Below are 72089 nucleotides of genomic sequence, written 5' to 3' on the forward strand. Positions count from 1 at the left end.
CTTTATGGTCTAGTGAGCCGGTTTTTACTGTTGATTTTTATGATATTAAATCAAACATTGCCTGTAGCAAACTCAAATCAGTGCAGTCCTTGCATACCTTACAATTAACTTATACAGCATGTGTTTACAAGTTGAAAACTGAGCTAGTTCGCAAACATTGGACACTTTTCTAGATAACTAACTCCCTAATGGGGGCCCCTTTTATTTTGGTATAGGGGCCTATTTTCTGTCCCAGTCTGATGCTGCATGTTAGGCAGGGCCACTGGAATTATGCGATTGTGCGGTGGCGGCGATTTCTGCATAATTATGCATTTGACACATTTGCTACATAATCCATTAGCTGCTGCATAATCTACAGATTTTAACAACAAAATTGCTTTCTATCTCAAACTGTTCAAAAGTTACTAATAATGCAGCGACACGTCTTGCCTCATGTGAGAAGGCCCTTTGAAAAGCTGGAATAGTCAACTTTCCGTTTCCCACTGCTATTATTGGGTGTTAAATTGGTACTAATGCGTCGCAATCAGTGCCCAAACAGTTAACAAGTTTAAAAATGGGAAAAGAATGAAGTAATACTATTTCAAAATGTGCCGGATTATGCCGCATAATTTGCCTTTTCTTGCCACATATTTCACTCGCCCTGCCACGTAATTTAGCTCTCTGCTGCTGCATTATTCCAGTGGTCCTGATGCTAGGGATGTCCATGGCAGTGATTTTATTCCTGTTTATATTTCCTATGCTTTACTTAATCTTACATTCCCCATGAGTGGTAGCTATTTCCAGCATGTGTGTTTCTATATTTCATTTCACAACATATTGCTCTTGGATGGTGCACCCTTTGTAATGAGTCGTCTCCAGGTGTTTATAGCAGGCTACAGTTGAGCACTTTGCAGTTGAAGATGCAGGCAGTACAACTTTCACATTGTGCCTGTCTGTGGGTCAAAAAGGTGTTCAGATTACATGATCATTCAAAATATGGCCTCTCTGCAGAGCACAAAGAGCAAAGGTACTGTATTCCAGTTGTGATTCTATGCAAATGTGTGTGAAGGAGCTACTTATTGGGCAAAACAACAAGGTGAAAGTAAAATAATGTATTGTTGTTACTCATTTAGCTTAAACAGCTAACAACCATTGACAAAACCCAGTCGCGGCCGGCATGACTCGGCCGCGACTGGGTTTTGTCAATGGTTGTTAGAAGTTAACTGTGGGGTTGGGGGGTAGGTCCTGCGGGGAGGGGGGGTAATTTTAATAAAAAAAAGAAGAAGAATAACTTTCCGTAGGCGGCCCAATCCGATCCACGTCGTCTCTGCTCAGGGGCCTCACATGTTCCTTTTCTGCCCGGGGTCCCACATATCCTAGGACCGGCCCTGAGCCAATAGATATTGCCTGAAAGAGAGGTATTGGCTCGCTCAATGTTTTTAGTCATGCTGTAGAACAGCACAACTGCTGTGCAGCATGGATGAAAGTAAAACAAAAATGTACTAGGATGCAGTCAGCTTTCTTTTTTATTGCAGACAGAGCATTAGGCAACATTGCATTGTGGAGCAACACGGACAACGAAGGAGGGTGTGGGGAAAAAAACACTATGGTGCAGCTAACTCTGGCCACGTCATTGCACTTTTTTGTTGTTGATTGTGGGGTAGGAGTCAACACGGATGGAGGGACATGGGAGGCAGCTTAGAAGGAGGAAGGTCGAGCACACCATGAATAATGGGGGCAGATGTGAGGGGCTGGGAGAAAGCCAGTGGCGGTTCCTCCACAATGGTGGAGGAACGTCGCCCCACTGCCTGGCGCAGAGCCAGTAAACAAAAAATAAAACGATGCTCTAGCATTGTTTTCTTTTTCTTTTGCCGACTCTGAGCCAGCTGATGCATGGAGGGGTGGGCATGGGGGTGGGAAGGAGGAGTGCTACACTCACTCGATTCCCTAAGTGCTCATGCATGTTTGGCCGACCATCTCAGGCCAACCTAAGCACACATGCGCTAGTAGGTTTCTCCAGCATGGCTGCATTCACTAGCAGGGCTGGAGAAACCCCACAGACTCCATGACCTGAGCAGAGTGTCTTTCCTGGTCACTCAGGTCAATCTCCGCGCTGCTCTGCAGCATGAGGATTGGATGGGAGTCGGTCCCAGGGGCTGCTGGGACCCAGGAAGATACACCTAACAAGAGGTTCGGGGGAAGGATCACCTACAATTATGCAACCCAGCGCACTAATTTTGGGTATTCAAACAGTCAAAAAATAAGTAACCATAAATCATTCAAGAAAAGAAAAAAAGGTAACGAAGCCCTTCAACTGAACCCCCATCCAATGTTCCCTCTAATTATTTTCCTCTGTGTGCGGCAGAGTAAGGTCTGTGTGTGCTGCAGCCAAGGCTATGTGCGCCAAGAAAGAACTTGACCCTCATTCAGTGAAAGTGTTTCAAAACACAAGCAATACAGAATTACAGGCAATACAGGAACTATCAAAAAACAGAACCTTAACTATTAAACCAGCTGATAAGGGAGGGGCGATAGTCCTACAAGACACTTCTGATTACAGAGCAGAATGCCTGCGACTTCTAGCAGACACTAGAAATTACATCATTATCAAAGAGGACCCAACAGAGCGCTTGAGAATATCAATCGCTTATCTCATCGAAGAGTCATTATCTAATGACTGGATGAGCAAGAAAGAAACTGAATTCCTAGTCAACAATAAGCCAGTCACTCCTTACTTTTATACAATTCCCAAGATACACAAACGCCTGGACAAACCACCCGGGAGACCTATAGTCTCCGGTATAGGTTCTATTCTCGAACCCCTCTCCAAATATGCGGACGCTTTTTTGAGACCTTTTAGTGCAAAAAACGGACACCTATCTGCAAGACACAAAGGATGTCCTGTGTCTATTAAAAGAACAAAGTTTTGACCCCACATCCAGTATCCTCATCAGTGTGGAAGTGGAAAGTCTTTATACAAGCCTCCCGCATAAAGAAACTCTGGATATTCTGGAAGAGGTCCTTTTTGATTCCCAATGGAACTATAAAACACCAAGACATGTGGTGTTGGAATGCTGCCGCCTGGCCCTCACTGAGAATTTTTTCCGTTTTGAAGAGACATTGTACCGCCAATAACACGGGACCAGTATGGGCAGCGCCTTTGCGCCGAGCATAGCAGAATTGTATGTACATCACCTGGAGCAAACTAAGATTTTGAATAATAACAATCCCTACAGACACCATATCACAATATGGAAACGTTACATTGATGACGTGTTGTTAATATGGCAAGGGAATGAGAATGAGGCCCTCATTTTTTTCGACTGGCTAAACCAACAGGACAGGTTCCTAAAATTCACCAACACCATGAGCAGATCCCATCTGGTATTCTTGGATTTGAATATTCTGGCAGATGAGGGAACCTTAAAGACAACCACACATTTTAAGCCAACAGCAATAAACTGTTTATTGACATATGACAGTTTTCATCCAAGACACCTGAAACAAAATCTCCCATTTGGACAGTTCCTAAGGCTGAGAAGGAACTGTACTCATCGCAGAGGGATGAATCTGAGAGACCACTTGGTCCACACTCGACCACAGTCTACAAACACCACTATCAGACACCAACCTCTACCAACGGGCCACTACCCCTGTAACAACTGTAGCGTATGTCACTTAACATCCACCACCAAGACAGTTACCTTTAACAACAACACTACATGGCAGCTGAAACAGATGTCCAATTGCAATACTAGTGGAGTTGTATACCTGATTACGTGCATCTGCAACTTACACTATATCGGAATGACGACACGCAAGATCAGTACCCGAATAGTTGAGCACAGGAGCAACATCCGGTGCAAACGGGCAACCACACGCATGACACATCATTTCATTGAGAAAAACCACACACCCAATGATCTGAGATGGGTTGTTCTTGAAGTTGTAAAAACAAAAGATAATCAGGAAAGAATACTCCATGAGCGTGAACAACGATGGGTGTTCAAACTACGTACGGACACACAAGGACTCAATGATGACATTCCGTGGGGTGCCTTTACAAACTAACCTGTTTATTTTTTCCAATCTTTTTGTAGGAATAGTTTTAAAAGGTGGACTCCCGTGGGTTCAGATATCAATATCAGTGCATTTGAACCAGAGTGAATCTTCATCTGGAAATTACCACTGTTATAACCATTTGATGACTGTAGCATTATTCTGACTAGGTGTTTATATAGTCATTACAAAGCTATCCCAACAAACTTGTGACATACTATGTATCCTGTTTTTTACCAAAAAATTAACTTTCCCTTAGGAGTACTACACTTTTTAAAAAAAAAAAAACATCCTCCAGGGAGCACTATACTAACACTGATCAGCCTCCAGTGATTTGGTGTCCTTACATCTTAAATACTAATATTTGGTGATGATTCACCAACAGCGTTGAATTCAACATTTTTGGATTAACTATTTTTATGAAATTCCGCCGTGGTTTGAGTTGTGCATTACCAAGACCATTTGCACCTTACTTAGGACCATATTCAACCGACTCGCTTCCAGAGGTTACCTCACACCTCTCGCTTAAATAGTTCTGTCAGTAACTATGATTACATCCCAAAATGTCCTATGACTCTTCTGGTAATTTTACATTGCACTGAACGAGTGTAAAAGCATTAAAATGTAAAAAGGCATCATAATTAGTAAACATTTTTGCTTGCATTATTCCCTCGAACAAAAACGATTGAGGTTTTGTCAATATACTTTATTATACCACCGAATGGCATACTCCCAAGATGGCCGCCGCGACCGCTGGTCTAGCGGTTTTGGGAGTCACCCGGAAGCCTCGTTTTACTTAACCTGACCGGAGCAGCATTCAAGCAATATGCGGTCCCAGGGGAGGCTGACAATAGGTAATCCTGAGCGCTTTCACCAACTAGGAAGTAAGTAATTTGACTCTACGAAACTTGCCAAGACAGATGAATATTCATTCCGCTTTTGTGCACATACCGACATATCGGTCGACGCAATGCGTTTTTCACCGATCTCTCCCCAATCATATTAGGTCTCGCCTTTTCCATTCCGAAGGAATGGGAAATGGAGAGAATTCAAGTGCTCAAAATCCTCGTGAAACCAAGGGCTTTTTGGTGCGGTTTTCTTTGAGTTCACGTGAATCACGTGACCAAACAAGCACGCGCATCAGCCTCCCTCCCTCCCTCCTAATTGCATTTTTTCACGGCCGCACAGCACATCAAAGGGCTTCTCCCAGCGTGTGCTCTGCGGCTTCTCCTCCCCTAATTATTCATGGCTGGCCGGTGGCCGGCCGTACTTTCAGTTTCCCGGCCGCTCTTGTTGCTTGCGCTGTCTTTCCTCCTCACGCAACTCCCTCTTCTCCCCCTCCCCCACCACAGATCGCTTCTAGCGGCCACCGCGCTTGATCGCAATCACTTTTACTTTCGCAGCCAATGCTTGTTCCTTTCGTCCCCTCACCACCACGCTCTCTCGTTGTTTTTTTTTTTTTTGTTTTTTTTTTAAAACCTTTATTGAACAATGAAAGCTCACAAATACTGGCCTACAACCCCACGGGCTGGCCAGAACAGAGTGGTCAAATAACCAGCATACAAAAAGAAGATCTGCACAGGATAAAACATCAGGAGCACTGGTGAAGCAATAAAAACCATCGAGCGTTCAGCAAGAGCAGGATAATAACTGTTAATTTTCTAGCACGGGGAGGGGACCAAAGGAATAACGGGCCGTATATGAGAGTACAAGGGAGGGACCGTGGCAAGCCACCATTTTATAGACACAACGTAAGAAAATGAAACCATATAATCAAATCTAGCAAAGGACAGAAACAGAATCAGACCATCAAATAGCGACAGTGGCAACAGTCAATCGCGCTCACTCACCTCCGCCCCTACCCGAACAAAGAAAACGTGGTCAAAAAGCCCCATCACAAAGACTATGCGATACGCACCCCAACGGAAAAAGGGAACCTCCATAAAGGAGGAAGGGAAAGAGGGAGAAAAAGACAACAAAAGGAACACCCGCCAGACCATGCACCCCCAGGGGGAAAAACAGGACAATAAAACCGGCATGCGATGTAACAGAAACACGATACCAGAATAGGCAGCAAACCACAATCAGCCACACACCGGAAGAAGGACAGAAAACCCCCGGGGGAGATACGAGGTGACAGAGTCCCGAAAAAGTGAATACACAAGAGCCATAGAACAAAAAAGGGGAAAATAAGGGGGGAAAAAGACCCCCCGACACAAACAGACCCCCCCACCCACCCTTAAGCCCACCCTGCACCCCTGCAGAAGGCTACGGCCTACCCCCCCCCGCAGCGTGCCTGTCGCCCTAAGTAGAACCCGAAATATAGTGGAGCAAGAAAAGTTGGAATTAAAAGACAAAAAAAAGGGGGGGGGAAGGAAGGGAAGGAAAGAAGGGAATAAAGACATACAAACATACACACGGGGGAGGGCCAAAGACAGGAGTAAACGCACCCATCCACCCGCCCGGGTTAAAGGTCCAAGTCCTCGGGAAGCCAAAGAGTATCAGGCCAAAGTCCAGGAGCACTAACCAGTTACACAGAACCATATCAGGACACAGAGATCATCCAAGCCGTTCATGAGCTACCGCATATAAGAGTCAGTATTCATCAGCCCTGACCCTTTTTATCCAAAGCAGTAAGGGTCCGATCCAACGAGGACCCTGCCAGAAAGAACAGAAGGCAGGCAGCAGGAGAGTCCAACGGCAGTCCAAAAAAGTCACAGGAAGAAAAGCACGGAAGATCCAGGAAAATCACAGAATGTAGCAAACGATGCAGGCACAGTTCCAAGGATATAGCCATAAAAACCGACCCATCCGGGCCGGCACAGGAGACGTCATCGGGCAGTGGTGATTGAGAGGGACCAGGAGAATCATGAAAGTCCGGCAAAACAAAATCCAGCTCCCGGGCCAAGGGCAGAGGAGGCAGCACAGGAGGAGAAGGCGCCATCAGGTTACGCACCTCCGGGGCGGCAGCCGGGGCCGAGTCCGCCAGGAGAGTACCAGCCACACCCCGCGATATCAATGCCTCATCCGGTCGTGGGGGCCCGGGAGGCCCGCAGTGAGGAACCGTCTCCAGAGCCAGGAGTGGCGCGGCCACCGAGAGCCGCCAGGATAGCAGGATGTTTAAGATCCCCTTAAGTGCAGGAAAACCTTCACAGTATCCGACACCCGGGCCTTGCGGCGGGCCCCCAGTGCTCGTCCGGGCCCGGCCCAAACAAATGGGGTTGGTCGCCATCTTGAGAGCCCGAACAGGCCGCGCGGCCAACAACCTCCGCCGGGGCGGCAGTCAAGCAGATGAGGTCCCGCCGACAGGCAGAAGAACACCCCGGACAGGAAGGGGGGCCACCAGAAGAAGGGGATTCGCCGGCCCCCCAATGTCGCCCGTCCCGATCTCCGAGTCCGGGCGGCAAAGAACAAAATGGCCGGACCGGAGAACAAAGGGGGAGGAAGCTGAACACACGAGGAACCCCAATAATGAAGGGCAGCGTCACCATCCAAGGCTGCCGCCACACAGGAGTCTCTCAGCCAGGAACCTCCGGCTCACACGAACAGCGGCCCTCCAATCACCTCCAGTGCGCCCCGAAGGGCAAGCCCGCAGGCTGCATCCGGCCCAGGAGCCGGGACGAAGAACCAGGCCAGTCCGCTCTCGAGTCCCGGGAATGGTCGGGGGCACTGCACCGGACCCACAGCAGCCAGGACAACCGGAACAAGTGGTAAGTGCCTGCAGTGCGTCGTAGCAGTACCACACAGCAAGGAGGGCTTCCCGGGGCAGGATAAATGCAGGATAAATGTGAAAAACACAGGCGGGCGAACGGAGCCGAGCTAAAGCGCGGCCATCTCGGTCGCGAGCTAGGCTCCTCCTCACTCTCTCGTTGTTTATGCCTTACAGTCGCTCTCGCGCACTCCCTCATGCCCTATCTTTTGCGTGTTTTAATTTCGCCTAACTTCTCTGTTTGTTCCAGGTTCATAGTTTAGGTTTCGCCTTCACTTTTATCGTCACGTGCGCACCACTCGCGTCCTAAGATCTCCGTCTTGACTGACTGCCTGCTTCCCTCTTAGCAGTTCAACACTAGACCGCGCCCCCTTCAGTTTATTTTTTGCAGGCGGCGTCATCCCTTCACGCTTCTCAGCGGGGCTACCCCGTCAGCCAACTTTTGCACAACCAGCATTTTCTGGTTTATGTTTGGCTGATAGTTTTTGACTGAAAACACTGTTGCCACATTACTTGTAGCAAACTCATACAAGACAAAAAAGTAGTAGTCTTCGTAGGAATCAACGTCTTATTCTTAGTATTCAGCAGTTGGCAACTCATTCATTAGATTTAGTCACACTAAAAAACAAGCATTGGCATAGCCAATAGGTCTCGCTTTTGGGACCTTATAAGTATTTAGTTATGCAGCAGAATATCCTTGGTGCAACAACACCAACTGTTGCATGACTAAACGCTTAAAAGGTCCCAAATGCGAGACCTATTGGCTATGCCAATGCTTGTTTACCTTCTTACGGACCAATAGCAGTGCGTCCATGAGGTGAAATCGATCCACAGAGAGACCATGAAGTGCCAGTGAGCACAGCATAAAGTAAATATTGAGTCTTATTATTTTCTATGTATTTATTTAGTGTTACGTGTGTCTAGCGTTTCGGTCACATTAAGTTTTGTCTTGTTTTTTGTGTGTGAATTCACAATCACTCTATGTGGCAATTGATTCAGACTTGGCATGGAATCCTGCACGCACCATTATGGTGCAACCATCCACCACAGCACCGGATGTTTTTGGCAGCATGAAAAGAGACTATGTGACCCTGCCCTGACGGGGGGTGCGATCGCCACTAATGATGTGTTTTATCTTTACAGCGTCTGAAATCAGTACAAAACGTATGTATTCTAAAACGAACGCATGCTATAATCTTAAAGCATTTATTTTTATTATTTCCTTAACTAGGGACATAGGAGTGGCAAATGCAGGGCTGGTCCCGGCATGGTCCTGAAGAAATGCTAGGGGTAGCATGAAACATGTTGACCTTTCACTGAATCAATCCTCAATATAGGTTGAATAACAGTGATTCTAACCCCATTTTTAATATACCTGCTTAGGAGCATAATAAATTTGTTGAGGCCCACAAAGCATGGTATTTTTAACTCACCCACACCCACTCCACCACTTGCTTTGCACAACACATAGTCTTTCACTTCAAAGTGCTCCTGGGTAGTCCGTGAGTCGCAGCACGCCCCTTTTCGTAGAGAATTGGGAGGACCCCAATGATGAAGCATGTCACCGTGGGGCAACCCCGGTGAGTGAGGGGACACTAGAAAGAAATTTTTCTTTCTTGAAAGGTAGCACTGATCAATCAGGTCATTTACCTTGACACGAGCTAGGTCTCGGAAACCAACCTTTGGATTCCATTTTTGTGCACTAAATGTTTGGAGGGCGACCTAGTCTCCTATTCCTCTTTCTCCCCCGGTCTTATATATGTGCGCCAAGAACCTGACTGTGTGTGTAGACCAGGGCTTTGAGTGGGATGAAAATACTAGGTGATCTTTCAAAGGGGCATAACTGATGCAATTAAGGGCGTGGCTTAAAAGCAATTACGCTACAAATTTGTGCATTGCATAGTGTGCCACCCTACTGATATTTTGAGGCTTCTGTCATTGCATCCAGATATATAATAAAAGTACCATTACACCTACAAGAAGCCAAGACTATTGGCTTTGTCAATGGTTGTTTTTTGCAACAAGTTGTATATCATATTGAAAATGCTTCTGCTCTTGTGGTTGGGGTTGGGGCTAATTCTCGAGCTGTCGATTTAGGGCATGGGTTTTTAGTCTCGGGTCAGCCTAACATCCTGTGATTCTTGGCAAATCAATTAATCTCCCCATGCATACAAAAAAATATATAATAATAAATCATGTAAAGTGCTCCAATACTTTTGGGTTGAGTTCGCACTATCTAAAAACTTGCTGTATTTCTTTTCTAAATGTGGGGTAGAAACCATAACAGATGGAGAAAGAATGAGGAAAAGAGAGGGAAAGAGAAAGAGAGGGCAGAAAGGAAGAATGAAAAATAGGAAATATGAAAAGAAGGAAGAAACTGCGACAAGAAGGAGAGGTCAATAAAAGGATGGATACAAAGGTGAAAGGTCTGAGAGATGGAAGAGTAACGTTATATTTGCATGGGTGGGTGCATGTAAGAATGGTTTGAAGGTTGAATGTTTGGATAGATGGATGAGAACCTGGGTGGAAGGGTGAAAGGCTGGATGATTGATAAAAGGTGGGTGAAATGATGGATGGATGGATGGAATGGTAAAGGAAGGATGGATGGATTAGATGAAAACACAGACGGATGGGAGCATGAATAGACAGGTGAAATGAACGCTGAATGAAAGGCTTAAAGGGTGGAAAGATTAATAGATATGAGGGATGAAAGACCTCTTCTAGGGAGGACAGACCTTACTAGCTTCCCTCTCCTGATGGCATGTGGGGGAGGGGGGGGGGGGGTATTTCAGTTTGCTTTTTACCTACCCCTGTGTCCACAATACGTCTTAAAAGGCACAAGCTGGGCTCTTGCGACTTAGCAGCTCCTCTCACGGTTGTCACTACGTGAGGATGTATCCCAATTCCCAGCTGCTGTCTGCAGCCAAGCAGGGCGATGGACACCAAGAGACAGCGAAGGCCAATGGCTCCATATTCCCAGCTGCAACACTGTGACTGAGAGATGTGGGAAGTATAAAAAATGAACATTAGGAATGTTGCTGCTAAGGTCGAAGTTCAAGTTTTAATATCATTGCTAGATATTTCTTTTACAGGTTGATTAGGTTACAGCAGTTTCTAGATCTTAAGGAGTTTCTTGTTGCACACACGTGTAATTTCTGATATTTATAGGTTTCCCTGCTCATCATTGCTTGATTTTGATCGCAAAAAAGTGTCGTTGAAATGTCACTCATTAATGCACTAAAATTAGGAAAATGTCACACACAGCAATCTGACACCTTGGCAGCTATGTAATACATAAAAGAGATCTCTGCAGCTGGTCACCTATTCTGGCAGCCATGGGTATAGGAAGTATTGGGATTCAATCCCCTCCACCCCAGATTGTGGAGGGGGGGCACGGGGGACAAGTATTGGGGGGTGAAGACACGTCTCCTGTGCACTTCCACTGTTCGCAGGGCCCCTGGAGCACTATAGCGCTACCTGTGACGGCTCTGCCTTCGAGGCACTGACCTGCCCTCAAGGCATGTGCTGGGGGCCATAGAAGGAGCTCTTCTTTCACACACCCCACTAGGTGATGCATCTTCTTACGTCCCCAGCTCAAAACCCTAGCTGAGAAAAACTCATGTTCGAATGCAAACCAACAAAACGTAAGTGTTAGTGCGAGAGCCTTCAATCCGCTCCCTGGTCTGAACCCGGTGGAGTCTCCCAATAAGACGATTCTGTGCTTTCCTGAGCATTTTTCACATGAAAGGTTGTTTAAGTTTTATCCTGTTTTGTTTCCAGGCATAGGAGGGCAGATTATGTCATATAGTGCCAGTTCTTCAGCATGCGCTCTGGTTGTAGAGCGTGCTGTCTGTTCAGGCACTCATTATGCTAGTGTGGAGCGCTATGTTTATTTTCAAATGTGTGCTCATGTTGTGTTTACAGGGCATTGTGCTGTGATTTAAAATGGATGTTACGTTGCATGTGAATTATGTGGGCATTTGTGAAAGTATTCCTATTAATCACAGCGCCCGTCATGCGCTGTAATTAACAGGAATACTTTCACAAATGCCCACAATCAATCCCGCAGCCTCTCTCTATTGATAAAAGATATGCAGCAAGTCCAAAAGCACAATGTGTGCTTTACACGTTGTGCTTTCAGACTTGCTTCATTTCTTTTGTAAATAGAGCGTGGCTGGGTGCTGATTGTGGGACATTGTTATAATATTCCTGTTAATTGCAGCGCATGACGGGCGCTGTGATTAACAGGAATCCTTTCACAAAGCCCTCAGGCCCCCGGTAAATTGCTGTTTTTCGCCGCTCGCGTTCTAAAAGCGGGCGGCGGCAACAACGTGTGCGCGCTTCACAGGGGACACTGCTGCTCGGTGACTTGAATGTGCGTGGGCGCGCAGGCGCGCAGGTTAGTGGGAACACTGCCCCGATCCTGCGCGAATTCTTGCGCATTTTGTAACTGGAGCGACCGATTGATTGGGCGTACAAATTGGTGAACTTGTGATATGACGGACAAAAACCATTTTTAAATCCAGGATACAGTGTGTCCCCTAGCCGTCCTTAAAATATTTTTTTTAGAAACTCCTGGGGATGACGATCATTGAATGATTGGTCCATATGTTTTACGAAGATACCTAACGCTCAAGTAAAATTGTGAGTCCTGAAGATGACCGCATATTAATACAGCGGTCGAAATGCCGTCGACGCTTTTTTGTGGCCAAATTCAATAAGGACACATTATTTATGTTTATGTTGTTCCTACACTGTAACATGTAACGTTTTATGTTTGCCACTTGTTTGGTTTTGATTTGTTTTTTTGTACACCAGCATTGTTTCTTGAGCGTAATTGTTTTTAGAAAATTCCTTTTGTACTATGTATAATAAATAATAATTTTTTGACATGAAAATATTGATTCTCAATTGAAGGGCTTCTTTACCTTTTTTTCTTTTCTTTAATGATTTATGGTTGCTTATTTTTCCACTGTTTGAATACCCAAAATGAATGCGCTGGATTGCATAATTGTAGGTGATCCTTCCCCTAAACCTCTTGTTAGGTGCATTAACTGATTGTCCCTGGTTCAGGGCTGTTGGACAGCCCTTGTAGTTGTTAATGGGGACCCAGGAAGAGGCCAGCAGGAGCAATGCAACGGGGGAGGTGTCCAGCGGCGTCAGGCACATTTTAAAAATAATTATTATTCACCCGTCCCCCTCGTTCCTACCGGGCATACTCTCCCCCCATCCTGTGATCCCCCCACCCACCGCACCACCCTTTGTTAGTGGCCCCCGCCACTGGAGCAAGCACATAGAAAAACAGACGTGGGAGGGCTGGGACAGGTAACAGCAGAAGGAGAGTGAAATGGGTGGAGGCAAGGAACGACGATTAGACAAGTGAGGGCTGAAGGCAAGCAAAAAGAGGTAGGGCGGGTGGGGAAGCAACAATGCAGACAATAAAGGAGAGAGCGAGAGTGGAGGCAAGCAACATGGACGTGAAAAAGCAGGTGGAGACAAGGAACAAGGACCAGGGAGGGAGATAGGGTGGTCGGCTGGGGATAAGCAGCACTGATGTGGGAGGAAGAGAGGAACATGAATACCTAAAAAGGCGAGAACTGCTTAGGACATTGCCCCTTCATACTGCACATGTCCTCTACTACATTGTTCAAATTGGGTGTGTTTATTGAGCCACTCATATTTAATTGGTTTAATTATCAAAGGAAAGATGAAAGGCTGAGTCAGTCCTGGCCGGGTCTGCAACTCCCACTATGAAGATGTGTTTTTTTTGGTAGTATCTATCTGTGCCATCACCCCACTGGCCCATATTTTCAGGCTTACCCCATCCACTGCCAAGCGTAAAGGCACACACGAGGAAGGAAAGAGTTGAAGTCATAGGGCACTTTCCTTCTGTACCTGGAGACTGCATTAGTCTTGAGGTGTTTGTTATATTTTCCTCTTGTTAGCCTAATCAGACGTCTGCCATGGTGTTACCCCTTGTAAATACTGAGTATGGTTAAGGAAAAAGAAATTCCTGTTTGACCAAGTCGAGTATACATGTATTTGATAGCCCGACATCGCCATCGCCATCGCCATCCCGGACGGATACAAGATCACCCGGAGGGACCGCGTCAACCAGACAGGAGGAGGCATCGCCATCGTCCACAAGAACACCATCCGCATCACGACCAACTCCGACGACACCCTCCCAGCCGCCGAACACCTTCACTTCCAGATACACACCGACCCCAAGACCACACTCAGAGGCACCCTCATCTACAGACCCCCAGGACCCCGCACACAATTCAGCGAAGACATCGCAGACTTCATCAGCCCGCACGCCCTCCCCTCCGCTGACTACATCCTCCTAGGGGACCTCAACTTCCATCTGGAGAACAACAACACCACCACCCTGCTGGACAACCTCGCCAACCTCAGACTCAAGCAACTGGTGAACACCCCCACCCACTACGCCGGACACACGCTTAACCCAGTCTTCTCCTCCAGCAAGCACATCTCCTTCAGCCACTCCACCGGACTCCACTGGACAGACCACAGCTGCGTCCACTTCAGCTTCAAAAAGACCACGACTCACCACCACCCGCAACAGGTTCCCCGCAGGAGCTGGAACAAGATCACCACCGACCAGCTCACCACATCATTGAACCAGAACCCTCCCGCCAGATCAACGGACCCCAACCAAGCAGCCAACAACCTCACACAGTGGATCACCAACTGCGCCGACGACCTCGCACCCCTGAAAAACCATCCCAGCAGGCCCGGCAGCAAGAGAGCCTCCTGGTTCAACGACGACCTCAAGAACTCCAAGAAGAACTGCCGTACCCTCGAGAAAGCCTGGCGAAGAAACCCGACTACAGACAACATGACCGCCCTCAAGCACGCCACCCGCAAACACCACCAGATGATCCACACCACCAAGAAGACAGCATTCAAGGTTCGACTAGACAACAACGCACACAACAGCAAGGAACTCTTCAGCATCGTCAAAGAGCTCTTCAACCCCAGCGCCGGAAACAACGACATCACTCCCTCACAAGACCTCTGCGACTCACTCGCCTCGTTCTTCCACAGCAAGATCGCAGACATACACAACAGCTTCGGCGCACAGACCACGCACCCAACCACAGAACCAACACCCCCGACCACCACCCTCTGCGCCTGGACCCCGGTCAGCACCGAAGACACCATCCACACGATGAACTCCATCCACTCCGGATCACCAACCGACCCATGCCCCCACCACGTCTTCAACAAGGCCGACTCCGTCATCGCACCCCAACTCCGGGACATCATCAACTGCTCCTTCAACACCGCCACTTTCCCAGAGATCTGTAAGCATGCCGAACTCGGCGCCCTCCTGAAGAAACCATCAGCTGACCCCACCGACCTCAAGAACTACCGCCCAATCTTGCTCCTCCCGTTTCCTGCCAAAGTCATCAAGAAGACCGTCAACAGACAGCTTGCCGCCTTCCTCGAGACGAACGGTTCCCTCGACCACTCGCAGTCCGGCTTCCGAGCCAACCACAGCACCGAGACCGCCCTCATCACAGCCACTGACGACATCCGAGCCCTGCTCGACAACAGGGAAACAGCGGCCCTCATCCTCCTGGACCTCTCCGCAGCGTTCGACACTGTCTGCCACCGCACCCTAGTGCAACGCCTCAGCAACATCGGAATCCAAGAGAAGGCACTGGAGTGGATCATCTCGTTCCTCGCCGGAAGAACCCAGAGAGTCCGCCTCCCCCCGTTCAGATCCGAGGCCACCGAAGTCATCTGCGGCGTACCACAAGGATCATCAATCAGCCCCACCCTCTTCAACGTCTACATGAGCCCCCTCGCAGCCATCGCACGCCAACACAACCTCAACATCATCTCCTACGCCGACGACACCCAGCTGATCCTCTCCCTCACCAACGACCCAGCCAGTGCCAGAACCAACCTACACGAAGGGATGAAAGACGTAGCCGAGTGGATGATGAACAGCCCCTGAAACTGAACTCAGACAAGACGGAAGTCCTCATCCTTGGATCATCACCTACTGTCTGGGACGACTCCTGGTGGCCCCCCGCCCTGGGCAGCACCCAAACCAACGGACCACGCACGCAACCTGGGCTTCATCCTGGACTCCTCCCCCTCGATGACCAGACAAGTCGACGCCGTCTCATCATCATGTTTCCACATCCTACGCATGCTCCGAAAGATCTTCCGATGGATCCCCACCGAAACCAGGAAGACGGTCACCCAGGCACTCGTCACCAGCCGACTGGACTACAGAAACACCCTCTACACCGGAACCACAACCAAACTGCAGAAAAGACTCCAACGCATCCAGAACGCCGCCGCACGACTCATCCTGGACATCCCCCGACACAGCCACATCTCCGGACACCTGAGAGACCTGCACTGGCTCCCCGTCAGCAAGAGAATCACGTTCCGACTCCTCACCCACGCACACATGGCCCTCCACGACCTGGGCCCCAGGTACCTCAACAACCGCCTGACCTTCTACACTCCCACCCGCGAGCTACGATCGACCAGCCACGCCCTCGCCGCCATTCCACGCATTCGAAGAGCCACCATGGGAGGAAGATCCTTCTCCTACCTGGCAGCCAAGACTTGGATCTCCCTCCCCATCCACCTCCGTCTGATCCAAGACCACCTCTCCTTCAGGAAGCAACTCAAGACCTGGCTGTTCGAGCAGTAGCGGACCCCTCTCCCCCAAGCGCCTTGAGACCCTCCGGGTGAGTAGCGCGCTATACAAATTTCTTGATTAATTGATAGTTAAAGATATAAAACCTTTAGATGTGCAATGAAATCCCATGTATTATCCAGCACAAAGATAATCATTTTTTGTACTTATGGTAGATGAAAAGTGGAGCCAGTTATCATCGTTTCTGTATAATATTGCCTTTGCAATAATAAGCATTGTATCTGTATCATCAGTGAGTGATTGGTACATGTGGATAGAGTCCCATATAGACCACAAAGAACACACCTCCTTCTGTCCACTGCTCCCTCTGCTGTCAATCACCTCATCTCACACAATTTCTTCATTGCTGATTGCTCTCTAACAGTTCTCACTCCACGTATTTTTTGCAGTTTTATATAGCGTGAACTTGACTCGAAGGTATTGGAGTGCTTCACATGTGCACCATTTATATTTCACGAGGTTACATTTATGTTTTTGGGGGGCAAAGGGAGATTATGTGATTTTTCCATAATCATAGGTTGTTGAGCTGACTCCTCGACTGGAACCTGGTTCCCCAGTTCCAAAGTCGGCAGCTCTGGCAGTAACGCCACATCCTCTCATGGTATATGTATTTATGCCAACATACCCACACTATCTTCCTGTCGGTCTCTTTCACCTTCCTTTCTTTGACCCTATCTCGACTCTCTCCATCTAGCTCTAAAGTCATCCATACATTCATCACTATGTTCACCAGCCTAATACCAGCCATCCGCCTACTCACTCACCCATCCTTCGACCATACCCCAATCATTCTATCGTCCATCCATGTATCCACCCAGCCCTCAAACATCCAGCAACTCATTTAGCTCTTTTCATATGTGGGAATGTAGACACCCCAAAATGTACCTCATTCAGTTCTCCCCAAGTTTACTGTATCAGAGACAGTATTAAACCCCAATTTCATGAGGCAAGGTGTCCCAGAGTTAAGACACATCCCAAAACAGCAAAATCAAGAAAAACACAGTTCATTAGGAAATAATGAATGAGCCCACTCAATAACACAATTAGGAAATAATCAGCCAGTATCCCTAGTAGAAAATTAAAGTTTTCTGGCTCAACCCCAAAACTGAGGTTTTTTTCATGCAAAACCTACATAGAAAATTAGAATGATTACAAAATCATCATGGTGTGAGCAAAGGTATAATTTTGTGAAATAAACATCATTACCTTAACACATAGGCACTTTTCCATGCTCTTGAATTATTAAGCCCCTCTGTGCTTATCTGGAGATGTTCTAACAAATATGAAACTTTTCTCTGAATAAATCGACCCAGTGAGGAAATGAAAAACAAAGCTACATGTAACAATATTGCATTCACGCCAGTGAAGGTTCACCGTAAGCAGGATAACAACATCAATGGAAACAAGCATTGAAAATGCAATAGGTCTCGCAATAGAAGAGTTTAACTTTTTTCGTTTTGCAAATGGATGAGTGGCGTTGCGTGGATGAGTGGCGTTGCGTGGATGAGTGGCGTTGCGTGGATGAGTGGCGTGTGAGAGTGGTGTTGCGTGTGAGAGTGGCGTTGCGTGTGAGAGTGGCGTTGCGTGTGAGAGTGGCGTTGCGTGTGTGAGTGACGTTGCGTGGGTGAGTGGGGTTGGAATGCAATAGGTTTCGCATTAGAAAAGTTGTAGTTATTGGTCTTGTAAATGACAATTTATTTATTTTTTCGTTGTTAAAATTGCTAAATTGATGGCTTTGTCATTTACAATGCCAATAGTTATAACTTTTGCGAATGTGACACCTATAGCATTTGGAATGCAACATGTTTTGTATTTATGTGACTTATATGGCAGCTCTGGTCGTTAAAAATTGCTAAATTGATGGCTTTGGATTTGGTTGAGGGTGAGTGAGGGTGAGGGTGAGTGAGGGTGAGGGTGGGTGAGGGTGGGTGAGGGTGAGTGAGGGTGAGTGAGGGTGAGGGGTTGAGGGTGAGTGAGGGTGAGGGGTTGAGGGTGAGGGGTTGAGGGTGAGTGAGGGTGAGTGAGGGTGAGTGAGGGTGAGGGTGAGTGTGGGTGAGGGTTTGAGGGTGAGTGAGGGTGAGTGAGGGTGAGTGAGGGTGAGTGTTATTAATTGTACATATGGGAACTATTTGGGGGAAAGTGCAGACGCCAACCTGCAGCAACCCAGCTCGGGTCACAAAGAAATATGCCAGGCTAAGAGAACATATTACAGTAAGCAAGCGGATACTTGCGCCCAATATGGAATGGCAGCTGTCAGTGAACGTGTAGTGTTGTTAGTGCCCATTATTAGTGTGTTATCACTGCGGTAGACACAGCTGTGCGGTTACAGTAGCACGCCACTCCTAGTTAGTGCTGTGATGGTACTGTTCACTGTTTATGTATTAATGGCAGCTGTTAGAGTGTTGGCAGTGTCCACTGTTGACCCCTGAGATAGAACGTAGAGCAGATAGGTAGGAGGCAGCAGGGCCAAGTGAGGTAGGTAAAAGTAGCTGCTGGCAGCATTACTTCCCTGGCTGTCCTGCTCTATGAATCGATCTACACTGGATCCCAGACTTGAAGCGCAAACTGGAGAGCTGCGGGGGGGCAGGCACCTCCTGGATTAGCAGTTGGAGCAGGACATTATATTTGGAAACGGGTGTGGAGCGACAGAAAGTGGGGGGGATGGGAGAGAAAACAGCCAGAGGAAAAAATTTGAAAAAGGCCTATGGAAACGCAGTGAAATGAAAGGGGGAAGCCACCTAGGAAGAGCCTGGGTAAGCGGAGTAGGAAAGCCCGTATTTTGCTTTGCGGTTTATTTTCGTATTATGTTTCGCTCTGGATTGTATATCTGTTGACAGCTTAATGTCCTTTTGGGCGTGTAATCAGTGTAATCAGTTATTTCCTGCAGCGCAGCATTTTGTTCTTTATGTAAGGGAGTGAGTTTTTTTTTCACAAAATGGGTGTAGTGGCACAATTACGAACAATCTTACTCTTAAATAACAAGCCGTGAGGGGCGGTAGGTGTTTGGGGAAGATATACGGGAGAGTAACTTAACTGCAAGCAGCGCCGTGTGCCAGTGAGTCGCTGTAAAGCCTTGAATACATAAACACCAAGACTAACCTTCCAAACACTTTTAGTTTGCTAAAACTGAATTTATTTTCACATAAAAAAGGAATTTTTGTTCTAAATAGGAACATAAAGCAGGTAATAATTTGCTAAAGCTATATTTTGCATATTTACAATACCATCACACATTTACATGGACGCACGGGAACACACACTTAGGGTGCCTGTTGATTTTAGAAACTATAGCAACTTTTGTTTTGCAGGAATGTGGGATATGCACCTGGGGGAGGGGAAAGGAGCCGAGAAAAGCTAACACTGCTCACTGCATTTTTATTAATGCAGCGCATTATTTCCGGATCGTGGCGCTGAAGCAGATTAACGACGGAATTACTAGGATTTGCCCAAATGCATCCATGTGACACTGCCTTCTAGTCTCAGCAACGCACAAGCATTGTGGGACATGTAGTTTCAGGTTTTACATTAATCAGGACCTACAAGTCAGGCCGGTCTAGAATATAAATTACAGTTTGAAACAAAATATAGTTAAGGCGGGCTGAGGCGGTTATATACGACGCGGGTCATCTGTCTGTGACTGGATGAACTACGATGCTTAAATCCGCCCAGCTTTCTCTCGTTATTCAGTTACCCCCAATAGTGAAGTCGGCTCAATAACTACTAAGTGGAGCCCTGCAACGTGCTATTGTTATTTAGTACTTTTAACTGTGCAATGGCACCATCACCATGCTTTAAGAACAGGAGATTGCCTAGCGAGATGTATATGGCCTTATTTGTAATGGTAAAACCTGAAACTACTAGTCCCAGACTGCAAAGCGTCCTCTCCTAAAACATTAGAATCATTTTAAAGGTGGAAAACAAAACTGCATGGTCCAGTATGCACATTAGTTCCCCGGACTCATCACAGCTTTCCCCACCATGCATACAAGAAGCTAGGGCAAGATCTTTAATCCCAAAATCTTTTTTATTAAAACAAGCTCAAGTTGAATACATACTTTTCATTGTTAATCATGCATGCAATACAGTTGTCAATTTGTGTAACATTTGTTGGATGTCAAGTACATTCATCGACCCCCAAGAGCGACCCTAGGGTCGGCTACAAGAGTTTATGGCCAGAGCGGCAACTTTAGATGTATATGAAACAGGCAAGATCGATTATACATCCATACATTTAATACACACTTTTAGGCACCTCAACTCCCTCTGTATTTGCGCCACTGAGACCAGACCTTCTCCCACTTCTACTTGACGATTTCTGACTATTTAGGACAGTAAAGATTATGGGTGTGGTGCTGTTAAACAATCAAACAGAAAAAGGACTGGATCAGCTAAATCAATAATTGCTCAAGTTTACCATATTGAGGGCCAATATGTTCTGACTCATCCAAGTGAATGTTGATGAGGAATCATAATACGCCCACAATGCAAAAGTAAATGACAAGCTGCGAACAAAGCATCCGAAAGCAGCCTAAAGGGGAGAAAGGAGGGGTGAGTGTAAGCCGAGGTCACACGGCGGGCAGGGGAGGGGGCGGAGCGGGGAGAGCGAGAGCGGCATGTGGGTGTAAAGAAGCCGGGCCGGGCAGGGGAGGGGGCGGAGCGGGGAGAGCGAGAGCGGCATGTGGGTGTGAAGAAGCCGGGCCGGGCAGGGGAGGGGGCGGAGCGGAGCGGGGAGAGTGAGAGCGGCATGTGGGTGTGAAGAAGCCGGACCTTTGAAGTGAAGCTAAGCTTCACTTCAAAGGTGTCGGAGGAATGCGGGCGGCTGTGCACGCGCTTTTAAGCTCAATGCACATGCGCATTGAGCTTAAAAGTCACGGGCACTGCAAGGAATCGCCACGATTCCTTGCTTCGTAGTTAAACGTTGTTTGAGCCGCAATAGGCTCGCAAGCTCGATGCGCATGCGCATCGACAGGCGAGACCTAATAAACTATTATGACCTCAGCCTGACTGTGCGCAGCGGATCCTGTGGGAGAGGATGTGGGGGGACTTGAGTGAGTGTCAGAGATGACTACCAATTAGATGTAAACTGGTGTTTACACAGAAATGTAGCCTAACTAAAACATATTATTAAACACACTTTTACAGAGCGTAAGAAATGTGTTTCTAATGCAATTATGTTAATTGAAACGATAGCCATGAAATCATATGTGAAAATGGCTTTTGCACATTTTTAATGATACCCAAAAATATAAATCCACAAAACTCTTAACAAATCTTTGTCTCACATTATTCATCCATCTATTCATCCAACCATCATTTCTCAGCCTGCTCTTACATCTTTTTTGTACAACTGTTCAGCCTTAGCATGTAACCTAAGTAAAATAGCAAACATTTATCATTCCATGTAAGCACAACCAACAGCCACAAGGCTCAATTCCCAGCCCAGAGGCTTGGAAAGATTAAGGGGCCGATTAGGATGGCGGACGGACTTGCGTCCGTCCGCCATCCCAGAGGTGGAGGGACCGTCCGCATGGGCTGCGGCTGTCCCTCCGTGCAAATTAGGATGTGACCGCCACCCTGGCGGTCACATCCTGGATATTTAACATTGCGGCGGGTGCTGCTTCAAGCAGCACCCGCCGCAATGTTAAAAGTGCATGTTTTACATTTACATGCACAAAGCGGCAGGCACCGCGCGGTGCCTGCCGCTTTGTGCATGTAAATACTGGGGGGTACCATAGGTAACCCCCATGTGCACCCCCCACCCGCCTACACCCTGGGGGCCCGCAACGGGCCCCCAAAATCAAAAGTACACATGCTTTTCCACGGCGGAAAAACCGCCGCGGAAAAGCATGTTTACTAATGCATCCTAATTTGGCTGGCGGTGTCTGATAGACACTGCCAGCCAAATGAGAGCTTTTCCGCCGCGGTTGTAATCCGACCGCGGCGGAAAAGCAGCGGACAGAAACCAAGACCCACCAGCCATCGTAATGCGGCGGTGGGTCTTTGGTGACTCCGCAGAGGATTTTCCGCCTCCTCCGGGCCGGCGGTGGCTTCCGCCAGCCCGGAGGAGGCGGAAAATCCTCCATCCTAATCGGCCCCCTAATCTGTCATCATCTTAAGGTAGCTTACTTGAGCAGGACAACACTGTGGCCCATATTACTGACAGCGAAACAGCAGAAAGTGTTGTACCAAAAACGAAATAAAGGCTAAGAATGGTAATATTGTAACTTCTCAAATTGAGGCACTGTAATACCTGCTGTGACCACGCTTGATGTCCGATTTTGTGTATGGTATTCTCTTTCGTGTTCTGCTTTCTTTAAAATCATCAATATACATTGAATTAAAGCGGAGTGAACTCTGATCTGGCCTGGCCCTGAACCTCACATACAGATACAGGAGGATCTGTTTCCAGCAGGATTTACAGTTGAACCAGTTGCATTTTGCAAGTGAAGCACGTGGGGCTTGAAAAATTTCAATATAGCCCTGAGCCCACAATCCAAGTAGAGCTAATGTAACCACTCTGACCCTGTGTGGTAGGCCCACCATGCACATGGTAAAAAATGTTTTAATGAATGTAAGCAGCATCGGCTATCCGAGGAGTACACGATGTACTGAACAGAAGAAACTAGGGGGCATATTATAAAGCAGGCGTTAAAAATGATCGCTGTTGATAATGGGCTTGATAATATGGCCTTGTGAATTCCAATAGAAATCCAGGTTCTGGTGTTAACCTGGGCTTCTATTGGAATTCTCCAGGGCATATTATCAAGCCCATTATCGCCGCTTTAGCGGCAGTTTTCTGCCACTAAAACTGCGATAATTTTAACACCCTGCTTGATAATATGCCCCTAGGTCTTCCAAGTTCAAATTTAATTACTACAGAAAATCTGCGGAGCTTTCTATTTGTGCTGCAAAAAAAATCAAGCATTGGCAATGCCAGCAGGTCTGACTGTAGCTGCCAGCCTTTTGGCTTTTTGAATTCTTATTTTGATTTGTCATGTTTTTGCGAAACTTTATTTTTGGGGAAGCTGCTGTCCCTCTTCGATTTGAAAAAGCCATTTGCTAAAAGCAACAAAAAAATGTGGTTGTCAAAAAGCACACATTACTGCAGAAGTTCCAAGCACTGAAGGGAACTACTTTGTGTGTGTGCAAGTCTTCCCTGTTTGAGGGCTGAATGCCATCGCTCACAGTGAAGCTAGCACATTTCTGTAGTGGGCTGGTCAACTGCAGCATGCTGTAAGTTGTAGTGGGTGAAACCAAAATGTGGATGACACAATAACGGACCAATGGATAAATATTATACATATTATTTGAGTAAAATAGAAATGCCTTGACTAACCGCGGACCTAAAAACAACATTGTTGTCATTCCAGCCATTCTTCTTCTAGTAACAGAACACCAACCAGTGCTTTCACTCCACCACCCTGCAGACACCGCTCAAACATACAGCACTCAGGCTATCTGCAGGCATGTTTAGCAAAACCAATGAGCCCCTGCCATGGCACTGTCTTCTGAACACATGTTCAACATGTTATTAAATTCAGGTTAAGGCCGATGGGTAGTAAAGTGCTATATAAATTCAGATATTATACTGTAACTGTGACCACAAATGACTGACTGTATTGAGCCTGTCTATTACAATGTAACTGCTCCCTCTGTACATAATAGCCTATTATAGAGATTTAAATGCTTTCCTTTGGGCTTTTTTGGTGCTTGCGGGAAACATCGTTTACAACGCGTGCGATACATCGCATACCATTACAATGTAAATCGTTACAACGACTTGTTATAGGGGGCAAAAGGTGTTGGATTTGTTGGATTTTCAATCCAACACCTTCCCTACTGTTGCACACACTGGAGTTGGAATAGTAAATTATACTATTCCAAACTCCAGCCCCCCCCTACAGCAAGTCGTTGTAACAACTTGCGTTGTAATGGTATGCGATGTAACAACACGTCGTTGTAACAACATGCATTGTAATGGCATGCGTAGAAAACGCATGCATTGTAACGAGTGCTATTCGATGCTTGCCTATGAAGAAGAGGGATTGAAGAGAAGTGTGTTCTTACTAATAGTCTCTAGCCAAGAGGTCTCTTCCCTGAATACAATGCTGAAGCGGGCGCCAAATCAGACCTCGAAAAATATTGTAATGTTTGCCCAATGCCCTGCTGCACCAGTTCGACAATTGGCAGGAGGGTTATGGGGTGGGCCACTTAAGGAAATTAATTTAGAGATGGAATACACTCTTGTCATAGGCAAAGGCTAAAAGGCAAAAAGTGACCATTTTGATGTATGTAAAACATGAGAGAGGGAGAGAGCTTTTCTACTTGTGAAAACTGTTTGATCCTAGGCAAAATGTTTATACCACAGCACCTCTTTTTTCTTTATTATCCATTTAAGAAACTTTTAAATACTTGAGTTCAGGATGTGCGCTGTACAATCGACTGTAATGTTTGATTTTGAAGACTATAATGTCGCTCCATCTCTAATAAGAATCTAGGCCACGTCAACGGGTCACATGAATATTGACTTGCCTCTTAGTTCATTATTATTATTACCATGAAAGCGGGGGCATGAATGTTTCTCAGTTCATATTAAAAAATTGTTACTTTCAATACATATTCTGTCTCTGCAGTGCAATGATCTGCTATAATCTGATGTACTAATTTGAAACACTTCTGCATAAACTTTTTTTAATTAAAAAGGACTGAATCATAATATGTATGTTGCACATTATACATGCCAAACATGTTCATTGCTTGCCTCATGCATGAACAATTAGAGCCAAGCCAGACCCTTGTCTCGACTCTGCCTCGAGGTAACCTATTATTTGCTAGCGTTCGCCCCTTGGTTTGCAAATCAGGCCTAGTACGTTACAGTCTAGAGCCAGGTCTGTTATTTCTGTTGGTTTCTCTCCCTGTTTTCATTTCACTAAGAGCTTTTAACTTTTTCATTTTTGGAGCAGAAATGTTTATTAAAAAAATTACTTATATATATATATATATATATATATATATTACCTACTGGCGGTCGCCAGTAGGTATATATAGTTAGGATTTTTTCTCTATGGGTTTTTTGAAAATTCTATGTCTAATAACTTTGGCGTTTGTGGACGGAATTGGCTGAAATTTTCAGGAAAATGGCACATTTTGTTTCTGAGCAGCCCCTGAAAATTGGGGGGGGGTTCGTCCAGGGGGGGTCGAGAAAAAAGGGGGGTCCCAAAACGTGTTTTTAACATTGAGTTTTCCATAGGGCGGTTGGCCTCACTTTTAGCCCGAACGGCTGAATGGATTTGCACGAAACTTGGCAAAATTGTAGGGACTGGTAGCCCGATGTGCCTTTTGTAGGTCTCAATATATGTGCTACAGTGGATTTTGAGAAATTAACGTTTAAAAAAAGATATATATCTGTAACAGCGGACCGGGCAGAGCTCCAGGACGCGTACTTTTCGCGCAACGGAGCTTTGTGAAGCGAAGCTGATTGGTTCTCCGGCGTCTGTCAACATTCCAAACAGTCCGTAGCGGCCGCCATCTTGTCTCTCGGTAGGATCGAGAGACAAGAGGAGGCCAAAGCGAAGGGGCAAATGACCATAAGGGGGAATAGTAGATCCTCGCTGACCCCCTAGGTTTGATGTGGAGGTTTTAAAAGGGCCCCGCGGGGCAAAAAAAAAAAATAATAATAATAATCGAACGGCTGAATGGATTTGCACGAAACTTGGTAAAATATTAGGGACTGGTAGCCCGATGTGCCTTTGCTAGGTCTCAATATATGTGCTTCAGTGCATTTTGAGAAATTAACGTTCAAAAACAAGATATATATCTGTAACAGCGCTCCGCGTCGCGGAGATAAAATTATATCTGTATTACCTAGCTGTTGCTAACACCAGTTAGCGACGGCTAGTAGGAGATAGCGACCATCTTGGGCCCCACTTTGCATGTGAGTGATATTTATCACTAATGACATGCAAAGTGGGCATGCCAAGATGTTAGCGACTGGAAACAGTCGCTAACATCGCTATCTCCTATTATCAACTTTTGGAAATATTCGAGATACGCGCGAATATCTCCAAAAAGTAACAGCTGCCCTGAGCAGTTCTTAGCCATGTTATCCAATGGGAGGTGGATAACATGGCTAAGAGCATTAGCTCGGTAATGCATGAATATCGCTGAGTTTTCAGCGATATTAATGCATTGCGGTCGTTTTTTATCGTATTTGCGATAAACCTTGATAATAGCAAGGTTTATCTGCGATAATTTCTGACGGTAAAAAAATCTTTGCAATGCATCGTTAGGGATAAATATCGCTTAACTTTGGTAATATGCCCCAACGTCTGTTAACGTTCGATTCGAAGGAAATCAGGAAGTGTTGAAAAACATTGTCTGCGCCATCTTGTCTTTTTTCAAATGCCACACTTTTGTCGTGCACGGCAGCCATTTTAGATGCCTTGACCAGACCCACTCTGTGCACGCTGTCGATCCTTAGCATGGCTCCCCACCCTCGCAAGCATCTCACCCAGGCAGTGGTCACCCCCGCTCTCTGTCTTATGCATGGGTAATAAACCTCCCCCCATCTGCGCTGCTCTTCCCTGAGAATCACACCCTGTGCCCGCCCGACACCTCCCTTTCGCCCTATTCACTACCGCACCCTCTGACACTCCTTTTCCTCTGTGTCCGATTGTCCAGGCCGGTCCTAGGCTATCAGCTAGCCCTGCAGATGTAGTTTATGGCCACAGCTGTAAAGAATCACCCCTCTTCAAAGGAGTTATAGTAGATCAAGGCCCACACTCGATGAGATCCGTCACAGCAGAAGCGTTGCTATTATCTGAAAACCATCCTGTATTGTGATTGGGGAGGGGACCGAGCGTGAAGCGGAAGATTCCAGGGATGACTCTTTGTACATCAAAGTTTTTACAATTATGTGTCACATTAAAAATATATAGCACTCCGACAAAGTAGTAAGATTATAAAACTTTAATAATTTATAAATATATACAAGAAAACAAAAATAGTAATAACATATAAACATTTTTAGGGAAAAACAACGAAGTAGCGGTCGGCTGTGCGAATAGTCCCAACGCAGCACAACGTCCAGATTTCCGGCGTGGGGCGTCGCGGGGGGTGGGTCATCAGTAGCAAACTGTTGTGCGAATAGTTCCAAGGCAGCAGAACGCGCCGAAATCTAGATGACACGAAAGTGATGTCTAGTAAGTTGCCACCCAGCAAATAACGGCGTGGGGCGTCGCGGGGGGTGGGTCATCAGTAGCAAACTGTTGTGCGAATAGTTCCAAGGCAGCAGAACGATGGCACCAAGGTGATGTCCAGTAAGTTGCCGCACTGGTTTTGGTATCCTACAATGCTGCTCCGAATAACAGCGTGGGGCGCCCCGGGGGAGGCGGCGTGAACGGGCCTCTCCAGGTGGAGTGTCATCTGTTGTAGTGGGGCGCCCCTTTACCGTTTCAGTTGCCATTCCGTCCGTTTTTGGTCCACTGTGTCAAAAGCCGCAATTCAGCTGAGTTGCGCCCACTCTTGCGGTGCAGCGATAGGCGGCTGTCACAGGACTCTCAAAATGGCGGCAGGCTCTTTCCTTTTTGGGCCTGGTCCACTGAAATGGCCCTGGGACACCTTGGAAATCGGACGCTTGTCTGCTAGGTCTTGGACCCCATTCTCGAAAGCGTCCCCTCCGCCTTGAGAATTCATCAAAAGTTTTGGGGGCCCCGACTCCTGCAGGCTTCTGGTGGGGAGCGGCTGCCATGATTGCTCGCGGAATGACCACGACGGAGCTACGAGATGGTGGTGCTCTCATGCTGACGCCAGTTTAGTCTGAAACATCCAGAAACAAGGTGGGGCTTTCATCGTTTGGGAAAAAAAAAAAAGTTTTCATCCAATGAAAAGTGTTGTTTTTAGGTCATATGATCAAGCCTTCCATCATTAGGAAATCAAAAGTAAAATGAACCAATGAAAAGTTTTATAAACAAGTCACATGACCTGTTATGCGGCATAGGGTATAAAATGCGGAGAAAATACGTTGGCACGTGAGGCGGCGTCAGTAGCGGACCGATGTGCGAATAGGCCGAAGGCAATACAACGCGCCAAGATCCGGATGGCACCGAGGTGGTGTCCAGCAAGTTGCAGCACTGGTGTGGCCATCCTACAATGCTGAAAGTCGGCGTGGGGCGCCCCGTTGGCCTGTGAGTTTGCGTCAGTAGCGGACCGATGTGCGAATAGGCCGAAGGCAGCACAACGCGCCAAGATCCGGATGGCACCGAGGTGGTGTCTAGTAAGTTGCCGCACTGGTGTGGCCATCCAACAATGCTGAAAGTCGGAGTGGGGCGCCCCGTTGGCCTGTGAGATGGCGTCAGTAGCGGACCGATGTGCGAATAGGCCGAAGGCAGCACAACGCGCCAAGATCCGGATGGCACCGAGGTGGTGTCTAGTAAGTTGTCGCACTTCTGTGGCCATCCTACAATGTTGAAAGTCGGCGTGGGGCGCCCCGTTGGCCTGTGAGATGGCGTCAGTAGCGGACCGATGTGCGAATGGGGCCGAAGGCAGCGCAACAATATTTTCTGACTGACACCACAAGGCGCTGAGATGCCAAGATCCGGATGGCACCGAGGTGATGTCTAAGTTGCGGACTGATGTGCGAATGGGGCCAAAGGCAGCGTAACAATATTTTTTGTATGGAAGATACCACTAGGCGTTGAGATGCCAAGATTCGGATGGCACCGAGGTGATGTCTAGCAAGTTGCTGTACTGGTGTGGTCATCCTACAATGCTGAAACTCGGCGTGGGTCGCCCCATTAGCCTGTGAGATGGCGTCAGTAGCGGACCGATGTGCGAATAGGCCGAAGGCAGCACAACGCGCCAAGATCCGGATGTCACCGTGGTGGTTTCATAGTTGAGAGGCACTTCATCTGCAGTGGGGCGCCGAGATCCGGATGGCACCGAGGTGATGTCTAGCAAGTTGCTGTACTGGTGTGGTCATTCTACAATGCTGAAAGTCGGCGTGGGGCGCCCCATTAGCCTGTGAGATGGCGTCAGTAGCGGACTGATGTGCGAATGGGGCCAAAGGCAGAGCAACAATATTTTCTGAAGAGAAGACACCAAAAGGTGCTGACATTCCAAGATCCGGATGGCACCGAGGTGGTGTCTAGCAAGCTATGCAGTTGAGTTGTGTGCGCACTTGCGGCGAATAGGTCGAAGGCAGCATAACAATGTTTTTTGAATAGAAGACACCACAAGGCGTTGAGATTCGGTTACCACCGAGGTGATGTCTAGGAAGTTGCCGCACTGGTGTGGCGATCCTACAATACTGCTCCGAATAACGGCGTGGGGTGCCCGAAGGGGGGGGGAGCCGGCGTGAATGGGCCTTCCTAGGTGGAGGCTCGTCTGCTGTAGTGGGGCGCCCCTTTACCGTTTCAGTTGCCATTCAGCTGAGTTTCGGCTGCTCTTGATGCTACAGCGACAGGCGGCTGCAAGAGGACTCTCAAAATGGCGGCCTGTTCTTTGGATTTGGGCCTGGTCCACTAAAATGGCCCTGGGACACCTTAGAACTCGGACGCTCGATTTTTTTTTCCTTTCCTGTACATGCAAAAAAAGGTAAATGCCCGGTACGTTACACGCTTCATCTGCCACGATGAACTCTCCAGAGGAACCGAAAAAATATATAGTTGTGGTAACTATACCATGCATCGTCATATGGAGAGGTGGCACCAATTAATTATAGTGCTGCATAAAAGAGAGATTTGGAGGAGAACCCCTGACCTGCTAGTACATTCATCAAAGAAGTGGCACTGAGAGCTTCAGAGGCAAGGGAAACGGTCCCAAATATTTAGAAGAACTTTGGAAAGATTAAAATGACATGTTTAGATTGTGGCAAATTAATTTCATGTGGACAGATGAGTGTTACTCTAATAAATACAGCATATGAACATCATCATAGTCGATGGTTGGTAGAGACATTTTGACTATATCCTGGACCTGCCCGTCCTCGCCCAAAATGGCGCCGGAATAAATGGGACTCGTAACTCCTTGTTGTGTACTGGTTGCAGAACCTTGAAATCACGAGATACGTATGCAGTTTTGAAGCACATGGCGGGCGGGGACGAGAATTGATTGACTATTTCGACATCCCTATTGATATTAAGTTCTGATGTGTTATTGATTACTGTACTGTTGAAAGTTCGAATTAACGTCACCCATGGTACTTGCCCGCAAATGTATATCTAGATAATTTTATTGTAACTGGCCCTGTCGTATTTTAATTATAAAATGTACGTCCACCGATTCCGTAACTGTTAGACACCTTAGTTCTTGCAACCTAATGGCCCGCCCGTTACGTTCCTCTACAGTGTAAATGTCTATTCATCATATACGATTACAGTTTGCTCTGTGGCAGGCCCACGTGGTTATAGGCTCGTATTTGTATAATGAAATTTTCACAATAAAGGTTTTTAAAAGAAAACATGGTAGTAGTATATACATTGCTAAAGTTTTTAATAATAGTGACTGTTTTAGAATCATTAAAAGGCAAGTGAAATAAAGCAGACCAATTACATGAAGGGTAAAAGGTATAATACGAAGGAACGCAGTAAAGATAAATGGTCAAGGGCTGTTGTGTTTTCTATTCCTGCAACATAAAGTGATCGATAAGAATCTCATATTCAGGCGTATCGGCGACTAAGACAGCAGGTCGACCCTCTTTTGCTCAACGGCTCCGTCATGGGACGAAGAAACGCTCTTTTTCTCGAAAAAAGAATATATTTTACTTGCAGGACAGTTGTAAAATTTCCGGGAAAGTACATTAGCCTGGAACATTATAACATATATTTAAGAAAAAATAATGTTCGGAAGTAATGAAAAGCGTAATTTTTAGGTCATATGACCAAGCCTTTCATCATTACAATAAGAAAAGTAAAATGAACCAATGAAAAGTTTTATTAACAAGTCACATGACTTGTTATGCTTACGTTACGCGCTGCGCGCCCCGGATGACTTCCGGATGCGCTAACGCGGCGCGTCATATGACGCATTACGCGACAACGCAGGTACAGAATATAGTCAAAATGTCTCCACCAACCAGCGGTCGGAACACAACCCCTTTCAGCAGGCTAAATAGTTCTGTTAAATGACAACAGAAGGGACAGGCAACAAGAACCATCAGTCAAAGAGGGGAGGGCTAGTTCTTCTCTACCGGGTTACATTGGGGCGCTACCGGAACTGATCGAATTGGTAGTCTACAGTGTTTCTGGATGTTTCAGACTGAAGCTGGGGTTAGCATGAGAGCAGCACCATTTCGTAGCTCCGTCGTGGTCATTCAGCAACCAATCATGGCAGCCGTTCTTTATCGTTATTTTGGGCGGGGTGGGTGGCGGAGCCGAGCTGTTTTGCAGCCATCATTGTGTGGAGTTCAGTTCATCTCACTAGTTTTGTATTTGTCATGAGGGGTTGTTCCTAATGTTTCTATTTTAGCGAGGTCAAAAAGAGATCCCATTAGTGGCCTACTGATTTTGCTCGATTCCTTTTCTTTTTTTTTACACGATTTTTCGTTATCTGCAAAGACTAAACAGAGTATTGCGACTCTGTGTTTGTTTGTAAATAGAGAATGAACCAAAGAGAACTAATTCTAAAACAGTAAATACTTGGATAACAATCAATCAAATGGAGAGAGAAGCAGGCACGACGGATTACAACGGGGGCAAAGGCCTGCGTTAACTACCTTTCACTATCTGCAAAGAGAGAGTACTCCTAATAGAAATGAGGGGGGGGGGCACCATTCAAAGCAGATCAGTGTGCATAAACACGAAAATGTTTTCACTTACCACGTACTTGACATTCGACAGCTTATGATATTTGCTATTAAAAAACCATTGAAATTCACTGAAAAAAACCATAGGTTATAGACCATATATAGTTAGGAATTAGCATTTACAAAACCTTGAAAATTCACTGAAAAAACCATAGGTTATAGACCATATATAGTTAGGAATTAGCATTTAAAAAACCTTATTTTACTCACACAAAACCATTGAAATTCCATATATAGTTAGTTGCACTAACTATATATCGCGCACCCGCAATCCACTGCTGATCATGTCACATATTACATCATTCATGACATGGTCAGTGACATCACTGATGACATCACTGATGACATCTCAAATGACATCACTGATGACATCACTGATGACATCTCATTTAACATCATTCTTGTGCTAATACGATAAACCTCTTCAGACTCTAATATAACCTTAGATACACTCAGTGTATACAGACACTCACACACTGCCACTCATCCATGGAGTTACTCACACACCCAGTCAGTCATGCAAAGAAACAATCTCACCTCCATTTCTTCAACTATACAGTTAAACACACCTTACTTATTGAAACATATACTAACACATATTTACTCTCTTATACAATCCCTGATACAAGTTCACAATGATCGATACAACCACTCACTCATTCAGTGGCTCTCATGCACAGTTATTTATATATGCCAACTCTCACATGTACTGTGTTTTACATATGTACTTACTATGACATGTAGCATTGAGATATCCATTCACTCATCAATACACTCATGCACACAGTCAACTGCCCATGTAGCTGTTTCCACATGCACTCTTGAACTCATACACCTAGTGAATAAACTGCTCACACATCTATGCATAGAGTCACACACCTTCCAGCCACACCCACACAAACTCAATCTCCCATAGAAATACTTGGGCAACCAATTAATAACACATATAGCCTCTCGTATAGCTAATGATCAACACATGCAGCAGTTTACAGAACAACAGACATAATGATGCACAAATTAAGACAGTTTAGTCACTAACCCATGCATTCAGTGAGACACATTTAATCACTCACTCATACAGTCAGTCACGCACCTACTAAATCCTTCATCCAGACACTTATACATCCACTCATTCTTCAATATGTAAGACATATTTTAACTTTACAGAAACATACAGTCACTGGATGTTGTCATCAGTGATGTCATCAGTGATGTCATTTGAGATGTCATCAGTGATGTCATCAGTGATGTCACTGACCATGTCATGAATGATGTAATATGTGACATGATCAGCAGTGGATTGCGGGTGCGCGATATATAGTTAGTGCAACTAACTATATATGGAATTTCAATGGTTTTGTGTGAGTAAAATAAGGTTTTTTAAATGCTAATTCCTAACTATATATGTTCTATAACCTATGGTTTTTTCAGTGAATATATATATATATACAGATAGATAGATATGTGTGTGAGTGTATATATGTATATATATATATATATATATATATATATATATATACTTTTTTTTCCAGCAATCTCCACCTCGATCACGAAATTACAAAAAGTAGTCAATGTGCACTCCATAGAAAGTACTCCCTGAATGGGTGCAAATTTACTACATTTTAGAATTCACAGACATTGGCAGTAGTAGGCCTGGAAAGCTGTGCCATTCTCAGATTTACAGGGGGTACAACTGGGCTCCTTCATGTTCCTAACCCTGACATCAAACTCCCTGAAGCCCCAGTCCTAGCAGCATTGAAAGAAACCTCCTTCTCGATCCCTCCAGCTATGGCAGAATGCTCCGGCCTCAGGCCAACCTACCCAGAGAGAAGCCTCTTTTCGTCCATGCTGCCTTGTTGAGAGGGCTGAGGGATGCCCTGTACAGTGAGCCAAGCTCCGAGATCTCCTGATATGTCGTCAAACCTCAGAGCCATTTCTCTAAACCTGAACCCCTCTCTGAGACACAGTTTAGAATGAGTAGTACTCAACTGTACCTTGCAGCTTTATGTCTTTCCCACAGTGGAGGCAGCATGATGACATATGGAAATGCTTACGTAATCAAACATTCACACGCCTACCTAATAGTGTGGCCAGCTGCCACGTCATCACTCCTTTTTTTGGGCCAGTGTTGTCCGGCATCTTCAAAAAATATTTCTTGCATACAGCATTGGCAAGGCAAATAGGTCCCCCAAAGTTGAACCAGATGGCTTTTGCAATGCTTTTAGGCAGGTCATTTTCCATTTTTATGTCCTATCCCTAGAAAACTTCCACAGTCACACCGTAATAATTAATTTTTGCTTGAAAGCAGAGCAAGTAATGTAATGCTTGGGTTTGACAATTCAGAAATATTGAGCTTTATTTGTATTTATTTATTTGAATTTATAATGCGCAACAGCTACCCGCAGTGGGTTTCCCGGCGCAAGGGATAGACTAAAGAAGAAAAAAAGGACACAACAAGAGTACCATAAGTCAGACAAAGCAGCATAAAGAACTATTGAAGGAGCAAAGTTTTCAGTTTTTTCCGAAAACAGAATAGATTGGTCTCTAATTTCAAAGCCATGGGTAGCGCGTTCCAGTATTTGGAGCCTAGATGGGAAAAGGCCCGGCCCCCCATCCTTGCGAGTTTGAATCTTGGAACAACGAAGTCGCCGTTGGCAGAAGATCTTAATGTGCGACTAGGCTTGTAAGGTTGAACAAGACTCTGCAAGTATTTTGGGGCAGAACCCTGCTTGATTTTAAAAAGATAGCATAAGGCTTTGAATTTAATACGGCTGGAGACCTTGAGCCAGTGTAAATCACGAAGAGCTTGTGAGGCCGATGATCTCCTCGGGATGTTACAAAGGAGACGAGCCGACGAGTTTTGTACAACCTGGAGTTTGTTAATGGTAGCAACGTCGGCACCAAGATAGAGGACATTACCGTAGTCCAGGCGAGAAGTTACTAACGCCTGGACAACGGTTCTCCTGGTGGCGTATGGCAGCATCCATAGGATTTTCTGGAGCCATCGCAAGGTGGCAAAACAGATGGCGGCCACCTTAGTAGCCTGCTGCCTCATGGAGAGTTTGTAGTCTATGAGAAATCCGAGGTTGCGAACCACAGAGGTTGGCTGGGGGAGGGGTCCCATGTCACTGGGCCAGTGCTGCGGGCCCCAAAGATCTTTATGCTTCCCCAGAATAACAATCTCGGTTTTGTCACCGTTTAGCTTGAGAAGGTGCCTCTGCATCCACTCAGCTATACGTGACAATCCGGTTTTCAAGGTCGATACACTGTTACACTCACTGCTGGAAAGGGAGAAAACAATTTGGGTGTCATCGGCGTATGAAAAAATAGTCAGCCCAGCGTCCTCTGCGATGGTAGCCAGGGGTCTGACGTAGATTGTCAGATGGTTTAACTGAGTGTTAACATGCCTTTCCAACACTTTAGAGAGAACAGGCAGCAAGGATATGGGCCTAAAGTTGGCACGGTTAGACACATCAGCTCCTGCCTTTTTTGGAAGGGGAACACCCATTGCATGCTTCCAGTCCTGTAACACATGAGACTCTAGTAAAGATGCATTTAAGAGTCTCATGAGAACCCGCCGGGGTTCAAGATCCAGTAACTTTAAGATTTTCGCGGGTACAGGATCAAGAGGAGAGCCCGATCTTACACTGCTCAAGCAGGAAAAGAACGAAGTGTCATCAAATAGTTGCCAGTTTGTGACCTTCGCTATTGGAAATAGTTGTTCAATCCCTGCAGCCTGACCCGATAGATGTTCATTGACTGCTTCAAGGGAGTTCAAGGGAGCGCCCATGGAATCGTATATGCGCTCAACCTTGGCGATGAAAAATTCCGCAATGGAGTTACACTGAACTTCCTCCAAAGCTGGGGGTGTCGGGATAGTGTCCGCTCCTGTCAATTTTTTGACAACGGAAAAAAGAGTACGTGGGCAATTCTGTGCTTGCGTCACTGTACTCACAGTATAGGCAGCTCTCGCAATTTTGCATTGTAAATGGTATCCTTTAAGAGCTTCTCTATAAACGGTCTTCTGTGAGACCGAATAAGAGAGTCTCCATTTCCTTTCCAGGGCCTTACATTTGGTTCGTAAGGCCTTTAGATCATCAGAAAACCAAGGTGCCGGGGAACGGTGTGACCTGAAATGTTTCGGGGTTAAAGGAAGTAGGGTGGTAACAGCATTGGAGAGCCAATGTGATACACGGGTATTCAATTCCATAACTGGAGCCTCACTGTCTTCAGGGCGGGTGTTCAAAAGGTGCTGGTTCAACTTTGTGATATCAAGTTTACCCCACCGATAGATTAGTTCACCCTTACTGCAGCCACTCTTTGTCAAGTTCTTAGTGTAAAATAAAGAAAAGTGGACTGCGACGTGATCGGACCACTCCAGAGGGCGGGCACTCTGTGAACAATCAAAAGGGAGATTGGAAAGAATGGGATCCAGTTGATGTCCAGCAGAGTGAGTGGATCCAGAATTACACAACAAAAGGTTGAGAGCCTCCAGATCAGATAGAAAGCGCTTGCTGGTGGTACATAAAGGATCTTCTAAATGCAAATTAAGATCGCCAAGAATGGTGAAATTTGCTGCCTTAAGAAGTAGGGGAGCTATGATCTCAGCAAATGAAGATATCCAAGTGAGAGCATTGCCAGGGGGGCGGTAGACCAAGAGGCCCGATAGAGTAAGTTGAGGATTAATTGCTAGCTTGAATAGAGCCGTTTCACTTCCGGACAGGGGAAAGGCTTCAAGCTTACAGGTGTAAGTAGACTTGACGATTACGCATGATTTCTTTAGCCTAGTGTGCATATGCTATGCATAAGATTCCAAATTAAAAATTGCAAACTTTTAGGGCCAGATGTAGGTCGCCCAATACCGGTCGGTAACGGCCGAAATTACCGAATTTCAGCCATTACCGACCGGTATTAGGCTACTACGATGTAGGTGGCCTAAATTGCAAATTCGGTAATTTACCGATTCGGTATTTTAAGGAATCGATAAATTACCGATTCCTTAAAATACTGAATTGGTAAATTACTGAATTTGCAATGTAGGGAGCACTCAAATGAGTGCTTTTCCCATTTTAGGATTCGTTATTTACCACCAACTATAAGTTGGTGGTAAATAACGAATACCTTTGAAAATGCAAATCAGTGCATTTTCAACTGTGCCATGTGGCAGACATACATGCCCTTAGGGCATGTATGTGTGCCACATCTGCACACAATCACGATTCAGGGGTGCAACAGGGTGTCAAAGTGACACCCTGGCACCCTTGAATGTGTCCCCCATTTTACCGAATCGGTATTTACCGATTCGGTAATTGCCATTCATTCCTATCGGTAGAATTCGGCATTTTAGAATCTGTAAATGTACTTTACCTACATCTGGCCCTTAGTCATTAAGGGGCAGATGTAGGTGAGGGACATTTACCGATTCTAAAATACCGAATTTTACCGATTCGGTATTTTAGAATCGGTAAATGCTATGTAGGGAAAAATTCGGTAAGTATTACCGAATCGTTAAGATTCGGTATTTAGCGAATCGGTATTTACCGATTCGGTATTCCCCATTCATTCCTAGGGGCCTGGAGGCCCATAGGAATGAATGGGAATTACCGAATCTGTAAATTCCGATTCGGTAAAAGGGGGAAAACATTGAAGGGTGGCAGGGTGTCACTTTGACACCCTGTTGCACCCCTCAATTGTGTATGGGTGCACATGTGGCACACGTATGTCTGCCACATGGCACTGAAATAATTTGCATGAAATTGCTTTGTTGGGGGTTTTCGTTATTTACCACCAACTTGTAGTTGGTGGTAAATAACGAATCCTAACATGGGAAAAGCACTCATTTAAGTGCTCCCTACATTAGGAATTCGGTAATTTACCGAATCGGTATTTAAGAATTCGGTCATTTATCGATTCCTTAAATTACCAATTCGGTAAATTACCGAATCCTTAGATTAGGCCCCTACATCAGAAAAGCCTAATACCGGTCGGTAACGGCCGAAATTCGGTAATTTCGGCCGTTACCGACCGGTATTAGGCTTCCTAGGCCCAGATGTAGGTAAAAAATATTTACCGATTCTTAATTACCGAATTTTACCGATTCGGTAATTAAGAATCGGTAAATATGAAGGGTGGACATGTAGGTCCATCCCGATGTGTTTTTTACCGATTCGGTAAATATCTGTATTTACCGAATCGGTAAATACCGACCGGTAATGCTCCATTCATTCCTATGGGCTTTGAAGCCCATAGGAATGAATGGGGCATTACCGGTCGGTATTTACCGGTTCGGTAAATACCGATTTTGACAAGGGTGCAGGGGGTGTCACTTTGACACCCTCTAGCACCCCCAAAAAAGGTTCGGGGGCCATGTGGCAGGCATACCTGCCCTAAGGGCAGGTCTGCCTGTCATATGGCACAGGTGTGCATGCACACATGTGCATGCACACCTGAATCGGTATTTTAACATCAAATTGAATTTGATGGTAAAATACCGATTTTGTAGGCCTTGTGGGACTCAGAAGAGTCCCACCTACATATCAATTTTACCGAATCGGTAAATATACCGGTCAGTAAATATACCGGTCGGTAAATTTACCGACCGGTATATTTACCGAATCGGTAAAATTACCGATTTGCCCTGTTTCCGTGCCCCTACATCTCAATAGCCAAATACCGGTCGGTAACGGCCGAATTCGGCCGTTACCGACCGGTATTTGGCTACCTACATCTGGCCCCTAGTTCGGCCCCTAATCTCTTTTTCATATTTCTTATATTTAAGACGTAACTGCCCAATGTCTTGTTCATTTCATAAAAGCAAAAGGTCATACTTTTTGTATTAAGTCATCTGCAAGACAGCCCAATAAAATCAACATCAGGCACCATGCAGGGCCTTATCTGTCATTTCTTGCTAGATTGCCTGAGGCGGTGCCTGGGAGCTGGGCTGAGCATGTAGAATATGTTCCTTGCTATGAACGGAATGCTGGCTTATTTCCTTCACGGCGGAGCTCTGACGTCAGAGCCTCGCTGAAAGGCAAGCTGGCACGAAAACCCAGAATCTATAAATCTTCCTCACCTCCCCTCCTTCGTTCTTGGTCCGGGGGGCGTTTAGGGATAGCAGATCGTGGGCATACACAGTGGCCTAACGCTGGGTTCTGGGCATTTTGTTACATCTCAGTAGACAGGCGCTCGACCCACTCAGCTATCCATGTGAAATGAGGTTCGTAGTCCCCGAAAGGGTGCCCATAGGGAGGCGGGACAGAAGATATCCAAAGCCGAGCGAGACAATATTTTAATTAATACTAGACTCACATAGCATGGCACCATCTCAGTGGCGAGCTGGACAATCAGGGTTCTCGTTCCATTAATTTTAAAAAGAAATGGAGAGTAAAGATTACCTCTGCAGCAACAGTATAAACAAGCATTGGCAAAGCCAATAGGTCTTGTGTTGTCCACCAGCCATTTGGCTTTGTCAATGCTTATTTTGTTTATCTCATGTTTTTAGTAAAACTTTATTGTTGGGGAAGGTGCATGCCCCCATCAATCTAAAAAAAACAAGCATTTGCAATGCAATAGGTCTCGCATTAGGAAAGTTTGAGCTATTAGTATTGTAAATGACAATTTTTTTATTTATGTTTTGTTTTTGAAAATAGCGAAATGAATAGCTTTGTCATTTACAATGCCAATAGTTATAACTTTCGCCAATGTGACACCTATAGCATTTGTAATGCAATATGTGTTGTATTTACATGTATTGATATTACAAATAACATTGGCTTTTAATTTTTTCCGTAATTAATACTTAAATAAAAGTTATTGTAATTTATAATGGCAATAGCTTAAAGTTTTGTAAATAACTTTTGTGAAGAGAATGTTCAGTGTTTTTTATTGTGATGAAAATCCAAGAACAGAAGCGAAATATTAACATCATTTTGTTACATTTGTAATAAAGCTTGAAACATTGAGAGAACATATTTGAACCAGGTGTTGTTGAATGGTTGCACAGATTGAAGCTGTGGTGGCGCTGAGCGATGTTGTGATGACGAACGAGTGATGTTGTGGCGTTCAGTGATGCTGTGGTAGCGCATAGTGATGTTGTGTTGCCCCTGAGTGATGCTGTGGAGGTGCGGAGTGATGCTGTATGCTATGCTATGTTTTGTTTTGCTATCCTATGTTTTGTTCTGTTATGCTATGCTATGCTTTACTATCTTATGATTTGATTTGTTATGCTATGCTGTTTTTTTATGCTATGCTATGTTTTGTTATGCTATGTTTTTCTATGCTATGCTTTTCTATGCTATGCTATGTTATGCTATGCTGTTTTGTTATGCTATGCTATGTTTTGTTGTGTTTTATTATGCTATGCAATGTTTTGCTATGCTATGTTTTGTTATGCTATGCTTTGTTATGCTATGCTTTGTTATCCTATTCTAAGCTTTGTTTTGTTATGCCATGCTATGTTGTGTTTTGTTATGCTATGCTATGTTGTGTTTTGTTATGCTATGCTACACGTTTTGTTGTGTTTTGTTATGCTATGCTATGCTACACGTTTTGTTGTGTTTTGTTATGCTATGCTATGCTATGTTTTGCTATGCTTTGCAATGCTATGTTTTGTTATGTATGCTGTTTTGTTGTGTTTTGTTATGTTTTTTTGTATTTTGCTATGTTTTGTTATGCAATGTTTTGTTTTGTTATGCTTTGTTTTAGATTATGTTATGCTATGTTTTGTTATGTTATGCTATGTTTTGTTCTGCTATGTTTTGTTGCGTTTTGTTATACTATGCTATGTTTTGTTATACTATGCTTTGTTATGCTATGTTTTTATTATGCTATGCTATGTTTTGTTGTGTTTTGTTATGCTATGCTATGCTGGTGAAGGTGTGTGAGTGTGTGTGAGGGTGAGTGAGGGTGAGTGAGGGTGAGTGGGTGTGAGGGCAAGGGTATGTGAGGGTGAGAGGGTTGTGAGGGTGAGAGGATGTGAGGGTGAGAGGATGTGAGGGTGAGGGTGAGGGTGGGTGAGGGGGTGTGAGGGTGAGGGGGTGTGAATGTGAGAAGGGTGGGAAAGTGTGTGAGGGTGAGGGGGGTGAGTGTGGGTGAGGGGGTGTGAGGGTGGGAGGGTGAGGGTGTGTGAGAGGGGGCAAGAGGGTGAGAGTGGGTGAGAGGGTGTGTGAGGGTGAGAGGGGGTGAGAGGGGGTGAGAGGGTGTGTGAGGGTGAGGGGGTGTGAGGGTGTGTGAGGGCGTGAGGGTGTGTGAGGGTGAGGGGATGTGAGGGTGAGGGGGTGAGGGTGAGGGTGAGGGGGTGTGAGGGTGAGGGGGTGTGAGGGTGTGTGAGGGAGTGAGTGTGTGTGAGGGAGTGAGGGTGTGAGGGGGCGTGAGGGGGTGTGAGGGTGTGTGAGGGCGTGAGGGTGTGTGAGGGCGTGAGGGTGTGTGAGGGGGTGTGAGGGCATGAGGGGGTGTGAGGGTGAGAGGGTGAGGGGGTGTGAGGTTGTGTGAGGGTGAGGGGATGTGAGGGTGAGGGGATGTGAGGGTGAGGGGATGTGAGGGTGAGGGGATGTGGGGGTGAGGGGATGTGAGGGTGAGGGGGTGTGAGGGTGAGGGTGTGTGAGGGGGTGTGGGGGTGAGGGGGTGTGGGGGTGAGGGGGTGAGGGGGTGTGGGAGGGTGAGGGGGTGTTAGGGTGAGGGTGAGGGGGTGTGAGGGTGAGGGTGAGGGGGTGTGAGGGTGAGGGGGTGTGAGGGTGAGGGGGTGTGAGGGTGAGGGGGTGTGCTAGGGCAATGTCAGTAGTATTGGGCATGGAAGTCCAACTAGAGCCCAAATGGTTCCTCCTAATAACAGAAGAAAACGAGGATTGGCCACGACATGTGAAGCAGTGGCTGGTGTTGGCGGCTGTGGTTGCTAAAAGTAATGTGGCAAGGAAATGGGGGGGGGGTGATGTCCACACCTACACTGGAGGAATGCGAAAATGATCTGGACTGATGCTGGCAAGCGGAATTGACGATTTACGAAAGGGGAGAAAATCTGGACTGCATGGCAGACATATCGAGGACTGTAAGAGGGAAGCAGGGTACCAAGGTGAACATTATTAACCTGGCCCTAGATTTGTTAATAGCGGTAGATAAGTGAACTGTAAAAAAGGGATGGATGATGCAATATAAACGCTCTTTGTATATACAACAATTTTGAGGATTAATAAAAAGTTTTTTTTAAAAAAAGTTGAGGACCTACATGCACTTCATTGCTATAATGACACATCTGAGGCGCCAGCAACAGGTTACTGTTTAATAATCAGCAAAAATTGATAAGGCTAGAGGTCTAGTCATGTCCAGACCACATTCCAATCTTTTTCTAGGCCTTTGTAAACCATGCATTCACCGGCTGTGCGTCTATCAATAGCATCCAATACCTTTTATTGTTTTCTGAACAAAACATTTCAGTTTGATGAATCACAGCACTTCAGGCGGAAGGGGTACAAGTCCACACAACTCTCAGGGCTACTCACTAAGGGACAAGTACTTTAAAAAAAAAAAAAAGTGCATCTTTAAAATACTGGCGTGTGTGGGAGCAACCCATGCACCATCAGCAAGGGCGAACGTCACCCCAGCCTATCAAGGTTGATCGATAACCTTTTGAGGCACAAGGTCATAGCAGACTTAGACAGCCAACCCACATTGCCAGCCATGTCATAGTGACCTAAACCTTAAATAAACCAAGGCTTCATCATCCACCTCACCCCAAAAGCATGCAGGTGCGCGACACTATCTTTTTTAGATTGCTTTAAAAAAAAATTCCTCCATTTATGAATTACCTAAGCAAATTTCTGCATTAAATTTCTAATAACACAGATTTGCATTGTAGAAAGGATCTCTATTAACGAGACACCAATTCTGCCGGTCCAACCATGACAAAGAACTCTAATTTTACAGCTTGTGTCACTGCCCATTTTTCAATTTAATTTTTTTAATTAAAGACCATCTAAATGTTAACCTGTAGTATAACAAAACCTCTATATGAATATTTATAAATGTATATGCAATATCGGAACAATGGAAACCCAGCCCCAGAGGACGATGCAACCTGCAATTGCCAAATCATGCCCTACTGTTATAATGCAATTCAAGAGTTGGCCAATGTATACATAATGATAATGTTTGCCGATTGAGAGCTAATGAACGCATCAAGATGCACTTTGAATTTCAGTGCAAGGTCGATTCCGACCTGTAAAAACCAGCTCACCAACCTAGTTACGAATGACTTTTGTCCTCGCTGTATGGAACCAGCCAGCCCCGGGGATCCTCCCTGCTCGGCACCCATGCGCAAGCGTAACCCCCTCCCGCCTGGCGGCTTACCGTCCCCGGGTGAAATGGTCTCGATCTCCACTCCCATGACGGCAGCTGGGAAAAGAAAAGGGGGTGTCCTCGCGCGGGCTGGCTCTGGCTGGCACCCCGGGCTGGGACGTGCTCGTGATGCCTTGGCGGGGCTTGCTGGGCTTGCTTGTGTGCTTCCCAGAGAGACAGGAGATTGGGAACGCGCGCGCGCGGCCGGCTCCGATCGCTTTCCTGAGCGTGCGCGCGCCAGTCTCTGTCTCCTGGGAAGCAGACTCCGCAACTATAGTATCGCGCCTGGCGCGATGCATATGGCTTAGCCATATGCATCGCAGGCGCGAGACCTAAAAAACCATTGGCTAAAAGCCAACATTTTTTTGTCTGAGAACGAAGGACATTGCTATGTTAGTCCCTTCCACTGGAGGGAGCTACTTTGTATGTTGGTGTGTTCCCTGTGAATGGGCAGAACGTTGTCACTGAAAGTGAAATTAGCCCGTGGTTTAGTTGGGCTCACCTACTGCTGTCTGCTATAACGGGTGGAAGAAAAATGTGAATGACACACTACCAGACCAATAGGGACAGATGAAAGCCCCTTTAAGTATATTATACATATAATTTTAACAAAAATCAAAAGGTCTTAGCCAACGCTGGATCTAAAAATAATCTACTGCAAAATGATATGTTTTACATGTAACTCTCAAGAAAAGTACATAAAATATGGCATATATTTAGGTTTTCACACGTGTCACAGGAGCATTATTTTTCTACGCTATACTTAAAATGTTGTCCCTGCATAATTGGGGTTACCTCGTTCAACACAGCCCTAAGAGCAGCCCCTTCTTGCATTCCACTTGACCAGTCCAGCTCTGCCATAGAGGTCTGTCCACAGTGGGAAGCAGACATGGATCATGTTTTCAAGCCTTCCATTTTGAATGTCATTCAAAGCCTCTGGTTGCCATCCTTTGGAGGTGTGGCTATCATTCCACTGATCCATCAAACTCTAAGCACTCTGTGACTGCACTAGGTGCTGCTGGGCACCCTCAGGACAGGAGGGTGGGCGGCTCTGTATAGCAGTCGACGAGCCAGAGAATTTATGGGGAGAGCTGATCCAGAGCCAAGCCAAGGTCGAGTCAGGGGTCTGGTCTGGCCTGGCTCTGAGAGCCAAGGAACAAGCTCAGCCAGCAAAACCATGGTCAGTCATGGCGACAGGAAGGGGGCGAGAGGGATGCACAGGGATGGGGCGTCTGCAGACTGCCCATTGGTGGACGCGGCACATTGTAACAGGCTGGTGTCCGTGTTAGGCCAATATTAGAGGCAATCATAGTCAGTCACATGTCACAATACTGACCCTGCTGGCTTTTCACATCATTCTGTACCTTCTCAATCCTCTTCCTTGGCTTTTCTTTCCTCCCATTTTATTTATCTCCGATTTCTCAAAGCTCTCATTCCACATTTCCTCTCCTTTCTCAGTCTTGTCCCTCAACAGGCAGCCACCTGCCTCCCTCTCCGCCCGGCGCCCTTTCTTTTTCTAAGCACTGACTGTCTCCCCCGGCCCTGTCTCTCGTCCTATCTCCTGCTCAGTTTCTTCCTCTATAACCTGTTTCCCCTGCCTTTCTGACTCTCTTTTGACTCGAGTGTCCTATGGGGCCGAGCCAGAGGCAGAATCGACCCTTTAGTCACTCGCCCACCCCTTGTTCTAACGAGGCATACTTCTTTTTTGGACAACGGGCAGGTACACACGGTGGACCACCACATCGAACTTCTTTTTCAGGGAGCTACACGTCCATTTTGCCATCCTTTTTCAGGGGAGACCCTCAAAAACTGCAGGATCGATTCATAAACACCTTCTATGCATGAGTTAAATTTAAATATAAAGACAGATTGCAGCAGCGCTCAAACAAAGCAGCACCCGCAGGCTGCAGTCAGCCCCCATAGCATTGTGGGAGACGTAGAATTCTGATGCATTTTTAATGAGGAAATCTCTTTCCATTTAAACAGTTAGCATAGGTCAATGTAAATTAACGTAACCCTCTGGCATCAAAGGAAATGAAAGACCCAGTTACTACATCTACCACAATTCCATTGGGCAGCACTAAGCCTCACACCTCTGATGTGGTATGTGCGGCTTTGTTTGCTTGCTAGCAGAGTCCGTGCTCATGAACTACACTTAGGCCTGTAAATCTTAGTATAGGTATCAACGAACTGTGCTTGAGGCACAAAATAAAGGCAAACTTAATACACGTCGTCACACGGTTCCATGGGAGTGTCATGTATGCAGCTTATGCAGACATTAGGTCCACTTAAAGGGCGCGCACAAGTAGCCAAAATCATGGGGATTAGAAGAAACCCTAGCCCAATAATAACGTTTGTAGTATTCACAGCTCTCTCATAAGTTATACAAATGTATAGGACATATTGTGTACCAAATAATGCACTATTATCAAATGATGCTTTTGAAAGGGTGACATCCATGTATGTGAAAAAATCAATAATTGATGAAGGAAATAATACATTGAAAATAATTTTGAGATTAATCAATTTTGGTAAGCTTATTCGTTTGGAACCTACTCAAACCACTATTGTGCAATGATAGCAACAGTGGCGTCACTAGGGTTGGTGTCACTCGGTGAGGGTAATTCATGGTGTCACCCCCTGACGACTTACCACATGGACCTCCTCCGCTCCGAGTCCGCCAGTGGACACAGATGGCAAATATATACATGTTCATACAGTTTCTCTTTACTGCGGCATGTGATGAAATCACAGAACCATATTTTCATCTTGTGATTGACTGTCTCTTTCACTTTAAAATCTGGTTCCTCTCTTCTCTTTGTGGGCACTTGAAAGGCGCAGCATGAATGCTCTATTTTCTAACTGGTAACCCCATAACACCGATTTTACCTCCAACAGACAAGAAACCCAAAAGAGAAATGGCACAGCCAGTATGTACCCAGAGAAGCAGGGCCCCAACCGAGGGAATGACCAAAATAACAAATCACAAGGCAGCAGAAACACAAATCCTCAGCCAAAAGCACAGGGACATAAAAGCTGCCACTGCCAGGATGGATAATAAGGCAGCAGGATGAAGACTGGCCAGCAAAGCAGGCATATTTCAGCCAAAGCAGTTCACTTCATAGTATACGTATGAAGTGAACTAACTGTGAAGTGAACCACCTGCAAGTGAAGTGACGAGTTCAAGGAAAGGCCTGGCCTGCTCCCTGCCTTGAGCAATGAATCATGCAGCCGGCCGTGTGCAACTGCAAGCACAATGCACCGCCTGGGTCAGGACTAGACTAGCCTAGGAGGCTGGAAGGGCGGGGCCGGACAGGGTCTTCTATTTATTTATGCGTTTTTATATAGCGCAGACTTTACCCAAAGGCGTCAGAGCGCTTCACAATAGGAACAGTAATGAAACATGAGGAGAAAATTACAAGTGAACAAATTACAAAAGCAAACGTTACGTTACAAGAGGCAAAAGTGACAATTGTGAGCAAACAAAATACATGAGGTTGCAAACGGTGCATTACAGGAGGAAAAAGTGACATGGGTGCAGGTTACAAGTGCTTAAAAGATAAACTATGACTGAAGGCAGGTTTTAAATTTTCCAATCCCTGAATGTAAGAGCTTCACATCCACTGTCTGAATGCCAGGTGCATTATCTACACGAGTAATTAAACTAATAACAGTGTATAAAAGCAATTAATAATGCGTCTTTATTACTAAAAAATTGAATAATGAAATACTGAGCAAAAAGCACTGTTTCTAAACTTATACCTTGCAGTTAGCATGCAATTCCTTAAAGATGGTTCATAATTCATTAAGCAGGTATATTACAAGGATGGTAACCTGAGACCTATCTCACTCAAGAATGTCTGCAATGAAAGCAGTAACTCGCTGAGCTTCCTACGTAAAATACAAATCTGTGATCTGCATGGTGCATGCTTCACTTTGCAGCTGGGACATTAACTCTTTATTTTGTATGAGTCAGGCCTGTAACTAGACTGCACACAGATATTGCCAGCAAGTATATTCACCACCAAAGTTATCTTACAGCTACAATGCTTTGGAATTTGTTGGGTAAACAAAGATCTCTGCACCAGGTGTCTACAGTCTAATCCCAATAAACTATTTTAAAGTGAAGTCTGCTCGAGAGAAAACAAAGTACAATTAGAAGAGGTATAATACTACAATATATGGTAGACACTCAAGCACAAGAACAAATGTTACGTTCGTAGGCAATGGTGGCACTTGTGCAAGTATCAAAGCAAACAAAATGCCATTACCGCGCAGTCCCCAGGCCTATCGTGACTGCCCAAGGAAGGAAGAAAGCTTTAGCCTGCTGCACTAGTATACCCGCCCGAAGAGGGACGTGTTTTCGTTTGTGCCAGTAAAAACAAGCATTAGAAATGCAATCGGGCTCGGATTTATTTGAGTTTGAGCTAATGGCATTGTAAATGCCAATGTATTGTTGCTATGTGTTATGGAGTGTGTTCATGTGGTGTGTACTGCCAGTGATCTCCTTGTGAGTGTGCGAATATTGCACCGTTACTGCCTGTGATGTCCTTCTTGTGAGTGTGAGAAGCTTGCACCTCTGCTGCCTGTGGTCTCCTTGTGAGTGTAAGAAGCTTGCACAGCTGCTGCCTGTGATGTCCTACTCACTACTCTACTCTACTCACTACTCTACTCTACTCACTACTCTACTCTACTCACTACTCTACTCTACTCACTACTCTACTCACTACTCACTACTCTACTCACTACTCTGCACTCACTACTCACTACTCTACTCACTACTCTACTCACTACTCACTACTCTACTCTCTACTCACTACTCTACTCACTACTCACTACTCTACTCACTACTCTGCACTCACTACTCACTACTCTGCACTCACTACTCTACTCACTACTATACTCTGCACTCACTACTCACTACTCTACTCTACTCACTACTCTACTCACTACTCTACTCACTACTCTACTCACTACTCTACTCACTACTCAACTCACTACTTTCTACTCACTACTCTACTCACTACTCAACTCACTACTTTCTACTCACTACTCTACTCACTACTCAACTCACTACTCACTTCTCTACTCACTACTCTGCACTCACTACTCACTACTCTGCACTCACTACTCACTACTCTACTCACTACTCTACTCACTACTCAACTCACTACTCAACTCACTACTCACTTCTCTACTCACTACTCACTACTCTGCACTCACTACTTTAGTCACCTCACTACTCTACTCACCTCACTACTCTACTCACTACTCTACTCACTACTCACTACTCTACTCACTACTCACTACTCTGCACTCACTACTCACTACTCTGCACTCACTACTCACTACTCTGCACTCACTACTCACTACTCTGCACTCACTACTCACTACTCTACTCACTACTCTACTCACTACTCACTACTCTGCACTCACTACTCACTAATCTACTCTACTCACTACTCTACTCACTACTCTGCACTCACTACTCACTACTCTGCACTCACTACTCACTACTCTGCACTCACTACTCACTACTCTGCACTCACTACTCACTACTCTGCACTCACTACTCACTACTCACTACTCTACTCACTACTCTGCACTCACTACTCTGTGTGCCTGGTGAAAGCGTGCACTGACGGCTGGTGGTGTGTGTATGCCTGGTGAAAGTGTGCACTGATGGTTAATGGTGTGTGTGTGCGCCTGGTGAAAGCTTGCAGTGACGGCTGGTGGTGTGTGTGAGCTTGGTGAAAAGCTGATTACCCTGCATACTCACATAGTGATTACCCTGCATACTCAAACACTGCTCACCCTGCACAGTCACACACTGCTTAACCTACACACGCACACACTGCTCACCCTACACACTCACACACTGCTCACCCTACACACTCACACACTGTTAACCCTGCATACTGCTCACCCTGCACGCTCACACACTGCTCACCCTGCAAAGTCACACACTGCTCACCCTGCACACTCACACACTGCTGGCGCTGGACACCAACGTACTGCTCACCCTGCATACTCACACACTGCTGACCCTGCACACTGACACACTGCTGGCCCTGGACACCAACGTACTGCTCACCCTGCATGCTCACACACTGCTGACCCTGCACACACACACACTCCTGGCCCTGGACAGCCACATACTGATCACCCTGCATACTTACATACTGATCACCCTGCATACTCACACTCTGCTCACCCTGCATACTCACACTCTGCTCACCCTGCATACTCACACTCTGCTCACCCTGCATACTCACACTCTGCTCACCCTGCATACTCGCACTCTGCTCACCCTGCATACTCGCACTCTGCTCACCCTGCATACTCGCACTCTGCTCACCCTGCATACTCGCACTCTGCTCACCCTGCATACTCGCACTCTGCTCACCCTGCATACTCGCACTCTGCTCACCCTGCATACTCGCACTCTGCTCACCCTGCATACTCGCACTCTGCTCACCCTGCATACTCGCACTCTGCTCACCCTGCATACTCGCACTCTGCTCACCCTGCATACTCACACACTGCTAACCCTGCACACTGACACACTGCTGGCCCTGGACACCCGTATACTGATCACCCTGTATACTCGTATACTGATCACCCTGCATACTCAAACACTGCTCACCCTGCATACTCACATACTGCTGACCCTGCACACTGACACACTGCCGGCCCTGGACACCAACGTACTGCTCACCCTGCATGCTCACACACTGCTGACCCTGCACACTCACACACTCCTGGCCCTGGACACCCACATACTGATCACCCTGCATACTTACATACTGATCACCCTGCATACTCACACTCTGCTCACCCTGCATACTCACACTCTGCTCACCCTGCATACTCACACTCTGCTCACCCTGCATACTCGCACTCTGCTCACCCTGCATACTCGCACTCTGCTCACCCTGCATACTCGCACTCTGCTCACCCTGCATACTCGCACTCTGCTCACCCTGCATACTCGCACTCTGCTCACCCTGCATACTCGCACTCTGCTCACCCTGCATACTCGCACTCTGCTCACCCTGCATACTCGCACTCTGCTCACCCTGCATACTCGCACTCTGCTCACCCTGCATACTCGCACTCTGCTCACCCTGCATACTCACACACTGCTGACCCTGCACACTGACACACTGCTGGCCCTGGACACCAACGTACTGCTCACCCTGCATGCTCACACACTGCTGACCCTGCACACACACACACTCCTGGCCCTGGACACCCACATACTGATCACCCTGCATACTTACATACTGATCACCCTGCATACTCACACTCTGCTCACCCTGCATACTCACACTCTGCTCACCCTGCATACTCACACTCTGCTCACCCTGCATACTCACACTCTGCTCACCCTGCATACTCGCACTCTGCTCACCCTGCATACTCGCACTCTGCTCACCCTGCATACTCGCACTCTGCTCACCCTGCATACTCGCACTCTGCTCACCCTGCATACTCGCACTCTGCTCACCCTGCATACTCGCACTCTGCTCACCCTGCATACTCGCACTCTGCTCACCCTGCATACTCACACACTGCTGACCCTGCACACTGACACACTGCTGGCCCTGGACACCCGTATACTGATCACCCTGTATACTCGTATACTGATCACCCTGCATACTCAAACACTGCTCACCCTGCATACTCACACACTGCTGACCCTGCACACTGACACACTGCCGGCCCTGGACACCAACGTACTGCTCACCCTGCATGCTCACACACTGCTGACCCTGCACACTCACACACTCCTGGCCCTGGACACCCACATACTGATCACCCTGCATACTTACATACTGATCACCCTGCATACTCACACTCTGCTCACCCTGCATACTCACACTCTGCTCACCCTGCATACTCACACTCTGCTCACCCTGCATACTCGCACTCTGCTCACCCTGCATACTTACATACTGATCACCCTGCATACTCACACTCTGCTCACCCTGCATACTCACACTCTGCTCACCCTGCATACTCACACTCTGCTCACCCTGCATACTCGCACTCTGCTCACCCTGCATACTCGCACTCTGCTCACCCTGCATACTCGCACTCTGCTCACCCTGCATACTCGCACTCTGCTCACCCTGCATACTCGCACTCTGCTCACCCTGCATACTCGCACTCTGCTCACCCTGCATACTCGCACTCTGCTCACCCTGCATACTCGCACTCTGCTCACCCTGCATACTCGCACTCTGCTCACCCTGCATACTCGCACTCTGCTCACCCTGCATACTCGCACTCTGCTCACCCTGCATACTCGCACTCTGCTCACCCTGCATACTCGCACTCTGCTCACCCTGCATACTCACACACTGCTGACCCTGCACACTGACACACTGCTGGCCCTGGACACCCGTATACTGATCACCCTGTATACTCGTATACTGATCACCCTGCATACTCAAACACTGCTCACCCTGCATACTCACACACGGCTGACCCTGCACACTGACACACTGCCGGCCCTGGACACCAACGTACTGCTCACCCTGCATGCTCACACACTGCTGACCCTGCACACTCACACACTCCTGGCCCTGGACACCCACATACTGATCACCCTGCATACTTACATACTGATCACCCTGCATACTCACACTCTGCTCACCCTGCATACTCACACTCTGCTCACCCTGCATACTCACACTCTGCTCACCCTGCATACTCGCACTCTGCTCACCCTGCATACTCGCACTCTGCTCACCCTGCATACTCGCACTCTGCTCACCCTGCATACTCGCACTCTGCTCACCCTGCATACTCGCACTCTGCTCACCCTGCATACTCGCACTCTGCTCACCCTGCATACTCGCACTCTGCTCACCCTGCATACTCGCACTCTGCTCACCCTGCATACTCGCACTCTGCTCACCCTGCATACTCGCACTCTGCTCACCCTGCATACTCGCACTCTGCTCACCCTGCATACTCACACACTGCTGACCCTGCACACTGACACACTGCTGGCCCTGGACACCCGTATACTGATCACCCTGTATACTCGTATACTGATCACCCTGCATACTCAAACACTGCTCACCCTGCATACTCACACACTGCTGACCCTGCACACTGACACACTGCCGGCCCTGGACACCAACGTACTGCTCACCCTGCATGCTCACACACTGCTGACCCTGCACACTCACACACTACTGGCCCTGGACACCCACATACTGATCACCCTGCATACTTACATACTGATCACCCTGCATACTCACACTCTGCTCACCCTGCAAACTCACACTCTGCTCACCCTGCATACTCGCACTCTGCTCACCCTGCATACTCGCACTCTGCTCACCCTGCATACTCGCACTCTGCTCACCCTGCATACTCGCACTCTGCTCACCCTGCATACTCGCACTCTGCTCACCCTGCATACTCGCACTCTGCTCACCCTGCATACTCGCACTCTGCTCACCCTGCATACTCGCACTCTGCTCACCCTGCATACTCGCACTCTGCTCACCCTGCATACTCGCACTCTGCTCACCCTGCATACTCGCACTCTGCTCACCCTGCATACTCACACTCTGCTCACCCTGCATACTCGCACTCTGCTCACCCTGCATACTCACACACTGCTGACCCTGCACACTGACACACTGCTGGCCCTGGACACCCGTATACTGATCACCCTGTATACTCGTATACTGATCACCCTGCATACTCAAACACTGCTCACCCTGCATACTCACACACTGCTGACCCTGCACACTGACACACTGCCGGCCCTGGACACCAACGTACTGCTCACCCTGCATGCTCACACACTGCTGACCCTGCACACTCACACACTCCTGGCCCTGGACACCCACATACTGATCACCCTGCATACTTACATACTGATCACCCTGCATACTCACACTCTGCTCACCCTGCAAACTCACACTCTGCTCACCCTGCATACTCGCACTCTGCTCACCCTGCATACTCGCACTCTGCTCACCCTGCATACTCGCACTCTGCTCACCCTGCATACTCGCACTCTGCTCACCCTGCATACTCGCACTCTGCTCACCCTGCATACTCGCACTCTGCTCACCCTGCATACTCGCACTCTGCTCACCCTGCATACTCACACACTGCTGACCCTGCACACTGACACACTGCCGGCCCTGGACACCAACGTACTGCTCACCCTGCATGCTCACACACTGCTGACCCTGCACACTCACACACTCCTGGCCCTGGACACCCACATACTGATCACCCTGCATACTTACATACTGCTCACCCTGCATACTCACACTCTGCTCACCCTGCAAACTCACACTCTGCTCACCCTGCATACTCGCACTCTGCTCACCTGCCCTCAGCGAACTAGCATCCACCTGGAAACATTTCCAGAGAGGCCATGGACTGTATGGGCTTGGAACCATTTGGCGGTTATACAGCAGCGAGGGAAACTGTGCCTGTTCTGTTATGTATTAGTGAAGTGGCTGCATCAGACAGGGTTCAGAAAGTTCAAAATGCCTAAACTTCATTAGAAATTACGGAAGTCTGGGAATGTGCATCAGTCTTGCAGTCAACAGCCTGTTCTAGAAACTGTGGGGCAGTGAAGTTTTTAAAAATCTGATTACGTAGACAACGTCTCTCTCCTCCGTGTTCTGGATCATTGAACTGAAACCTACACACATTCAAACAACGGACGGACACACTCCCCTTCCCAGACCCTAAAAATAAACAGTCAGCACACCATCGCTCATTATTCTTACAGACTGTCACGCAGAGGCAGAAAAAAGACACCCCGTAGCAACTTAAAACAAGAACTACAGTGTGGACGAGCATGTATGAGTCATCTTCTGTGAGCCTCGCCTGCTGCCTCTCGTCATTTAACATTGAACGCGCTCACCGCTGTGAACGCGTTCGCATCATCTGGCTTGCATTACACGGGCACTCTGACAGCTCGTAATTAAGATTAATCACTCTGCCATGCTCGCTCTCGCACACAAAATGCCACATCGGGCACGCGTACATTACTTACAGCCTATCACTTCAAGGCTACTACATACACAGCACAGGGAAGACGAATCACTGACCAGATGCCAGAAAACGCAAAGGAATGTGTGGAATTCCTCTCACCAAGGCCCTTCTTCTTCTTCTTCTTTTTTTTTCTTATAACATTAGGATCTCTTAACTCCTCCCCCAGGAGGGGGAGGAGTCCGAGCCCTAAAAAGCATGTACTGAATCTGACCAGTTCATTTGTGTGCCACTGCACTGCCACATTTTTTATGTTCTTGCAGTATTCATATTAATAAATAAATGATATTATTTCTCTCTCTCTCTCTCACCGTCCCAAATTTGAAGGGGAGACCATGGCGGCGCTCGCAAATCGCGATATCAAAGAACAGAGAAGATGGTGGTGCAGTCGGATGTCGTCGGTATTAATTCTTTATTCTCACGAAGCACCACGCACGCACTCTCGTCTCCTCCCTGGCGGGCGCGTGACCGCCGTGACGCATCAGAGCAGGTGCGCACAGCGCCCGGGGGCTGTCCCAGGGCCGTCATTGGTAGCACTAAAGATTGGCGGCCCTGGGACCCACCAACTGCTAGGTACGCCGCGCCGCGCGCATCTCCATCGCACCAGTGACGATCATCACATACATCTGGTTCGGTGCATGCATGCGTGGTGCGGTGGCGTGTGCTTGCACTAAAGCAACACTAGTGGCCAGGCAGCTAACTAACTAGATTTGTGTCACCCCAGATGGGGTGACACCCGGTGCGGTCTGCACCCCTCTAGTGACGCCGCTGGATAGCAATAAGAAAATGGGTTTAAGTATTCCAAACACAGGTGCTTGGATTATGCCCAAGTCATACACATCTATGTGAATTATCATACAGCAATTACTTAGGCATATGGGTTAACTTATAAGTAGTTTATATTTGGAAAAAGTTGTTGTTTTAACTGAGACTTATATGAATCGGACGCTATGTGTTAAGACCTGATCTCTACTCAATAAAAGGCTGATTTACTCGAGTGAAATATTCTTAATTCCCTGAGCAGACCATGTGATGGCCACCCCAATTTTTTTCCATTTTAATTTTACGTTTTTTTCCCTTGAATTTAGTGCCTAGGACTCTTATTCGACCCTCAGTTTCCTTATCTGCTACCACGATATATGGCGTCATTTTATCCCCCCAAAAAGTTGATATTTCGCTACATTTTGTACTTATGCCTATTAAATATCCAAAGCAGGTCAATGACAAAATTATGTTCTCCCACTTTCTGCTGGCAGATTTCTATTTAGGGTGTTTCCAAATGTTGGCACGTATGCCCCTTTCTGACTAGGCATCCTGTTTGCGCAGACAGGATGTATGGCATTCTTGCAAGCTGGCGGCAGGCGCGGGGAGTCTTGAGAGAGGCAACCGAAGGTGGAGGCCACCTCCTTCCACTTCTTGGTGGAGACGGGTGGCCAAGGGTGTCTGCCGCCATCCGGTCCTCGTCTCCTGGAAATAGAGTCCACGGCCACCATGTTTACTTCCTCCCATATGTTCGTAGAAAGTTAAAGAATGTCGCTGGATTCTTCGAGTCTGCCTGTTTTCCTGCTTATTGTAGCACACAAAGACCTTGCTTGAAGCCTGATTTAGCGTTTGGGAGACAGCCATCTTAAGAATGCTGTTGACTGCAATGCACTTGTAATACAGCGGACAGGATATCCTCTAGGGGGTTTTAAGTGGATTTCTAATGTTTATTAACCATTTGTTAATGTTAATAACCAAAGCTAATCCGTCTTAACCTTTGTTTGTTTATCATTATTTTTTTGACCAGGTACAACATGGTCAAAAAAGTTCCAGGCGGCAGACCCACAATGTAACCCTCAATGGAAAGCCAATTCCCACTGCAGACGTCTTTCAGCCTGGCTCTGTGACCAGCCCTTCACGGGTGGCCTACCACAGTGCGCATGACCATAAGATACATTTCATATGGGCAAAGTTGGGTTTTTAATTGTATGTGGTCTCCAAATGTGTATATAGTCTGCTGACGTTTTTCAAGAACACCTAAAAAGGAGCCCCTAGACCAGGACTTTGACAAATAGACCCAGGACAGGCATGGACCTCCCAAATCTGCAGGTCATAGTCTGCAGCCTTGGGATTGAGGGCCTCATTTATGAAAAGTGTTGTATAGCACGTAAAAACAGCGATGCAACACTTTTCAGTGCACCCGCCTTACGACACAATGGATGCGCCGTATTCAGGGCCGGACTGGCTACCGGGCAGTTAGGAATGCTGCTGAGCTGGGGGATGATTTCGTTAATGGGGACCTGCGTGAGCTATGCGAAATTCGTTTTGCTTTCAGGATTTCGCAGCACACGCAGGTCTCCATGGACGAAATCAGCTTCCACTGCAATAAAATCAGGCAGCAGCTCGGCAGCATTCCTAACTGCCCGGTAGCCAGTCCGGCCCTAGCTGTATTTACTGTACAGCGCTCCGTGTCGCAAGTATACACAGACACGTCAGTACTCCTGACGTGTCTGTAGGCACAAAAGTGGCACATTGCTGGGGTGTTCTGAAAAAAGGCACAACTCCAGCAATGTGTCCTTTCAAATGGGGCAAGCCTCACGTGAAAGGGCCTGCATCCCTCCTTACGCCCGTGTTGAAGCAGGCATAAGGATTTGACAGAAAACATTGGTTACATCGTGGTGTTTACACCACAATACATTTACAACAGGGTTATTACAACGCAAGTTGTTACAATGACTTGCGCTGGATGGCGCTCTAACCTAAGGAATAGTGTGATTTACTATTCCAACACCTTCCCTACTATACGTAGACTGGAGTTGGAATAGTAATTCATACTATTCCCAAGTCCAGCATCCTCCTGTAACGACTTGCGTTGTAGTGCCTGTGTTGTAAAGGTATCGCGGCGTAAACACCGTGATGTAACGTCATATATTCAAATTTGACGCAGTAGCGTCCTAGAAGTGGTGCAGTGGTATTTCATAGATTTTACTGCACTTCTACTATGAGCCTTTTTTCAGGGGAACGCCCCCCCTGCATACATTATACGTGAAGCAGGTATAATGTAGCACAAGGGTTTACAAACTGACGCAGCTGCCTAGATGCGTCACTTTGTAAATATAGTGCAGTGTGGTGAATATTTTACGCCCCCTCAGAATCACAAAAAGTGATGCAAAGGCAGCATAGGGGGCTCATAAATAAGGGCCTGCGACCGCAGTTTACAGAAGGGGGCTCAACATCAGTCCATATAGTCCACAGACATGTCATCAAGGGCGTGGACGCAGTATTTTTAAAGTGGTGCCCATAGTTCGCCGTCTAGGAATCTTGGCTAAGTCTCCGCAAAATTTGCCTTATTTCCTTTGTGGAAATTACGCGAAATTTCATGAATTTATGTGAAATTATACATTCATATCTGAAATGCAGGTCCAGCACCTCGTGTCGAAAATGGAAGCAAAATAGGCTTCAGATTTGGGGGGTTTATGACAGTCGGGTTCCCCAAGTCCCACATGGCTTCACGGATTCTGTGACACACAGCAATTTGGAGGGGGGCGGTTATGTATTTGGTGACTTTTTTGGGTCTCCAACTTAGGCGAGAGAGTCAGGATGTACTCACTATGCCCCTTTATATGCTTATGTGGCCTTTCCAAAATGTTTGAAAGATGTGCGGACTATGTAAATATTGAAAACATTTTCAATTGTAGCTGTCCAATCAGATTATCCAGGTATGTGATCTCTGTTTTGGATCAACGGACCCTAAATAGATGACAGGAGAAAAGTTCAGTTGTTTAATAGAATGTGAATATTGTTTAACACTTGGGTTCATAGATGGTCCTCAAATCCAGGCTTGCAGATAGAGGTGACTCTTCCATTTGAGTGGAAGAGCGCCGCCCCACAAGCCTCAGAGCTGAAAAATAAAATGGTAATAACGTTTATTTATTACCGTTTTATTTATCAGGCGGTGTGTTTTCTTTTTTAGTTAATTTTTTCATTTTTTAAGGAGGAGGAGGGCTGTGTGGCCCCCCCTCCTGAATATCTCTATTAGCCCTGGGGACCCATCCCCCGGAGCTGTGTCTCTTTTTTAATTAATTTTTTTTAATTTTATTGATAGATGGAGCCGAGTGGCCTCCCTCCCGGGCTACTTCTGGCCCCAGGGACCCCATCCCCCGGGGCCTGGCCGCAAAGTTGGGGACTGTGGGGGGAGCCCCAATGCCCCCACGGTCCTACCGCCTCCTGCGGGAGCCGGCATTGCTTTTTCACAAGGGGAGCTGCTGACATGCAGCTCCCCTTGTGGAAAAGCAATCCTGCTTTGCTTCATTGAAGCAAAGCAGCGTTTGCTATGGCAGGGCGGGAGCTGCACGGCTCCCGCCCTGCCATAGAAACCAGCAGTGTCCTGTGGGTGGGCACCCCGGGACACTGCAGGAGCCGGCCCTTGGAGGGTGGCGGCCCCAAGGACCATCAAGGGTTCCCAACGTTTGAAAAATCCCTGGGAGGCAGTGGTCCCCAGGGATCCATAACTGACCCCACATTTAAATTCAAAAGTGCGCCAGGGAGGTGGTGGTCCACAGGTTAGTGTTGGGGGGCTTGAGCCCCCACACTAATTCATTTTGACAGCCCCGGGGAGGTGACGGTCCCCGGGGCTTTGGGGGGCCCGCGAGGCCCCCACCCTTATTTAATGAAGCTCGGGGGGGGTGGCGGCCCCCGGGGCTGCGAGGACTCCTGCGGGCCCCTACAATTATTTATTGACAATGCCCCTGGGACCTGGCTCACACCGGGGCCTCATTAAAATGAAGCGTAGGAGCCCGCACTTCATTTTTTAAATAATTTTGGCGGGATTCGCAACCCGAACACAAATTCCACCAAAATTATTTTAAAAAAATGCTTTTTTTGGCCTTGGGGGTCCTTGTGGGGCTCCCTAAGCAGGCCTGGGAGGTCAGGGTGTTTCTACCCTGCCCCCTTTTCTTCATTTTACACTTTGTTTCACTGTTTTCTTGTGACTCGGTTCTACCGAGTCACAAGATGGCTGCCAACAGTTCCTGGTTTGGAGTGTTGGCAGCCTATCAGAGTGAAGCTCGTGCCCGGGAGGGTTCGTGAACCCACTGCGCCCACACATATATAAATGTTTTCTTTCTTTAATTTCTCAGCAACTACTGAATGGATTCACGCCATTTTAAAAAAAAGATCTCTTTCTGTACCAAGGGCTACCTTTTTGCCAAATCTGGTGTAATTTTGTTCCGCAGTTTGGGCTGTAGCTTTGTCAAAATATTCCTATGGAAATTAATATGGGGAAAAAGCGTTTTGGGACCCCCCTTTTTTCTCGCCCCCCATTTGACGAATCTCCCTGAAACTTTCAAGACAGGGCTGACCAGAGTGGTCCACTAGTTTTGAACATTTCGCAAAGATTCGTCAACCGGCGCCAAAGTTATTGGGAAAAGAAAAAACGCTTTTTGAATAGAAACGATGCCCTACCTATAACTACCTACTGGCGACCGCCAGTAGATAAGTATTACACTCCCACTCCCAAAGGAAAGACTAGCACTCACGTTAGAGATAAATCCTCAATCTGGATATAATGGCACAATATAAACAAATGCGTTTTGGTGTTGAGCCTTTGTCGGTGCCAGCGGCTGCCACACTGACGACATTATTTATGTCAATCACTCTTCATTGACAGCATAGAGGGACAACATCTACAAGTGCTTCACCTAGCACCATATTGGAATGTGCAATTCCATCATCAAAACAATTTAATGCATATTTTCAATCAGCCTGCATTGCTACCATTTCACACTGACGCAAATCAAGCCACAAACTTTATTACTAATTCCCCACTGGTGAAAATTATATACATCACTAAGAATCTTTAGCATATGTTCTAATTTAGAGTGAAACATTCTATTTGCATCTTCTAGGTAATCAAACCTACTCCCACAATTGCACCCTGAATGGGCATAGGTAGATCTAGCCTACATTGTGTGGCATTGCACCTCACAGGCTGTTTTTGTACTGCTATTCGTACGCCTTCAGTGGTGCCCTATGCTGTGCTACGCTTCTCTTTGTAATCTGTGTTATTGCTTATTCCTATTCATAAGTTGAGTAACACCTCTACCCTTCACAGAAGTATTGCTAATTCCTCCCCACTGTTGAGGCCTTTCGGTGATTTTGTCTGCATGTCAATTATGAAAAGCAATTCTAATCGCCTCAATTTCTTCTCTCTGTCACCTCCTCTAATGTCCCTTGGTACATGATCGAGACAAAACTATTGAAGAAGGGCCTTGTTGCTATAGTGGTGACGTGCTACTGGATAATTGACTCACTGTTGCTTATAGCCCTCTGATGCTCCAAAATGCGTATCTACACGGGGTGAATAGTACTCCCCACGTAGCGTAGTCCGCACAGACAGACTAGACAGTAGACTACATATGTAGTATTGCAGTTTGTTAGACGGACCGGGAGGGTCGGCCGAGGATAAGGGGAGAGGTCTCCGGGGAGAGCCGTCTCCAGTGAATCGTACAGACAAGTAACTCCCCCCCCACAGACGGACACCACACAATGATAAAGTTCAACGATACTTTATAGGCAATTCTTCAAGTACGGTAGAATGGTACAAGGAGGTCTGGACTCAGGGGTCCCCTCTATTCTGGTCTCTGTTTGGGAAAAGGGTAGCGGGACAGTCTTGTTACCAAAGAGATGGAAATAGCTCTCAATCCTCGAGCTCGGTGGTGTAGATGAACGGGCCGCGGCGGAGCCAGCAGGTCCCGTGATGGATGAAGGAAGACGACGGTCCGCGGCAGAGCCAGCAGGTCCCGATGAAGGTGGTGGTTACAAACGGTCCGCGGCCACGCCAGCAGGTCCCGACGACGATGAAGGATAGGGTGGTTCCCAAAGCCGCGGCAGCGCCAGCAGGCAAGACGAGGGTGCACAAGACAGAGCTACGGCAGCGCCAGTAGTCCGTCAAGGATGAGTTCTTCTTTGCGTCTCTCGACTCCAAGATACAACTGCCGTCCGGCTCTGGAGCTGCCCCAGTTATAGGGCTGGTGTGCTTTGATGTCCGGACCCTCGCACTTGGAGGTCGGGAGGTCCGGGATGAGGGGGTTCAGACACCCAGCAGGGGGGTGGAGCCAGCGCCCGGGGAGGCGATGGGCGAGCGGTACTTGGCGGGGGAGAGCCATCGACACCTCTTGCTCCCATTGACTGACCAAGTAGCCCGCTCACCTCCTGGGTGGATGTTGGTGCCGGAATGTCTGAGGCCTGGCCAGGCCCAGGGTTGAGGTCGATCGGGGGCCAGGCGGCCTCGTGGTGGAGTGTCCAAGATGGCGCCCAGGATGGGCGCGCAGGCCGGTAGTGGGTCGGCCTACGCGGTCAACAGGTTCGAGTGTAGGGGTCCCTGCGGGGACGGTGGACGTGTAATGGTGGTGTGTGGTACTTGCGTGGCTGGTTCGGGCCTGGTTGGGCCGGGGGAGAGCGGCCCTTCATGTGGCCTGTCCAACATGCGTCCCCCCCAGCTGAAGGCGGGGAGAGTTACCCATTCTCTTGGGGACTCTTCTCGTCGAGGCGGAAGAACCGGGACAGGCCATCTGCGTTGGCGTGATCTGGCCCAGGCCGATGTTCAACTGTGAAGTCCATCCCTTGTAGGGAGATGGACCAGCGTAGTAACTTCGGGTTTTCCCCCCGCATCTGCATCAGCCACTGCAGGGGTCGGTGGTCGGTCTGTACCCGAAAGGGTGTGCCAAAAAGGTAGGGCCGGAGCTTCTTGAGGGCCCATACCACCGCAAAGGCCTCCCTCTCTATGGTGCTCCAGCGTTGTTCCCGTGGTAGGAGTCGCCGGCTGATGAAGGCCACCGGCTGATCACGGCCTTCGGTGTTCACTTGAGACAGGACTGCCCCAATGCCATGGTCGGAGGCATCCGTCTGGACGATGAACTCCCGGCTGTAGTCGGGGGCCTGGAGCACAGGGGCGGAGCACATGGCGGCTTTCAATTGTTCAAATGCAGCTTGACACTCTGGGGTCCAGTTGACTTTCTGGGGCTGATTTTTTGACGTGAGCTCTGTGAGGGGCCTCACGATAGTACCATAGTCTTTCACGAACCTTCGGTAATAGCCCGTGAGGCCCAGGAAGGCCCGTACCTCGGTCTGGGTAATGGGGGGCTGCCAGGACTGGATGGCGGAAATTTTTAGCTGCAGAGGGGCCACCAGGCCGCTTCCCACCTGGTGCCCGAGGTAGGTTACAGACCCTTGCCCAATTTGACATTTGCTGGCCTTGATCGTGAGGCCAGCTTGCTGAAGGGCGTGCAGCACTGCTCGGAGGTGGCGGAGGTGCTCGGACCACTGGTTGCTGTATACAGCGATGTCGTCTAGGTAGGCGGCGCTGAATCCTTCGAGCCCCGCCAGGACCTGATTGACGAGCCGTTGGAATGTTGCTGGGGCATTCTTCATGCCGAAGGGCATGACTGTGAAATGGTAATGGCCATCGGGAGTGGAGAAGGCAGAACGTTCTTGTGCCCGGGGTGTGAGGCCGATTTGCCAGTAGCCCGCCGTCAGGTCGAAGATACTGAGGTAGCGGGCAGCTCCCATGCGGTCGATTAGTTCATCTGCCCGGGGGATGGGATGTGCGTCTGTCCTGGTGACCGCATTCAAGCCCCGGTAGTCGACGCAGAACCGGAGTTCTGGTGTGGTGCCGGGGGCAGCTGCTTTGGGGACCAGTACTACAGGGCTGGCCCAGGGGCTGTCTGAGGGCTCGATGACCCCGAGCGTGAGCATTTTGGCTACTTCCTCCTGGATGCAGGCCCGTACCCGATCTGGCACGCGGTAGGCCCGGTGGCGGATAGGGGGGCTGTCCCCCGTGTCCACATCGTGCGTACCCCAGAAAGTGACACCTGGGGTGAGGGAGAACAGGCTGGCGAATTGTGACAGGAGAACTTGGCACTCCTGGCGTTGCTCTCGGGTGAGGGCCTCTGAGAGTCGGACCCCCTCTACGGAACCATCTTTCTCCCGCGTTCGTAGGAGGTCCGGGAGGGGCTCGGAGTCCTCTTCAGCCCCATTGTCTGTGGCCATCAGGAGGCTGAGTTCTGTCCGTACAAAGTGCGGTTTCAGTCTGTTAGCGTGGAGGACCCGGAGGGGGTTCCGGGAAGATTCCAAGTCGATGAGATAGGTAGCCGGACCCTTGCGCTCGACCACTTTGAAGGGCCCTGTCCACTTGTCTTGTAGGGCGCAGGGTTCGGTGGGGGACATCACCCATACCTGTTGCCCAGGTTCAAATTCGATGGAGGAGGCATTCCGGTCATACCACCTTTTCATGTCCTCTTGACTGGCCTCTAGGTTGGCTTTTGCTAGTCCTCGGAATCGCCGGGTCTGGTTGCGGAGTGTTAGGAGGTAGCGGAAAACATCTGGTGGGTTCTTTAGAGGGGGCATCTCCCAGCCTTCCTTAACTAGGCTGAGCGGCCCGCGCACGGGGTGTCCATATAGCAGTTCAAATGGGCTGAAGCCCAGGGACTTCTGGGGAACCTCTCGATATGCGAAGAGGAGGCACGGCAGCAGCACATCCCACTGGCGACGGAGGGGCTCTTCCAACCCCCCGATCATCCCTTTGAGCGTGCGGTTGAACCGCTCAACGAGGCCGTTTCCTTGAGGGTGATAGGGGGTCGTGAACCGGTAGGTAACCCCGCACTGTTGCCAGAGAGATTTCATATATTTCGAAATAAAGTTCGTGCCTCTGTCACTGACGACCTCCCGGGGGAAGCCCACCCGGGAGAAGATCCCCATCAGAGCCCGGCCGACTACCGGGGCTGTCACAGTCCGCAGGGGAACAGCCTCCGGGTAGCGGGTGGCGTGGTCCACTAGCACCAGGATGAATCGATGGCCTTGTTTTGTGCGCGGGTCCAGGGGCCCTACGATATCGATTCCGACCCTCTCGAACGGGGTGGTGACCACGGGAAAAGGTTGCAGGGGGGCTTTCAGTTTGCGGCCGCTCTTCCCACTGGCTTGGCACGTGGGGCAAGATCGGCAATGCTGGTGTACATTGTCCCTCATTTTGGGCCAGAAGAAGTGGGTCACCAGGCGGCTATAGGTTTTGTCTTGACCCAAGTGTCCTGCCAGGGGGACATCGTGGGCCAGGTTTAGCAGAAAGTCTCTAAAACGGAGGGGTACCACTAGGACTCGGCTGGCCCCCAGCTCCGCGATTCTTTGCTCACTGTACAGCAGATCATTGTCCCAGTAGACCCAGTGAGTTCCGGAGGTATCCCCTGCGCTTTGGGCTAGCGCTTGCTGGCGGAGTCCCTCGAGGGAGGGACAGGTCTTTTGTTCTTGGCGAAATTGTTCTTGCGTGGGCCCCCCCTCTTGAGGCCACTGGTCGAGGTTAGCGAGGTCTGGAGGTTGAGCTGGTTCGGGGGGGACGTCACGGTCGGTGGTTTCGGCGGGGGCGACCGGAGGCGGTGGCGCCGGCCATTCGAGTTCCTCTGGGCGGGTGTTGGCACGGGCGGTCATGGACCGGGTGGTGACGCACGCCCAGTCCGGGACGCCCAGCATCCCCAGGTGCTCTTTTCGTTCGACTGCTGCCCATGGAGAGCTTTCCAGGTCATTACCCAGGAGGCAGTCTACGGGGGCATCATCTCGGACCGTCACCTTCAACATGCCGGAGACCCCTCCCCATTCGAAGGGGACGCAGGCCATCCGACACAGACTTTCTGAGTTATCGGCTGAACGTACAGGGCAGAGAATGTTTGGTAAGTATTGTTCGGGGGTCACCAGGTGACAGCGGACGGCTGTTACACTGGCCCCAGTGTCACGAAGGGCTTCAGCCCGGCGTCCATTGATGCCCACCCATTGGCTGTACTTCTGGGTATTGGCGGGTAGGGGGACCCGCGGGACCATGTCTCTCCCCCCTAGGCAGGCGAGAGCCATGGCGGCTGGCTCCCATTCTTGGTGTTCCTGTTCATATTCTTCTTGTTCCTCTGAGATCTGTTTCTCCCCCAGAGCAGCAGCGGCTACTTGGCGGGGTCTTGGGCTCTGGTACTGGGGGCAGTTTGGGTCGTTTGCATAGTGTCCGACTCGTTGGCATCGATGGCAGGTAACATTGGCTCGATGTCGCCGGTCGCGCTGGGGTGTTGCCCCGGTTGGCCGGGGGGGTGGGGCTGGTAGTGAGGGTGACCGGAGCGTTGCTTCTTCCGCGTCCTTGGCCTCCACCTCCTCGGGGACGGTGCTGACCATTGTTGTTCCGGTTCTGTTCGGAGGACCCATTTCGACTCACTCTGGTGATCTCCCACCGGTCTGCTTCGGCTGCGAGCTGCCGGGGATCCGTTAACTTGCTGTCGAGGAGGTGCTGACGAAGTTCAATGAAGCAATTGTTCGACAGATGCTCCCATACCATAAGATTGAACAGTTGTTCGTAGGTTGTGACCCTGCTTCCTTTGATCCAGCCCTCGAAGGCTCGGCTAAAGTAATTGACATAGTCCACCCAAGTTGTACCTGGGATGCGGGTGCAGTCTCGGAACCTCTGACGGTACATCTCGGGTGTGAGGCCATAGCGGGTGAGGAGTGCAGCTTTCATATGGTCATAGGAGGTCATCTGGTGGTCCGGGAGTTGCAGCAGGGCGTCGCGGCCCTCATTGAGGAATCTCCCCCACAGACCGGCCCCCCAATCGCTTCTATCGATCCGGTGTGCAGTCATAGCGATTTCATAGGCCTTAAACCATTGCTGGATGTCGTCCTCTCGGAAGTATTCTCGAACGACATCCTTGGGGATGTGTACCTTCTTCTCTGTTGCCCCTGGAGTGTGGGGTTGCTCGGGCACCCCTGCTTCTTTATTCTGTTTGCGTAGGTCGATTTCAGCTAATTTCCGCTCATGTTCATATGCCAGTTTCTTTTCCTCGAGCTCCCTTTGTCTCTGTTTCTCCTCTCTTTCTTCTCGGAGACGCAGGTGCTCTAAGTTGATTTTCTGTTCGGCCAACTTTAGTTCAACGTCCATTTTGAGCCGGGCCATTTCCAGCTCGTGTAGTCGGGTTCTTTCTCGTTCCTGGATCTCGTCTGGCGAGAGACCCGTTCTTCGTTCTTCAGGGGCCATGGGGGTTTGTGCTGCGATGTCTTGATCGGGGGTTCCGGCAGCCCCGGTTTCTGCCCAAGATTCCAGGGCCTGCTTAAAGTCATCTTTGGTATTTAGTCCGGTGGTAGCGATACCTAATTCGATACAGAACTGTTTAAGTTCACGATGGCTGTACTCGTCCAATTTCTCCATCTGGAATTTCTCCGTTGTCTTTAGTTGACATCGTGATTCGCCGTGGGGTGAGCTACTCTCTGTACGGTTTATGCGGTGATTCGGATCCCGTCGCTGGCCACCAATGTTAGACGGACCGGGAGGGTCGGCCGAGGATAAGGGGAGAGGTCTCCGGGGAGAGCCGTCTCCAGTGAATCGTACAGACAAGTAACTCCCCCCCCACAGACGGACACCACACAATGATAAAGTTCAACGATACTTTATAGGCAATTCTTCAAGTACGGTAGAATGGTACAAGGAGGTCTGGACTCAGGGGTCCCCTCTATTCTGGTCTCTGTTTGGGAAAAGGGTAGCGGGACAGTCTTGTTACCAAAGAGATGGAAATAGCTCTCAATCCTCGAGCTCGGTGGTGTAGATGAACGGGCCGCGGCGGAGCCAGCAGGTCCCGTGATGGATGAAGGAAGACGACGGTCCGCGGCAGAGCCAGCAGGTCCCGATGAAGGTGGTGGTTACAAACGGTCCGCGGCCACGCCAGCAGGTCCCGACGACGATGAAGGATAGGGTGGTTCCCAAAGCCGCGGCAGCGCCAGCAGGCAAGACGAGGGTGCACAAGACAGAGCTACGGCAGCGCCAGTAGTCCGTCAAGGATGAGTTCTTCTTTGCGTCTCTCGACTCCAAGATACAACTGCCGTCCGGCTCTGGAGCTGCCCCAGTTATAGGGCTGGTGTGCTTTGATGTCCGGACCCTCGCACTTGGAGGTCGGGAGGTCCGGGATGAGGGGGTTCAGACACCCAGCAGGGGGGTGGAGCCAGCGCCCGGGGAGGCGATGGGCGAGCGGTACTTGGCGGGGGAGAGCCATCGACACCTCTTGCTCCCATTGACTGACCAAGTAGCCCGCTCACCTCCTGGGTGGATGTTGGTGCCGGAATGTCTGAGGCCTGGCCAGGCCCAGGGTTGAGGTCGATCGGGGGCCAGGCGGCCTCGTGGTGGAGTGTCCAAGATGGCGCCCAGGATGGGCGCGCAGGCCGGTAGTGGGTCGGCCTACGCGGTCAACAGGTTCGAGTGTAGGGGTCCCTGCGGGGACGGTGGACGTGTAATGGTGGTGTGTGGTACTTGCGTGGCTGGTTCGGGCCTGGTTGGGCCGGGGGAGAGCGGCCCTTCATGTGGCCTGTCCAACACAGTTCATGAATTTACTTATTTTCTTTTCATTGGCTAGGCCTTTGCTTTTGTATGAGCTTACTTTATTACTATTAGCGCAGGCCTTACATCTTCCACACGGGAAAGATCCAGGAAGAAACTGCCAGTGCGACTGCTGTTTAGGGTGGGGCGATGAGGTCCTCTTGTGTCATGAGGACCTCAGGACACAAGTGGACTTCATCCTCCGAGAAGCAGTGTGCCAGAAGCCACGTTTGCAGAGTGGTGTAAAAAGGGGCGTGGCCTCAGACCACCTCTCTGCAATGCAGCTCTGTGGCAATTACTGGAGGTACCTGGTGGGCTAGGTGGCCCCCAGGGACCCTCAGGATTCAATGGGACTTAATCTCCCAACTTACACACGCCAGGGGGCGCATTTATACAGTGGTGCAGGGAGGGGGCGGGCCTGATATAACAAGTTAGCAATCCTGCTGTGTGGGACTTACTGGAGGTAATAAAAGGGGTAGTTGGCCCCCATGTTTGATGTTGGGGGCTAACTACCCCTCCTGTTACCTCCAGTAAATTCCACATAGTGGGATTGCTAAAAGGTGTTTAGAGGACGCGCTCACCTTTCTCCACCACTCTGAAAATGCGACTGCTATGTTATAGTTAGAAATTACCATTTAAAAAACCTTTGAAATTCACTGAAAAAACCATAGGTTTCAGGAGCGTTATAGTTAGAAATTAGCGTTTAAAAAAACATTTGAAATCTCAAATGACATCAGTGAATTTCAAAGGTTTTTTAACTGCTAATTTCTAACTATTATGTGCCTGAAACCTATGTTTTTTTAAGTGAATATATATATATATACATATATATTATATATATATATATATATATATACATATATATATATATATATATATATATATATATATATATATATATATATATATATATATATATATATATATATATATATATATATTGACTTCGATATTTTGGCAATTCTATATTTTGAACGCATGACCAAGACGTAAGTCGAACCGCGTTGCTGTGCAGTCTTTGTAAGAATAAATTACCTGCAAACCCATTCAAGGCATCTGTGAGTTCTTTCCGATTTGGAAATTGCTGTTGGCGATATATATATATATATATATATATATATATATATATATATATATATATATATATATATATATATATATATATATATATATATATATATATGCTACACGCAAAAACGTAAGTTTAGGTAGAGTGCAGCTCCTGTATATATATATATATATATATATATATATATATATATATATATATATATATATATATATATATATATATATATAAATGTTCAGTATTGATTCACTGTTCTTAAAAATATTTACATTTATTATTTAAATTTCATTTTTTTTAAAAATGTTATGAACTTTTCTATGGCTATGATTTTAACTATGTATAAAGGTTGATACCAAAATGGCGCACACTAGACTAGACTGAAGAAGGCTGCTGCGTCAGCTGAAACGCGTATCTATGCTGGGTCGGAGGAGGCTCATTTAGTAAAAAGGCCTTAAGCCAAATGGCCCTCGTGTGCATGCTCTTTTCCTGATGGTGAGTAGAGGTTTTCCTGTTTGAGAGATATATATATATATCAGGTTTGTCAGATGAACTGTGTCTCACCCCACTGTGGTTTTATTTTTGCCATCATTAAGTGTAGTTTGAGACGGACCCACTGGAGGTATGATGAATGCAACTACGACTACCAGAATGCCAATGAAGGGAAACCACGCCCACTTGGGCAGCACCGGCAGTTTAAAAAGTAGTTGTTTGACATTTCCCAGTCTCATGCACAACTTGACTGCAACTGAAGAAGGACTTACATTCGAAACACGTCTGGCGGTATGAACAAAGGAGAACTGTGCATTGCAACCTGTAGCAGCTTTTAAATAAAATTTGCGGATATCACCTACCTGCGGTTCCTTCCAAGTTGGTAAACTTTTGATTTTGTGCAGTTGGGGACCCGAGGAGGCCGAAAGTTGCAGGGGACACGACAACAATGGGAGAGTAGGTCCAATGCCACAGAGTAAGTCGCGCTACCACTGGGATGCCTCCCTGGCAGAATGCTGCATGCTGGGACACGTAGGGTTTCGGAAAACTACAAAAACGCTGTGAATGGTGCAATTTCGGCACCAATGAGGACGGAGCGACCTACAAATATGGCAGCAGATGAACTTTCAATTAATCAGCGGCAACAAACCTTTCTCCTACACACCATGCTGGGCGCTGACGAAGCTACAACAGCTGAAATGCATACGCGCGATGTGCCGTGAAAATTGCAATAAAAGCCTTCAAGATATTCCCCGCTGTGGCCTCTGCCTTTTCTTTGGGAAGGTTTCTGGACATATTACTTATTGCCTACCAGCGGCAATTTGCAGAGGCTCCTGCACACAAAGATGGCCTGATCTACGCTGGTACCCTGTTTTGCCCCGGCAAAATGAACACTCACGCTTTCAAGGTATTGAATCCTGATCGGGCCCGCCCTCAGTCACAAGGAAACACGTAGCGGTATCGGAGTCAACTACTCCGTCCTGGGAGAGACGCATCGCGGCACTCACCCCCGTGAAGAGGACCTTTGGGATTGAAGGTTGTGCAGTTGGGGACCCGAGGAGGCCGAAAGTTGCAGGGGACACGACAACAATGGGAGAGTAGGTCCAATGCCACAGAGTAAGTCTCGCTACCACTGGGATGCCTCCCTGGCAGAATGCTGCATGCTGGGACACGTAGTGTTTCGGAAAACTACAGAAACGCTGTGAATGGTGCAATTTCGGCACCAATGAGGACGGAGCGACCTACAAATATGGCAGCAGATGAACTTTCAATTAATCAGCGGCAACAAACCTTTCTCCTACACACCATGCTGGGCACTGACGAAGCTACAACAGCTGAAATGCATACGCGCGATGTGCCGTGAAAATTGCAATAAAAGCCTTCAAGATATTTCCCGCTGTGGCCTCTGCCTTTTCTTTGGGAAGGTTTCTGGACATATTACTTATTGCCTACCAGCGGCAATTTACAGAGGCTCCTGCACACAAAGATGGCCTGATCTAAGCTGGTACCCTGTTTTCCCCCCGCAAAATGAACACTCACGCTTTCAAGGTATTGAATCCTGATCGGGCCTGCCCTCAGTCAAAAGGAAACACGTAGCGATATCGGAATCAACTGCTCCGTCCTGGGAGAGACGCATCGCGGCACTCACCCCCGTGAAGGGGACCCTTGGGATTGAAGGTTGTGCAGTTGGGGACCCGAGGAGGCCGAAAGTTGCAGGGGACACGAAAACAATGGGAGAGTAGGTCCAATGCCACAGAGTAAGTCGCGCTACCACTGGGATACCTCCCTGGCAGAATGCTGCATGCTGGGACACGTAGTGTTTCGGAAAACTACAGAAACGCTGTGAATGGTGCAATTTCGGCACCAATGAGGACGGAGCGACCTACAAATATGGCAGCAGATGAACTTTCAATCAATCAGCGGCAACAAACCTTTCTCCTACACACCATGCTGGGCGCTGACGAAGCTACAACAGCTGAAATGCATACGCCCAATGTGCCGTGAAAATTGCAATAAAAGCCTTCAAGATATTCCCCGCTGTGGCCTCTGCCTTTTCTTTGGGAAGGTTTCTGGACATATTACTTATTGCCTACCAGCGGCAATTTACAGAGGCTCCTGCACACAAAGATGGCCTGATCTACGCTGGTACCCTGTTTTGCCCAGGCAAAATGAACACTCACGCTTTCAAGGTATTGAATCCTGATCGGGCCCGCCCTCAGTCACAAGGAAACACGTAGCGGTATCGGAGTCAACCACTCCGTCCTGGGAGAGACGCATCGCGGCACTCACCCCCGTGAAGAGGACCTTTGGGATTGAAGGTTGTGCAGTTGGGGACCCGAGGAGGCCGAAAGTTGCAGGGGACACGACAACAATGGGAGAGTAGGTCCAATGCCACAGAGTAAGTCGCGCTACCACTGGGATGCCTCCCTGGCAGAATGCTGCATGCTGGGACACGTAGTGTTTCGGAAAACTACAGAAACGTTGTGAATGGTGCAATTTCGGCACCAATGAGGACGGAGCGACCTACAAATATGGCAGCAG

The sequence above is a fragment of the Lissotriton helveticus genome, chromosome 7 (genome assembly GCF_964261635.1).
Source record: "Lissotriton helveticus chromosome 7, aLisHel1.1, whole genome shotgun sequence".
In the NCBI taxonomy this organism is placed as follows: Eukaryota; Metazoa; Chordata; class Amphibia; order Caudata; family Salamandridae; genus Lissotriton; species Lissotriton helveticus.